Below are 68,469 nucleotides of genomic sequence, written 5' to 3'. Positions count from 1 at the left end.
AGCGACAGCAATGCGGATGGCACCGTTGCAAGGCTGACTTTCTGCAGAAGAGGCACAGCTCAAGTTTTTTGCCCTGGCTCTTCGACTCTGGGAGCAGAGGCCAACCGTTCGTGCTCTACTCCCTGGGATGCTGGGCAGCCCAGCACGGCTGCCAAAGAGGTTCCATTGTAATGGACTTTGAGTTGGGAAATCGAGGAGCGACAGCAATGCGGATGGCACCGTTGCAAAGCTGACTTTCTGCAGAAGAGGCACAGTTCAAGTTTTTTGCCCTGGCTCTTCGGCTGTGGGAGCAGAGGCCAACCGTTCGTGCTCTACTGCCTGGGATGCTGGGCAGCCCAGCACGGCTGCCAAAGAGGTTCCATTGTAATGGACTTTGAGTTGGGAAATCGAGGAGCGACAGCAATGCGGATGGCACCGTTGCAAAGCTGACTTTCTGCAGAAGAGGCACAGCTCAAGTTTTTTGCCCTGGCTCTTCAGCTGTGGGAGCAGAGGCCAACCGTTCGTGCTCTACTCCCTGGGATGCTGGGCAGACCAGCACGGCTGCCAAAGAGGTTCCATTGTAATGGACTTTGAGTTGGGAAATCGAGGAGCGACAGCAATGCGGATGGCACCGTTGCAAAGCTGACTTTCTGCAGAAGAGGCACAGCTCCAGTTTTTTGCCCTGGCTCTTCGGCTCTGGGAGCAGAGGCCAACCGTTCGTGCTCTACTCTCTGGGATGCTGGGCCGCCGAGCACGGCTGCCAAAGAGGTTCCATTGTAATGGACTTTGAGTTGGGAAATCGAGGAGCGACAGCAATGCGGATGGCACCGTTGCAAAGCTGACTTTCTGCAGAAGAGGCACAGCTCCAGTTTTTTGCCCTGGCTCTTCGGCTCTGGGAGCAGAGGCCAACCGTTCGTGCTCTACTCCCTGGGATGCTGGGCAGCCGAGCACTGGTTCCAAAGAGGTTCCATTGTAATGGACTTCGAGTTGGGAAATCGAGGAGCGACAGCAATGCGGATGGCACCGTTGCAAAGCTGACTTTCTGCAGAAGAGGCACAGCTCCAGTTTTTTGCCCTGGCTCTTCGGCTCTGGGAGCAGAGTCCAACCGTTAGTGCTCTACTCCCTGGGATGCTGGGCAGCCCAGCACGGCTGCCAAAGAAGTTCCATTGTAATGGACTTTGAGTTGGGAAATCGAGGAGCGACAGCAATGCGGATGGCACCGTTGCAAAGCTGACTTTCTGCAGAAGAGGCACAGCTCAAGTTTTTTGCCCTGGCTCTTCGGCTCTTGGAGCAGAGGCCAACCGTTCGTGCTCTACTCCCTGGGATGCTGGGCAGCCCAGCACTGCTGCCAAAGAGGTTCCATTGTAATGGACTTTGAGTTGGGAAATCGAGGAACGACAGCAATGCGGATGGCACCGTTGCAAAGCTGACTTTCTGCAGAAGAGGCACAGCTCAACTTTTTTGCCCTGGCTCTTCGGCTCTGGGAGCAGAGGCCAACCGTTCGTGCTCTACTCCCTGGGATGCTGGGCAGCCCAGCACGGCTGCCAAACAGGTTCCATTGTAATGGACTTTGAGTTGGGAAATCGAGGAGCGACAGCAATGCGGATGGCACCGTTGCAAAGCTGACTTTCTGTAGAAGAGGCACAGATCAATTTTTTTGCCCTGGCTCTTCGGCTGTGAGAGCAGAGGCCAACCGTTCGTGCTCTACTCCCTGGGATGCTGGCCAGCCCAGCACGGCTGCCAAAGAGGTTCCATTGTAATGGACTTTGAGTTGGGAAATCGAGGAGCGACAGCAATGCGGATGGCACCGTTGCAAAGCTGACTTTCTGCAGAAGAGGCACAGCTCAAGTTTTTTGCCCTGGCTCTTCGGCTCTGGGAGCAGAGGCCAACCGTTTGTGCTCTACTCCCTGGGATGCTGGGCAGCCCAGCACGGCTGCCAAAGAGGTTCCATTGTAATGGACTTTGAGTTGGGAAATCGAGGAGCGACAGCAATGCGGATGGCACCGTTGCAAAGCTGACTTTCTGCAGAAGAGGCACAGCTCCAGTTTTTTGCCTTGGCTCTTCGACTCTGGGAGCAGAGGCCAACCGTTAGTGCTCTACTCCCTGGGATGCTGGGCAGCCCAGCACTGCTGCCAAAGAGGTTCCATTGTAATGGACTTTGAGTTGGGAAATCGAGGAGCGACAGCAATGCGGATGGCACCGTTGCAAAGCTGACTTTCTGCAGAAGAGGCACAGCTCAAGTTTTTTGCCCTGGCTCTTCGGCTCTGGGAGCAGAGGCCAACCGTTCGTGCTCTACTCCCTGGGATGCTGGGCAGCCCAGCACGGCTGCCAAACAGGTTCCATTGTAATGGACTTTGAGTTGGGAAATCGAGGAGCGACAGCAATGCGGATGGCACCGTTGCAAAGCTGACTTTCTGCAGAAGAGGCACAGCTCAAGTTTTTTGCCCTGGCTCTTCGGCTCTGGGAGCAGAGGCCAACCGTTCGTGCTCTATTCCCTGGGATACTGGGCAGCCCAGCACGGGTGCCAAAGAGGTTCCATTGTAATGGACTTTGAGTTGGGAAATCGAGGAGCGACAGCAATGCGGATGGCACCGTTGCAAAGCTGACTTTCTGCAGAAGAGGCACAGCTCAAGTTTTTTGCCCTGGCTATTCAGCTGTGGGAGCAGAGGCCAACCGTTCGTGCTCTACTCCCTGGGATGCTGGGCAGACCAGCACGGCTGCCAAAGAGGTTCCATTGTAATGGACTTTGAGTTGGGAAATCAAGGAGCGACAGCAATGCGGATGGCACCGTTGCAAGGCTGACTTTCTGCAGAAGAGGCACAGCTCAAGTTTTTTGCCCTGGCTCTTCGACTCTGGGAGCAGAGGCCAACCGTTCGTGCTCTACTCCCTGGGATGCTGGGCAGCCCAGCACGGCTGCCAAAGAGGTTCCATTGTAATGGACTTTGAGTTGGGAAATCGAGGAGCGACAGCAATGCGGATGGCACCGTTGCAAAGCTGACTTTCTGCAGAAGAGGCACAGTTCAAGTTTTTTGCCCTGGCTCTTCGGCTGTGGGAGCAGAGGCCAACCGTTCGTGCTCTACTGCCTGGGATGCTGGGCAGCCCAGCACGGCTGCCAAAGAGGTTCCATTGTAATGGACTTTGAGTTGGGAAATCGAGGAGCGACAGCAATGCGGATGGCACCGTTGCAAAGCTGACTTTCTGCAGAAGAGGCACAGCTCAAGTTTTTTGCCCTGGCTCTTCAGCTGTGGGAGCAGAGGCCAACCGTTCGTGCTCTACTCCCTGGGATGCTGGGCAGACCAGCACGGCTGCCAAAGAGGTTCCATTGTAATGGACTTTGAGTTGGGAAATCGAGGAGCGACAGCAATGCGGATGGCACCGTTGCAAAGCTGACTTTCTGCAGAAGAGGCACAGCTCAAGTTTTTTGCCCTGGCTCTTCGGCTCTGGGAGCAGAGGCCAACCGTTCGTGCTCTACTCTCTGGGATGCTGGGCCGCCGAGCACGGCTGCCAAAGAGGTTCCATTGTAATGGACTTTGAGTTGGGAAATCGAGGAGCGACAGCAATGCGGATGGCACCGTTGCAAAGCTGACTTTCTGCAGAAGAGGCACAGCTCCAGTTTTTTGCCCTGGCTCTTCGGCTCTGGGAGCAGAGGCCAACCGTTCGTGCTCTACTCCCTGGGATGCTGGGCAGCCGAGCACTGGTTCCAAAGAGGTTCCATTGTAATGAACTTCGAGTTGGGAAATCGAGGAGCGACAGCAATGCGGATGGCACCGTTGCAAAGCTGACTTTCTGCAGAAGAGGCACAGCTCCAGTTTTTTGCCCTGGCTCTTCGGCTCTGGGAGCAGAGTCCAACCGTTAGTGCTCTACTCCCTGGGATGCTGGGCAGCCCAGCACGGCTGCCAAAGAAGTTCCATTGTAATGGACTTTGAGTTGGGAAATCGAGGAGCGACAGCAATGCGGATGGCACCGTTGCAAAGCTGACTTTCTGCAGAAGAGGCACAGCTCAAGTTTTTTGCCCTGGCTCTTCGGCTCTTGGAGCAGAGGCCAACCGTTCGTGCTCTACTCCCTGGGATGCTGGGCAGCCCAGCACTGCTGCCAAAGAGGTTCCATTGTAATGGACTTTGAGTTGGGAAATCGAGGAACGACAGCAATGCGGATGGCACCGTTGCAAAGCTGACTTTCTGCAGAAGAGGCACAGCTCAACTTTTTTGCCCTGGCTCTTCGGCTCTGGGAGCAGAGGCCAAACGTTCGTGCTCTACTCCCTGGGATGCTGGGCAGCCCAGCACGGCTGCCAAACAGGTTCCATTGTAATGGACTTTGAGTTGGGAAATCGAGGAGCGACAGCAATGCGGATGGCACCGTTGCAAAGCTGACTTTCTGTAGAAGAGGCACAGATCAATTTTTTTGCCCTGGCTCTTCGGCTGTGAGAGCAGAGGCCAACCGTTCGTGCTCTACTCCCTGGGATGCTGGCCAGCCCAGCACGGCTGCCAAAGAGGTTCCATTGTAATGGACTTTGAGTTGGGAAATCGAGGAGCGACAGCAATGCGGATGGCACCGTTGCAAAGCTGACTTTCTGCAGAAGAGGCACAGCTCAAGTTTTTTGCCCTGGCTCTTCGGCTCTGGGAGCAGAGGCCAACCGTTTGTGCTCTACTCCCTGGGATGCTGGGCAGCCCAGCACGGCTGCCAAAGAGGTTCCATTGTAATGGACTTTGAGTTGGGAAATCGAGGAGCGACAGCAATGCGGATGGCACCGTTGCAAAGCTGACTTTCTGCAGAAGAGGCACAGCTCCAGTTTTTTGCCTTGGCTCTTCGACTCTGGGAGCAGAGGCCAACCGTTAGTGCTCTACTCCCTGGGATGCTGGGCAGCCCAGCACTGCTGCCAAAGAGGTTCCATTGTAATGGACTTTGAGTTGGGAAATCGAGGAGCGACAGCAATGCGGATGGCACCGTTGCAAAGCTGACTTTCTGCAGAAGAGGCACAGCTCAAGTTTTTTGCCCTGGCTCTTCGGCTCTGGGAGCAGAGGCCAACCGTTCGTGCTCTACTCCCTGGGATGCTGGGCAGCCCAGCACGGCTGCCAAACAGGTTCCATTGTAATGGACTTTGAGTTGGGAAATCGAGGAGCGACAGCAATGCGGATGGCACCGTTGCAAAGCTGACTTTCTGCAGAAGAGGCACAGCTCAAGTTTTTTGCCCTGGCTCTTCAGCTGTGGGAGCAGAGGCCAACCGTTCGTGCTCTACTCCCTGGGATGCTGGGCAGACCAGCACGGCTGCCAAAGAGGTTCCATTGTAATGGACTTTGAGTTGGGAAATCGAGGAGCGACAGCAATGCGGATGGCACCGTTGCAAAGCTGACTTTCTGCAGAAGAGGCACAGCTCAAGTTTTTTGCCCTGGCTCTTCGGCTCTGGGAGCAGAGGCCAACCGTTCGTGCTCTACTCTCTGGGATGCTGGGCCGCCGAGCACGGCTGCCAAAGAGGTTCCATTGTAATGGACTTTGAGTTGGGAAATCGAGGAGCGACAGCAATGCGGATGGCACCGTTGCAAAGCTGACTTTCTGCAGAAGAGGCACAGCTCCAGTTTTTTGCCCTGGCTCTTCGGCTCTGGGAGCAGAGGCCAACCGTTCGTGCTCTACTCCCTGGGATGCTGGGCAGCCGAGCACTGGTTCCAAAGAGGTTCCATTGTAATGGACTTCGAGTTGGGAAATCGAGGAGCGACAGCAATGCGGATGGCACCGTTGCAAAGCTGACTTTCTGCAGAAGAGGCACAGCTCCAGTTTTTTGCCCTGGCTCTTCGGCTCTGGGAGCAGAGTCCAACCGTTAGTGCTCTACTCCCTGGGATGCTGGGCAGCCCAGCACGGCTGCCAAAGAAGTTCCATTGTAATGGACTTTGAGTTGGGAAATCGAGGAGCGACAGCAATGCGGATGGCACCGTTGCAAAGCTGACTTTCTGCAGAAGAGGCACAGCTCAAGTTTTTTGCCCTGGCTCTTCGGCTCTTGGAGCAGAGGCCAACCGTTCGTGCTCTACTCCCTGGGATGCTGGGCAGCCCAGCACTGCTGCCAAAGAGGTTCCATTGTAATGGACTTTGAGTTGGGAAATCGAGGAACGACAGCAATGCGGATGGCACCGTTGCAAAGCTGACTTTCTGCAGAAGAGGCACAGCTCAACTTTTTTGCCCTGGCTCTTCGGCTCTGGGAGCAGAGGCCAAACGTTCGTGCTCTACTCCCTGGGATGCTGGGCAGCCCAGCACGGCTGCCAAACAGGTTCCATTGTAATGGACTTTGAGTTGGGAAATCGAGGAGCGACAGCAATGCGGATGGCACCGTTGCAAAGCTGACTTTCTGTAGAAGAGGCACAGATCAATTTTTTTGCCCTGGCTCTTCGGCTGTGAGAGCAGAGGCCAACCGTTCGTGCTCTACTCCCTGGGATGCTGGCCAGCCCAGCACGGCTGCCAAAGAGGTTCCATTGTAATGGACTTTGAGTTGGGAAATCGAGGAGCGACAGCAATGCGGATGGCACCGTTGCAAAGCTGACTTTCTGCAGAAGAGGCACAGCTCAAGTTTTTTGCCCTGGCTCTTCGGCTCTGGGAGCAGAGGCCAACCGTTTGTGCTCTACTCCCTGGGATGCTGGGCAGCCCAGCACGGCTGCCAAAGAGGTTCCATTGTAATGGACTTTGAGTTGGGAAATCGAGGAGCGACAGCAATGCGGATGGCACCGTTGCAAAGCTGACTTTCTGCAGAAGAGGCACAGCTCCAGTTTTTTGCCTTGGCTCTTCGACTCTGGGAGCAGAGGCCAACCGTTAGTGCTCTACTCCCTGGGATGCTGGGCAGCCCAGCACTGCTGCCAAAGAGGTTCCATTGTAATGGACTTTGAGTTGGGAAATCGAGGAGCGACAGCAATGCGGATGGCACCGTTGCAAAGCTGACTTTCTGCAGAAGAGGCACAGCTCAAGTTTTTTGCCCTGGCTCTTCGGCTCTGGGAGCAGAGGCCAACCGTTCGTGCTCTACTCCCTGGGATGCTGGGCAGCCCAGCACGGCTGCCAAACAGGTTCCATTGTAATGGACTTTGAGTTGGGAAATCGAGGAGCGACAGCAATGCGGATGGCACCGTTGCAAAGCTGACTTTCTGCAGAAGAGGCACAGCTCAAGTTTTTTGCCCTGGCTCTTCGGCTCTGGGAGCAGAGGCCAACCGTTCGTGCTCTACTCCCTGGGATACTGGGCAGCCCAGCACGGGTGCCAAAGAGGTTCCATTGTAATGGACTTTGAGTTGGGAAATCGAGGAGCGACAGCAATGCGGATGGCACCGTTGCAAAGCTGACTTTCTGCAGAAGAGGCACAGCTCAAGTTTTTTGCCCTGGCTATTCAGCTGTGGGAGCAGAGGCCAACCGTTCGTGCTCTACTCCCTGGGATGCTGGGCAGACCAGCACGGCTGCCAAAGAGGTTCCATTGTAATGGACTTTGAGTTGGGAAATCGAGGAGCGACAGCAATGCGGATGGCACCGTTGCAAAGCTGACTTTCTGCAGAAGAGGCACAGTTCAAGTTTTTTGCCCTGGCTCTTCGGCTGTGGGAGCAGAGGCCAACCGTTCGTGCTCTACTGCCTGGGATGCTGGGCAGCCCAGCACGGCTGCCAAAGAGGTTCCATTGTAATGGACTTTGAGTTGGGAAATCGAGGAGCGACAGCAATGCGGATGGCACCGTTGCAAAGCTGACTTTCTGCAGAAGAGGCACAGCTCAAGTTTTTTGCCCTGGCTCTTCAGCTGTGGGAGCAGAGGCCAACCGTTCGTGCTCTACTCCCTGGGATGCTGGGCAGACCAGCACGGCTGCCAAAGAGGTTCCATTGTAATGGACTTTGAGTTGGGAAATCGAGGAGCGACAGCAATGCGGATGGCACCGTTGCAAAGCTGACTTTCTGCAGAAGAGGCACAGCTCAAGTTTTTTGCCCTGGCTCTTCGGCTCTGGGAGCAGAGGCCAACCGTTCGTGCTCTACTCTCTGGGATGCTGGGCCGCCGAGCACGGCTGCCAAAGAGGTTCCATTGTAATGGACTTTGAGTTGGGAAATCGAGGAGCGACAGCAATGCGGATGGCACCGTTGCAAAGCTGACTTTCTGCAGAAGAGGCACAGCTCCAGTTTTTTGCCCTGGCTCTTCGGCTCTGGGAGCAGAGGCCAACCGTTCGTGCTCTACTCCCTGGGATGCTGGGCAGCCGAGCACTGGTTCCAAAGAGGTTCCATTGTAATGGACTTCGAGTTGGGAAATCGAGGAGCGACAGCAATGCGGATGGCACCGTTGCAAAGCTGACTTTCTGCAGAAGAGGCACAGCTCCAGTTTTTTGCCCTGGCTCTTCGGCTCTGGGAGCAGAGTCCAACCGTTAGTGCTCTACTCCCTGGGATGCTGGGCAGCCCAGCACGGCTGCCAAAGAAGTTCCATTGTAATGGACTTTGAGTTGGGAAATCGAGGAGCGACAGCAATGCGGATGGCACCGTTGCAAAGCTGACTTTCTGCAGAAGAGGCACAGCTCAAGTTTTTTGCCCTGGCTCTTCGGCTCTGGGAGCAGAGGCCAACCGTTCGTGCTCTACTCCCTGGGATGCTGGGCAGCCCAGCACGGCTGCCAAACAGGTTCCATTGTAATGGACTTTGAGTTGGGAAATCGAGGAACGACAGCAATGCGGATGGCACCGTTGCAAAGCTGACTTTCTGCAGAAGAGGCACAGCTCAAGTTTTTTGCCCTGGCTCTTCGGCTCTGGGAGCAGAGGCCAAACGTTCGTGCTCTACTCCCTGGGATGCTGGGCAGCCCAGCACGGCTGCCAAACAGGTTCCATTGTAATGGACTTTGAGTTGGGAAATCGAGGAGCGACAGCAATGCGGATGGCACCGTTGCAAAGCTGACTTTCTGTAGAAGAGGCACAGATCAATTTTTTTGCCCTGGCTCTTCGGCTGTGAGAGCAGAGGCCAACCGTTCGTGCTCTACTCCCTGGGATGCTGGCCAGCCCAGCACGGCTGCCAAAGAGGTTCCATTGTAATGGACTTTGAGTTGGGAAATCGAGGAGCGACAGCAATGCGGATGGCACCGTTGCAAAGCTGACTTTCTGCAGAAGAGGCACAGCTCAAGTTTTTTGCCCTGGCTCTTCGGCTCTGGGAGCAGAGGCCAACCGTTTGTGCTCTACTCCCTGGGATGCTGGGCAGCCCAGCACGGCTGCCAAAGAGGTTCCATTGTAATGGACTTTGAGTTGGGAAATCGAGGAGCGACAGCAATGCGGATGGCACCGTTGCAAAGCTGACTTTCTGCAGAAGAGGCACAGCTCCAGTTTTTTGCCTTGGCTCTTCGACTCTGGGAGCAGAGGCCAACCGTTAGTGCTCTACTCCCTGGGATGCTGGGCAGCCCAGCACGGCTGCCAAAGAGGTTCCATTGTAATGGACTTTGAGTTGGGAAATCGAGGAGCGACAGCAATGCGGATGGCACCGTTGCAAAGCTGACTTTCTGCAGAAGAGGCACAGCTCAAGTTTTTTGCCCTGGCTCTTCGGCTCTGGGAGCAGAGGCCAACCGTTCGTGCTCTACTCCCTGGGATGCTGGGCAGCCCAGCACGGCTGCCAAACAGGTTCCATTGTAATGGACTTTGAGTTGGGAAATCGAGGAGTGACAGCAATGCGGATGGCACCGTTGCAAAGCTGACTTTCTGCAGAAGAGGCACAGCTCAAGTTTTTTGCCCTGGCTCTTCGGCTCTGGGAGCAGAGGCCAACCGTTCGTGCTCTATTCCCTGGGATACTGGGCAGCCCAGCACGGGTGCCAAAGAGGTTCCATTGTAATGGACTTTGAGTTGGGAAATCGAGGAGCGACAGCAATGCGGATGGCACCGTTGCAAAGCTGACTTTCTGCAGAAGAGGCACAGCTCAAGTTTTTTGCCCTGGCTATTCAGCTGTGGGAGCAGAGGCCAACCGTTCGTGCTCTACTCCCTGGGATGCTGGGCAGACCAGCACGGCTGCCAAAGAGGTTCCATTGTAATGGACTTTGAGTTGGGAAATCGAGGAGCGACAGCAATGCGGATGGCACCGTTGCAAAGCTGACTTTCTGCAGAAGAGGCACAGCTCAAGTTTTTTGCCCTGGCTCTTCAGCTGTGGGAGCAGAGGCCAACCGTTCGTGCTCTACTCCCTGGGATGCTGGGCAGCCCAGCACGGCTGCCAAAGAGGTTCCATTGTAATGGACTTTGAGTTGGGAAATCGAGGAGCGACAGCAATGCGGATGGCACCGTTGCAAAGCTGACTTTCTGCAGAAGAGGCACAGCTCAAGTTTTTTGCCCTGGCTCTTCGGCTCTGGGAGCAGAGGCCAACCGTTCGTGCTCTACTCCCTGGGATGCTGGGCAGCCCAGCACGGCTGCCAAAGACGTTCCATTGTAATGGACTTTGAGTTGGGAAATCGAGGAGCGACAGCAATGCGGATGGCACCGTTGCAAAGCTGACTTTCTGCAGAAGAGGCACAGCTCAAGTTGTTTGCCCTGGCTCTTCGGCTCTTGGAGCAGAGGCCAACCATTCGTGCTCTACTCCCTAGGATGCTGGGCAGCCCAGCACGGGTGCCAAAGAGGTTCCATTGTAATGGACTTTGAGTTGGGAAATCGAGGAGCGACAGCAATGCGGATGGCACCGTTGCAAAGCTGACTTTCTGCAGAAGAGGCACAGCTCAAGTTTTTTGCCCTGGCTCTTCGGCTCTGGGAGCAGAGGCCAACCGTTCGTGCTCTACTCCCTGGGATGCTGGCCAGCCCAGCACGGCTGCCAAAGAGGTTCCATTGTAATGGACTTTGAGTTGGGAAATCGAGGAGCGACAGCAATGCGGATGGCACCGTTGCAAAGCTGACTTTCTGCAGAAGAGGCACAGCTCCAGTTTTTTGCCCTGGCTCTTCGGCTCTGGGAGCAGAGGCCAACCGTTCGTGCTCTACTCCCTGGGATGCTGGGCAGCCCAGCACGGATGCCAAAGAGGTTCCATTGTAATGGACTTTGAGTTGGGAAATCGAGAAGCGACAGCAATGCGGATGGCACCGTTGCAAAGCTGACTTTCTGCAGAAGAGGCACAGCTCAAGTTTTTTGCCCTGGCTCTTCGGCTGTGAGAGCAGAGGCCAACCATTCTTGCTTGTCGTGGTTTAAGCCCCGGCTGTAAATTAGAACCACGCAGTCTACTTCCCCCTCCACCCCCCAGAGGGATGGGGAATGAGAATCGAAAAAATGTAACTCCTACGGGTTGAGATAAAAACAGTCCAGTAACTAAGGTATAACACAAATCACTACTGCTGCCACCAATAATAATAATTATAAGGAAAATAACAAGGGAAGAGAATACGATACCACCCGCCAGAAAAGAGATCCCGACAGAAAAGTGGACGTGCCCTTCCGGGTAGCTCCCAGTTACATCCCCCGGCATGACGTGCTGTTGTATGGAATACCTCTTTGGCTAGTTTGGGTCGTGTGTCCTGTCCCTGCTTCCTCCCGGCTTCTCCTCCTCCCTGGCAGAGCATGAGACTCACAAAGTCCTTGGTCAGTCTAAACATCGGTGTTATCAGCTTTGTTTCCAGGCCGAAAGTCAAAAACACAGTGCTGCAACAGCTACTAAGAAGGAGAAAACCTGACTGCTACTGCTGAACCCAGGACAATATCCACCCCTTATTCCATACCATTCACTTCATGCTCAGATCCCACATTTTCCATATACCCTCACTCTCATCTCAGTGCACTGTTATCTTAGTGCACGGACCAATTCCTATAAAGCTGCTGAGTCCATTCGGTCCATGATGTTGGGCTCCATCTCTTGTAACAGTCTTTCAGGGCAGGAGAGGCTGTGTGCAGTGTTGGATTGTTGCCTGCTGATGCTGATCATTCCTTTACTGTAGAACTCGTCCGGTTCTATCAAAGTTCATTCTCTGTTGGGATGATGTTCAGAGGGAAGTCAGGGCCAGTCACTGGTGCCCTGCAGTCTTCTAGTTGATGGGCTATAGCAGGCAACAGCGTACAATTGAGTTCATTGTCTGTTTTCCCCTAAAATCAAATCCCCTTGAGGTACGCATCGGACTTCCCCATCTTCCCGCATTACCCACCAAGTATATCCAGGTCCCTGAGCAAAAGCAATCCCACGAGTGGGTTTGCCTTTACCTGAAGCAGGAATAACCCTGACTATCTTCCCCAGAAAATTCTTCATGTGCACCACAGGATCTTTGTCCCCCTCTACAATATGTAAAAGTTCTGACTGGGCTGGGCCAGCCCTGTTGGCAGATCCTGTGGTGTTGACCAACCAGGTGGCCTTTGGTAAGTGTGTATCCCAATGCTTGAAAGTTCCCCCACCCATTGCTCTCAATGTAGTTTTTAACAGCCCATTGTACCGTTCAATTTTCCCGGAGGCTGGTGCATGGTAGGGGATGTGATATACCCACTCAATGCCATGCTGTTTGGCCCAAGTGTCTATGAGGTTATTCCGGAAATGAGTCCCATTGTCTGATTCAATTCTTTCTGGGGTGCCATGTCGCCACAAAATCTGGTTCTCAAGGCCCAGGATAGTGTTCCGGGCAGTGACATGGGGCACAGCGTATGTTTCCAGCCATCCGGTGGTTGCTTCCACCACGGTAAGCACATGGCGCTTGCCTTGGCGGGTTGGTGAGAATGTGATATAATCAATCTGCCAGGCCTCCCCATATTTATACTTCAGCCATCGTCCTCCATACCAAAGAGGCTTTAACCGTTTGGCTTGTTTAATTGCAGCACATGTTTCACACTCATGAATAACCTGGGTAATAGTGTCCATTGTTAAGTTCACCCCTCGATCACGGGCCCATCTCTATGTTGCATCTCTGCCCTGATGACCTGAAGTGTCATGGGCCTACCGGGCCAAAAATAATTCACCTTTATGTTGCCAATCTAAGTCCATCTGAGCCACTTCAATCTTAGCAGCTTTATCCTCTTGTTAGTTGTTCTGGTGTTCCTCAGTGGCCCGACTCTTGGGTACATGGGCGTCTACATGGCGTACCTTCACCACCAGGTTCTGCACCTGGGCAGCGATATCTTGCCACAGTGCAGCAGCCCAGATGGGTTTACCTCTGCGTTGCCAGTTGCTCTGCTTCCATTGCTGCAACCACCCCCACAGGGCATTTGCCACCATCCATGAGTCAGTATAAAGTACTGGCCACTTTTCTCGTTCAGCAATGTCCAGGGCCAGCTGGATGGCTTTCACCTCGGCAAACTGACTCGATTCACCCTCTCCTTCAGCAGTTTCTGCAACTTGTCATTGAGGACTCCATACGGCTGCCTTCCATCTCCGATGCTTTCCCACAATACGGCAGGACCCATCAGTAAACAAGGCATACTGCCTTTCACTTTCTGATAGTTTATTATATGGTGGGGCCTCTTCAGCACGCATCACCTCCTCCTCTGGTGACATTCCAAAATCTTTGCCCTCTGGCCAGTCCATGATGACTTCTGGAATGCCTGGACGACTGGGATTTCCTATTCGAGCTCATTGTGTAATTAGTGCAGCCCATTTACTCCATGTAGCATCGGTTGCATGATGTGTAGAGGAGACCCTGCCTTTGAACATCCAGCCCAGCATGGGCAACCAGGGTGCCAGGAGGAGCTGTGCTTCAGTGCCAATCACCTCCGAAGCAGCTCGAACCACTTCATAGGCTGCCAGTATCTCTTTCTCAGTTGGGGTATAGATGGCCTCAGATCCTTTGTATCCCCGACTCCAAAAGCCAAGGGGTCGACCTCGAGTCTCCCCTGGAGCTTTCTGCCAGAGGCTCCAGGTAGGACCATTCTCCCCGGCTGCAGTGTACAGTACATTTTTTACATCTGGCCCAGTCTGGACTGGTCCAAGGGCTACTGCATGAACTATCTCACGTTAATTTGCTCAAAGGCTTGTTGTTGCTCAGGGCCCGATTTAAAATCATTCTTCTTCCGGGTCACATGATAGAGAGGGCTTACAATCAAACTGTAATTTGGGATGTGCATTCTCCAGAACCCCACAGCACCCAAGAAAGCTTGTGTTTCTTTCTTATTAGTTGGTGGAGACATTGCTGTTATTTTGTTGATCACATCTATAGGGATCTGGCGACGCCCATCTTGCCATTTTATTCCCAAAAATTGAATCTCCTGTGCAGGTCCCTTGACCTTAGTCCGTTTTATGGCAAAAGCAGCTTTCAGCAGGATTTGGATTATTTCCCTCCCTTTCTCAAAGACTTCTTCGCTGTATCACCCCACACAATAATGTCATCAATGTATTGCAGGTGTTATGGAGCTTGCCCCTGTTCCAGTGCATTCTGGATCAGTCCATGGCAGATGGTAGGGCTGTGTTTCCACCCCTGGGGCAGTTGGTTCCAAGTGTACTGGATGCCCCTCCAAGTAAAAGCAAACTGTGGCCTGCACTCTGCTGCCAAAGGAATTGAAAAGAATGCATTGGCAATATCAATCGTGGCATACCACTTGGCTGCCTTTGACTCTAGTTCATACTGAAGTTCTAGCATGTCCGGTACGGCAGCACTCAATGGTGGTGTGACTTCATTCAGGCCACGATAGTCTACTGTTAGTCTCCACTCTCCGTTAGACTTTCACACTGGCCATATGGGGCTATTAAAGGGTAAGCGGGTCCTGCTGATCACTCCTTGACTCTCCAGACTACGGATCAGCTTATGGATGGGAATCAGGGAGTCTCAGCTGGTGCGATACTGCCACCAGTGCACTGCTGTGGTCGCGATTGGCACTTGTTGTTCTTCGACCTTCAGCAACCCCACAACAGAAGGATCCTCTGAGAGACCAGGCAAGGTGGACAGCTGCTCATTTTCCTCAGTCTCCAAAGCAGCAATACCAAAAGCCCATCGGTACCCTTTTGGGTCTTTGAAGTACCCTCTCCTGAGGTAATCTATGCCGAGGATGCATGGAGCCTCTGGACCAGTCACAATGGGGTGCTTTTGCCATTTCCTCCCAGTCAAGCTGATCTCAGCCTCCAGTACAGTCAACTCTTGGGATCCTCCTGTCACTCCAGAGATATAGATGGGTTCCACCCCTTGTCAGCTTGACGGCATCAGGGCACACTGTGCACCGGTATCTACTAGAGCTTTATACTTCTGTGGGACTGATGTGCCAGGCCATCTGACCCACACAGTCCAGTAAATACGATTGTCCCCTACCTCCACCTGGCTGGAGGCAGGGCCCCTCTAACAGTCATCACAACATTGGACACCTAAGTTCTGTCGAAAAGGATTATTCTTCGTTATCACAGGAGCTGGAGTAAAATCAGCTCTTCCGCTCCATCTGGGAACCTGCTCACCAGAGACTGAAGCCGCAGCTCTCATGGGATGATTAGTCTTGACCCTTGTTCCTATTTTCAATTCATGCACCCGTTCCTCCAAAGCTGAAGTAGGTTTTCCATCCCACTTCGTCATGTCTTCTCCATGATCCCGCAGTAAAACCATAGGGTGGTCCGTGGTGTTTGCCTTCTATATCTTCTGTCTCGAACAATAGGACGTCTTTTGTTAACAGCTGAGACATGTGTTGGTACACGTGAGGAACTGGATAAATCAGATAGATCGTCCCTCAATTGTTTGACATCCTGGGACAGTTTTTCCACAGCTGAGATGATGGAAGGGGTGAGATTGTCTTCGAACTCTCAGAGTTTATGAATCATTTCATCCACTGTTGGTGTTACTATGTCATTCCAGGTTACTGTTGCCAATGAATGGGCATATGATGACGGTGCATTCTGTGTAAGTTTTCGCCACATGGGTCGTGTACATTCGACTTCATCTGGGTCTATGGGTATATCTCCATTATTCGGTTTGATGTGATAGATCATCTCTACGATGGCTGGTTCCCTCAGAGACTGGATGCCTTTGTCTAAAGTAGTCCACTTGGCCGAATGACTCATAACATCGTCCTTGTATGGAAACATTTCTTTCACAGCTGCCAAGAGCCGCCTCCAAAGACTGAGAGACTTTTTCTCTCTTGCAATTGCTTTGTCAATTCCCCCTTCTCTAGCAAGTGATCCCAGCTGCTTGGCTTCCGTACCTCCTAGTTCGTGACCATCGGCCCCATTGTCCCAGCATCGGAGCAACCAGGTGATGATGTGCTCCCCTGGTTGACGGGTAAAATCTTTTTGCATATTCCGTAGCTCGGCTGAGGTCCGAGGTCAAGAAGTCACCTCTTCTTCTTCGTCATGTGATGACGACTCCTGATCAGATGGTGGCCCGGGTGGTGAATACATTGTTTCTTCATCTTGCTTCACCCTTCTTGCCTCTTTTTGCTTTTTCTCTTGCATAGAGGGGCAATCGATATTGGTACGAATTGGTCCTCTGGTTTAGCTGCAGTGATTGTCACTGTGGTTTGAGTAGCAACAGTACTTGTCGCTGAGGGTGGTGTAGCTGCTGTGCTTGGAGCTGGGGTAGCTTCACTGTCTGTTGCAGTCGAAGTTTGAGTAGTGGCTGCACTTGTCGCTGGGGGTGGTGTAGCTGCTGTGCTCAGAGCTGGAGTAGCTGCGCTGTCTGTTGCTTCGCCCTCAGATCCAGGGACATTTTTTTCCTTTTGAAGGTGCTGGATAGTGTTGAACAAGGCCCGGTAAGCATAGGCCAAGCCCCAGCACGTTGACATGATTTGTCCCTCTCTGGTATGACCAGGATGACAACACACCTCATTTAAGTGTTTTACTAATTCTTCTGGATTTTGCACTTGTTCGGTGGTGAAAATCCAAAGCACTGGAGGGGCCCACTGACCTAGATACTTGCTCATACTATCCCACACACCCTGCCACTCATGGCTGTCCAGCCTCAGGGAAAATCTCTCGGTCCCCCTATATTGTCGTCTAACCCCCAGACAAGACCCAAATCCGACTCTGCTTAACTCTTGAGATCAGACGTAATGGTTGTGGACAAAACACACTCTGTATGCGTGCCAACATGGTGACCCCCATCACAATCAGCAAACAGGTCTCAACAATATTAAAAGGCCATTCAAAAACTTCAAAACTCTCAAACGATGCTGTAAACGGTCTGGGAGGGGCACTGGGAGGGTAAAAGAATGTCTCCTTCATAGGTTGACCACCCAGGAAGGAGAAAAAAGATGTATAGTTGCTAAGCATTTGTATTATATACTTCCCAAAGTATAAAGGCGGTGACCACACTGGGAACATAAGCCAGATCAGTTTCATGATCAATTTTTCTATTGTATTACAAGTCATTACCATAAAATACAATGAGACAATAACCTTAGCCCAAGCCCCACACTTGAAAAACACTAACACAGCAAACACTGGCTCTAAGTAAGCTACGGCATATTGAGACTGTGAGATCAAAAACAACAACTTTGAGAGCCAATAAATCAGCATTGTGACGAGTGATTATTAATCCAAAACACTGAATGCTTATCACAAACACGATTAGACACACTCCGGTCAGATCTGTCATTATCTCAACCCTTCGTGCCCCACGTTGGGCGCCAAAAAGAACTATCGTGGTTTAAGCCCCGGCTGTAAATTAGAACCACGCAGTCTACTTCCCCCCCCACCCCCCAGAGGGATGGGGAGGAGAATCGAAAGAATGTAACTCCCATAGGTTGAGATAAAAACAGTCCAGTAACTAAGGTATAACACAAATCACTACTGCTGCCACCAATAACAATAATGATAAGGAAAATAACAAGGGAAGAGAATACGATACTGCCCGCCGGAAAAGAGAACCCGACAGAAAAGAGGACGTGCCCTTCCGGGTAGCTCCCAGTTACATCCCCCGGCATGACGTGCTGTGGTATGGAATACCTCTTTGGCTAGTTTGGGTCGTGTGTCCTGTCCCTGCTACCTCCCGGCTTCTCCTCCTCCCTGGCAGAGCATGAGACTCACAAAGTCCTTGGTCAGTCTAAACATCGGTGTTATCAGCTTTGTTCCCAGGCTGAAAGTCAAAAACACAGTGCTGCAACAGCTACTAAGAAGGAGAAAAACTGACTGCTACTGCTGAACCCAGGACACTCTGGTACAAGCTTGGAACCGATGCTCTGCCCCCTTCTGCAGGGCTGTCTCCAATGAAGCACTCAGCAGCGCAACTCTGCTTTGAATACTTTCCACTCAAGACAAAATAATCACATAGCAAAACCAGGAATTACAGAGCCCAGTGCAGGGGCTTGGGTTTGAGTATGCCTGCTCTGCACCAGGTATCAACTCCATTGTAGCAAAGGCTTCATGAACAGAAGCATGGAGCAACCTGCTCTAGTGGAAGGTGTCCCTCTCCGTGGCAGGGGTTTGAGACTGGATGAGCTTTGAAGGTCTCTTCCAACCCAAACTGTTCCATGACTCTAAATGGGATCCCTGAGTGTCAGCAGCTGTAAAGGAAGATGTGACCCCTGGGGTCTGCGTTTCATTTCCCTTCACAGTGGTGGTGATAGGGGTCGGGGTCCATGGGGTGCTGCGCATGGTGTCCCCAGGGAGGTTTGGAGCTGCTGCCTGTTTTGCTGGCTGCGCATGAACAGTGTTGAACGAACTGCACATGTGCTCTTGGGGTTTACAAAGATGACGCTTCCTGGTTGAGAGAAGCAAAGGAGGAAGCAGAAAAGGTTTCGAAGTTCCTACTCCTGCCCCTTTTGAGCAAAGCCCGCCTTGATGGGGTGTAGGGACCGTGGCTACGTGGTGCAGGCTGGTTCATGGGGTCCTTGGGGAGCCACTGCCTGTTGGAGTTTGGGTTTGGATGCAGAGAGCAGATTGGTGGCTGGGCTGACTACGGTGCTGCTCTTCTTCCTCCTCATCACACAAGGTACAGTGCTGGGTTCCCCGGGGTGAGGGAGCTGCACTGGGGGGAGATGGCTTTGGGGTTGGGTGGCGACCTTGGGGAGTGTTTATGGCTAAACCCTCCTTGTATCCCGCTCCACCTCAGCTCCTCCGATCCCAGTGCTGTGCCCATGGTGTGACCCACCGGCTCCCTTCCCATGGGATCCCCGGCATCGCTACCATGGGGCTGGGGGTGAGGAGCAGCTCTGGGTGACGCAGGAGTCAGGCAGGGGAGCGACAAAAATGAACTTGAACGGAAAAAACAACTTCACTGCAGTCATGTAGCGTGGGGAAGAGGAAATCCTGAAACCAACCGCCTCTGCAACGCGGCTGAGAGAGCACAGAGGCGTGGTGGGACACTGCACAGGGTGCCCAGAGAGTGGCTGCCCCATCCCTGGCGGTGTTCAAGGCCAGACTGGATGGGGCTTGGAGCAACCTGCTCTAGTGGAAGGTGTCCCTGCCTGTGGAAGGGGTTAGGACTGGATGAGCTTTGAAAGTCTCTTCCAACCAGAACCATTTCATGATGATTCTATGAATCAGTGAGCAAATGGGTTATTTGTAATTTAGAAGCATAGAAACATAGAATTTGGGCTGGAAAGGACAATAAGATCATCCAGTTCCAACGCCCCTGCCATGCACAAGGATGCCTCGCACTGGATCATGTCATCAAAGGCTCTGTCCAACCTGGCCTTGAACACTGCCAGGGGGCAGGGCATTTATCACTTCTTTGGGCATCCTGTGCCAGTGCCTCAGCACCCTCACAAGGAAGAACTTCTTCCTTATCTCCAATCTCAACTTCCCCTGTTGAAGTCTGAACCCATCACCCCTTGTCCAAGCTGGTCGAGCAGCTCTGGTCTCCACTTTCCCAGCATCCCAGGCACACCAGAAGCCATCGTCAGAGGTGGTTGGGGCTGTTCATGGGGTGGCATATCTCAGTCCGAGCCTGCAAAGCAAAATCCCCTACCATGAAGTCCACTGGCGCCGCAATAACACCTTGAAACTGGCCGGCCGGGACGGCAGCGGGGAGGTCTGGTACCGCAACAACAGCTACCGGGGACGCCTGGAGCTCTTCTCCAACAACACCCTAAAGATCAGTCACCTGCAGAAGAACGACAGCAGCGTGTACCAGCTCTACATGGAGGATGAGACGGGCAAGGGGCTCATTGAGAGCGTCCTCCTGACGGTGTACGGTGAGCTGGGAACATGGGAGGGCTGTCCCAGCATCCCATGATGGGACAAGGGGAAGGCTATGATGTCCTGGTGCCTCTTGCAGAGCTGGTCCCAAAGCCCACTGTGAATGCCAAAGTAATCAGGAGTGACCCGGAGCAGTGTGAAGCAACCCTGGAGTGCTCAGTGAGGCTCGAAGCGGTGACCTATGAGTGGATCTCCCACTCCAAGTTCCAGTGGAACCGTATCAGTGCTTCTGAGCTGCATGTGTTCCTCAACTCCTCACCAGATACTTACACCTGCAAGGTCAGCAACCCCGTGTCCTCCAACAACGCCTCGCTGATCTACAGGCACCCCTGCTCCTGGACAGGTACTGCAGACAGGGCAGAATCAGGTGGGTGGGCTGCAAGGTGGCCTTGGCTTTGGAGCATCCCCTGAGGACAGCGGGTCCCTGCCAGGCTGGAGGTGGCTCATGGCTCCGGTGGGCTGGTGGCTGGCAGGAGCTTGTATGAGGGGTTTGGGGGTCCCCTGCCAGGGCTCGGCAGCTCTCAGCTCTCCCTGTGCCCTCCAGGTGAGTCCTCCGGTGCTGCCTCCTGCACCACCACCAGCGCGCTGGTGGCCCTGGCACTGCATCTCCTCCTCCTCACTGTGGCTTAAGGCTGCTCTGCGGCTGACATCTCACCTCGTCTCATCACTCCTGCTCCTGGATGAAGCCACCGGCCGGGCTGGATGCAGAAGGATGCAGTTGCTCAAGGGAACCATCACAACCAGTGTCTGCTACAGCAGCACCCATCCAGTCCCTCCACATCTGCCCACTTCCTGCAGCCCAACCTCGCAGTGCTCCGTGCTTCAGTTTCCCTCCTCACCTTTTCTCCTCTGCTTTACTTAGAGGTCACGTCCTGCAGGCCTGAGCCTGCTGCAGGGCTGGTTAGGCACCCTGGCAATCTCAATTGCTGAATTCACGGTTACCTGCTCGGGAACCCCCTTGTTGGCCCTGAGACCTGCAGGGAAACCCAACCTGAGCCTTTCCTGAGGCTCCCCATGGACTTGGGAGCTCCCTGACCATCGCCTGCTGTCGATGATGCCCTTTACACGGCCGATGAGCAGCGTGGCAGTGCAGGACGTGTTTGACCTGCAGCCGGGGGCAGCAGCGGGGTGCAGGGCAGCAGCACCAGAGCAGGGCCGAGGTGGCCCCTTTGGGTGTCTCTGCGAGGGAGGGGTTGGCAGCACAGGTACGGTCTCTGCTTCCAGCAGTGTCTGTCCATGAACACATTGAATTGGGACCTTAAAACACCAGGTTTCCAGGTGTCTGTTTTGGCCTGGGGCAGCTGCAGTGGGTGCTGGGCAATGGGAGGTGATGGGGAAGCTGCGTTACTGCGCTCTCAGCCACACTGCCGAGAGCTGGTTTCAGGTTCTCCTCCTCCCCATACTCAGGATGCGACCCCAGGGAAGTTGGCTTTTCCCTTTGCTTAAATTTTGCCCTCCCGCGACTCCCGGCTCACGTGGAGCAGCTCCTCCTGCCCGTGGCTTTAGAGGAGCTTTAAGCTCCTTCTCTTTCAAACCAGGCTGCCGGTCTGTAACCGGTCCAAAGGAACCGCCCTCAGCGGGGCGAGAGGCGGAGGGGCCGGGGCGGGCTCCCCTGAGGCAGCTTCCGGGTGCCCCGAGGGCGGGGCCGGGCGGCGCCGCCGTGGCTGCTGGGAGTTGAAGTCCTTGTGAGCATCCCCCCCGCGCCGCTGTCCCGCTGCCGGACTACAGCTCCCAGCGGGCAGCGGGGCGCAGCCGGGCCAAGCCGAGCGGAGCCGAGCGAAGCCGGGATGAACGCGGTGCTGGCCGTCAAGCAGTACGTGTCCAAGATGATCGAGGACAGCGGGCCGGGCATGAAGGTGCTGCTCATGGACCGGGAGACGGTGAGCGGCGGGGCCGGGTGGGGAGCGGCGCGGCGGGGCCCAGGCCCGCGGCCCGCGGTGACGGGCGCCGCTCCTCCCGCCCGCAGACCGGCGTGGTGAGCATGGTGTACACGCAGTCCGAGATCCTGCAGAAGGAGGTGTACCTCTTCGAGCGGCTCGACTCCGCCAACAGGGAGCCCATGAAGCACCTCAAGGCCATCTGCTTCCTGCGGCCCACCAAGGTAGGGCCCTGCCGCCGGGGGTGGTGCGGGTCAGCCCCGGCCCCTCGCACACCGCGGTTCCTAAATGCCCTCTCCCTGCTGCTGTTTTCGTGCAGGAGAACGTGGAGTTCCTCATTCAGGAGCTGCGGAGGCCCAAGTACAGCATCTACTTCATCTGTGAGTGTGTGCCCTGCCCTGCAGGGAGGCAGCAGCGCTGCTCAGAGGCGCTGACTGCAGTAGGGGATGCTGCGAGGGCTGGAGCAGCTTCCATAGGAGCCAGGCTGAGAGAGCTGGGCTGGGGCAGCCTGGAGAAGAGAAGGCTCCTGAAGGGGAGACCTGAGAGCAGCTCCAGTGCCTAAAGGGGCTGCAGGAAACCTGGAGAAGGGCTTGGGACAAGGGATGCAGGGACAGGCCAAGGGGAATGGCTTTAACCTGCCAGAGAGCAACGTGAAGCATTAAAATTCCAGAAATGTTTAGGGCTGCGTTGTATGAGAGGAATGCAGATTTATGGTGTTGCTTTGTAAAGATCTCTTATGAGTTGCTTCAGTTTAATTATTTTATCTCATAGCCATGTACCCTTCGCTAATAGAATTTGGTGACTTAAACAGCATGAAAACTAGAATCCACACGTTCTTAGCATTTTAGTAAAGGCCTGTCCATAGGAGCAGCCCCATTCCCCCACATCTATATCGCAGAACTGTAGAATGGGTTGGGGTGGATGGGACCTTAAAGCTCATCCAGCTCCAACCCCTGCCACAGGCAGGGACCCCTTCCACTGGAGCAGGATGCTCCAAGCCCCTGTGTGCAACCTGGCCTTGAACGCTGCCAGGGATGGGGCAGCCACAGCTTCTCTGGGCACCCTGGGCCAGCGCCTCAGCACCCTCACAGGGAAGAGCTTCTGCATAAGAGCTCATCTCAGTCTCCCCTCGGGCAGGTTAAAGCCATTCCCATTGGCCTGGCTCTGCTTGCTCTGATAGGAAGAGCCCAAATGAAAGCAGGCACAAGTTATGAAGCAAATAAACACGAAGCAGAACAGCTTCAGCAGGTTTTGTGCTGCAGGGAAGTCCTCCAGCCCCGGTGCCAGCAGATGATGTTCTGGGAGATGTGCTGAAGTGGCCTCTAGATGTCATTGCCGCTCTGCGGTGCTGCCAGAGGGGCCGTGGTGCTGCTGCTTCGGGCTCAGTTTTGCCAGAGGAAAGCCTGGCGAGAGCATTCCATGGTGTTCTTGTGTGTTCCATGGCCCGCACGGAGCCCGACTGTTCTCTCCCTCTTGTTCTCTTGCAGACTTCAGCAACGTGATCAGTAAGAGTGATGTCAAGTCTTTAGCTGAGGCTGACGAACAGGAGGTTGTGGCTGAAGTTCAGGTGAGTTGGGACTGTTTTGGCTCTTTTCGGTAGATTTTCTATCCCAAAAGCAGCAGCAAAGTGACCACACAAAGTAAAAGCTCAGGTGTGGCAACGTGGCTCTGGAACAGCTTGAACAGCGTGCAGCAGGCTCCCATGGGAGAAGAGGTGAACGCAGGTGGGGATTAAAAGGGAGAAGGAGAACTCCCCTGTTCCTCCCTGCCCTGCAGCCTTCAGAGCCGCTCCTGGTTCTGCTGCTGCCTGTGTTTCATGGGGCTGCTGCACGTCTGTGGTGCTGACAAAGAGCTCCACGCACTAAACATGTACATGGCAAATGGGCCCCGAGCTGGCAGCAGCAGTGCAGGGGCTCGTGTGGCTCAGCTGGAGAAAGGAGAAATGATCCAAGTCCATGTCTGTGCATTGCTGGGGACTGGGGTGTTAGCGTGGCTGGGGCTGGGGCCTGCACCCCTGAGGCTGAAGGCAGCGTGGCAGGACCTGTGACTGTAGCTGCTTTCCCTGTTGGCAGGAGTTCTACGGTGATTACATTGCAGTGAATCCACACGTTTTTTCTCTCAACCTCTTGGGCTGCTGCCAGGTAGGATAAAAGTTCCTGTTCCCCCAGGGCCTGTTGTGTGGGTAAGAGGGAGAGCAGCAGCCACAGCCAGCTGGGGTGGTGGTGGGTCTGTGTGAGGAGAGGACACTGGGGAATGCAGAGTGTGGCCTCTGCTGTACCTGCTCCTTCAAACTACAGTTCCCTTTCAGGCTTAGGAATCAGATTTTAGATGAGGAAGAGTTTGGGGATGGTGGATCCATGACAGAGCTTTTCCTTGCAGGGTCGCAACTGGGATCCAGCTCAGCTGTCCAGGACAACTCAAGGGCTGACGGCTCTGCTTTTGTCCCTGAAGAAATGTCCCATGATTCGGTACCAGCTCTCTTCGGAGCCAGCAAAGAGGCTTGCTGAATGTGTGAAGGTCCGGTGAGAACCTGCAGAGATGTTCAGTACTTTCTGGCAGGGACTGAAATGTTATTTCCTTTTTCTGCCTCTTGATCTATTTGAGAGAAATCCCCTTTTTCAGCCAGTTCACATCAGTTCTGTCATGTGCTGCATGGCTTTGGGCAGGTCACATCCTTCATCTCTGCCTGCTCCCAGCCAAACAGCAGGTGAAGCACCTCATTTCCCCTCAGCATCACCATCAGTTGCAGTAGGTTCCCTGGTGCTTTTGAGAGCAGGGGTTACTCCATCATCAGTGCAGCCTGAGAGAGCAGCACCGCTTTCTTCTCATCAGACATCACTTTTTGTTCTCCTGTATCCCAGCAGAGAGGAGACTTTGCAGGTGTACATGAGCTCAAGTGGCTTTTTGTACCTTTTCTCCACAGCAAGTCATCACCAAAGAGTACGAGCTCTTTGACTTTCGGCGCACTGAGGTCCCTCCTTTGCTTCTCATTCTGGACCGCTCTGATGATGCCATCACCCCGCTCCTGAACCAGGTGAATGGCTCACTCTTGGCAAGGGTGACACATTAATAGCCAATGGGCTCCTGGGATTGAGGTACTGGATCCTCCACTGCTCTTGCTTGGATTGGTTGTGGCTGCCCCATCCCTGGCAGTGTTCAAGGCCAGGTTGGATGGGACTTGGAGCAGCCTGCTCTAGTGGAAGGTGTCTCTGCTATTTGCCTTTCTCTTTCATTGCTAGTGGACGTACCAGGCCATGGTTCATGAGCTGCTTGGGATTAACAACAACCGCATCGACCTCTCCCGGGTGCCGGGGATAAGCAAAGACCTCCGGGAGGTGGTGCTGTCTGCTGAGAACGATGAGTTCTACGCCAATGTAGGTTCCTAGTGGGATCAGAGGGGAGATTGAGATGAGCTCTTGGGCAAAAGCTCTTCCCTGTGAGGGTGCTGAGGCGCTGGCCCAGGGTGCTCAGAGAAGCTGTGGCTGCCCCATCCCTGGCAGTGCTCAAGTGCCACCTTGTTTGCTTGCATCAGGACTCGTGTTGGAATAGCTCTCTCAGCTCCTTGTCTTGTTCCGCACAGAACATGTACCTGAACTTCGCAGAGATTGGCAGTAACATCAAGAACCTCATGGAGGATTTCCAGAGGAGGAAACCTAAGGAGCAGCAGAAGCTGGAATCTATAGCAGATATGAAGGTACAGACAATCTCCACATAACTGACTGGACATGCATTGCAGAATCGTGCAGGTCGCCACCTTCTGTGCACTGACAGCCCTCACCATCAGTGCCAAGAGCTCAGCTCTCTGTGGTTTGCTAGTGTTGGGGAGTGGGAACCTCCTTTTTGCACTGTGTTCATTACAATGGTTCTTTGCTGAAGGCCACACACTTCCATACGTCACTGCTCCTCCTGCCTCCTTCCTAAGCTGCTCCTTAGAGCTTACTGGAACCCCAGAGCCCTACAGCTTGTCTTGCTTGGATTGATTGTGGCTGCCCCGTCCCTGGCAGTGTTCAAGGCCAGGTTGGATGGGGCTTGGAGCAAGCTGCTCCAGTGGAAGGTGTCCCTGCCCGTGGCAGGGGGGTGGAACTGGATAAGCGTTAAGGTCCCTTCAGCTCTAACCAGTGTGGGATTCTGTGATGCCGAGCAGCTTGTTGCTGGGTCTCTTTCCTCCTGAAGGGCAGTTGTTTTGCCTTCCCTGTGGCAGGCCTTTGTGGAGAACTACCCTCAGTTCAAGAAGATGTCGGGCACGGTGTCCAAGCACGTCACTGTGGTGGGGGAGCTTTCACGCTTGGTTGCTGAGCGGAACCTGCTGGAGGTGTCGGAGGTGGAGCAGGAGCTGGCGTGCCAGAATGACCATTCCAGTGCTCTCCAGGTACCTCGGGCTCCTTGTCTTGATCCTTTGTCTGAACCGAGCTGGTTTGATCCTGGAACTCCCCTGTTGATGGAGGTTTGCTACTGCAAGTCAGTGGGAGTTCTGCTTGCAGCTATCCTGCAGGGTTGGCCCATTAGATGGGAGAATGACTCTTCTCCTCCCTGTTCGGTTCAGCTAGGGATGAATCATAGTTAATAACTCGCTTGAGAAGCATCTTTGCAAGTTCTGCCTTCCCATTTCACAATGCATCATGCCTTCATTGTATGCAGTCAGCTGGCTTCTGGCAAGCACCAGGGGAACAACGCTGTGCAGAGGCTTGGATTTGGGGAGGAGAAATGGAATCTAAACCAGGCTATCAATTGAGGAGCTGCCTTTTACCTTTTCCTTTTATTTTGTTACCTAATTTTTTTACCTCTTTCTTTGAAAATGTATTTTAAAGCCTCTTAGAGAAAAGATTTCTGTGCCAAAGGGGGCTGAAAAAGCCTAACAGAGGCTTCTGTTGTAGCTGAGGATAGACTGAAGTCTTGACCCTGTGCTGGCTGGTTGGATTCCATGACCTGACCTAGTATCTGACAGCAGTGATGGATTGTGGTTGCTGCCTACTCAGAGCTAAGAGCAGTGTTGGTGTGACTGTGGTACAGCAGACTTCAACCAGTAACTGGGTATTAAAACCTAGTTCCTTCATGTTTGGTAGCTAAGGCAGAAGTTCCACCATATAATGGACTCCTTCACACAGTTAGCCTAGAAAATACATATTAGTGTCTCCAACAGCTTTGAAATCCATGTCAGCTTTGTTATTCTGTGCTCCAAGTGGGTGGCTAGAGAAGATAATATTAGACTCTTCAAGTGCTGTAATCTGTTACCAGCTCCGGAGCTGATGTGAATCAGTCCAGGCCTGGTGAAGTCATTGCAGCTACAGACACTTGTGAGCATAGGGATGCTGTTCCATAGCTTATATTTGGTAGGATTTAGATGACTAAGTACTGGAGTGGGACTCAAACCATCAAATGCATTTGCTGAACACAACCTCTGAGCTTCTCCTGCTCTATCACTGTTTCTAGATCAAGCTTTTGCAGTTTCGAAGTCAGATGTTTTGAGTGCTAACCCATCAGCCCATGGTGTCTGTGCTGTGACCTGGTATTGGCAGAGCACAGAGCATTAGTGTTGGAATGTAGGGGCTTGGCTTTGGAGAGCAGTTTGGAAATGTTGGTCTCCTCCTGTCTGTTCTTGAGTTATCCCTGATTCATTGGCGAAAGGGGGGATGTGAGCCTGTGGGGTGATGCTGGTGCATTACCAGCACTGTGGAGAGGAGAGCTGGGACGTGGCCAGAGCCCCAGGCAGGTCAGCCTGCACCCAGGGCCACCCTGGCATGGCAGGGGGCTTCCTGGAGCTCACCTTGGGGCTAATTGAGGTCTTGATCTGCACTAGCTTGGTATCTGTGCCGTTTTAAAGCAGAGAAGCTGCCTGCAGTTTACTCACAGCCACTTGCCTGAAGGGCTCCATTGTATTTCTAACTGAGACGGACTGGAAACATGTAGCAGCTATAGGAAATAAATGCAAAACTCTGAAATGGGGGCTCTTTCTCCATAAGAATCAGCATCTCTGTAGCTGCAGTGCCCCAGGCTGCTCCCTCTTGCAGTCTCCTAATGGCAGTGGAAGGGGCAAGGCCACAGGCACAATGGAGAATAAGCCAGTGCATGAAATAAAGGCAGAATTGTTCCCCCCACTGCTGTAACTTCAGCAACTGTCATTCCTGTGGTGGCCCCAGCACATTTTGGTTCTTCTGCCCCTGGTCTCTTATTAATCCTGACATAGTACGTGAGCCCTTGGAGCTGAATGGGAGGGTTTGAGGCCCATCTCCTCAGAGGGACAATAGCTTTTCTGTTTCACACTCTTCCTGCTTCCATAGGCATTGGCACTGCACTGCCAGCAGCCAGAGTCTCTGTGGGACTCCCTCCCTCCCCTTGCAGGTGGATTCCTGTCCTTACCAAGGTAAAATTCCTGTGGATCCTTCTGAAGGCCAGGATTTTAGCCTAGAGTTTTGGAACTACTCAAACAAATGACAGCATCTAGAGCTGAATCCGTGAATCTAAACCCTTTCACAAGGCTCCACGAAACGAGCCCAAAGCAACTTGTGCTCCGTTGTACTTCCCTTAAACCTTGTGTTGCTTCTGACCTCCTGCACCCCCCGGGGAGCAGCTCTGTTGCCAGGCGTGCTGTTAGCCTCACCCCATGTACTTTGGAGGCGTCTGTACTAACGCTGCTCCTCGTCCTGGTGCAGAACGTGCGGCGCCTGCTGCAGAACCCCAAGGTGACAGAGCTGGATGCTGCCCGCCTGGTGATGCTCTATGCCCTGCACTACGAGCGCCACAGCAGCAACAGCCTGCCCGGGCTGGTGACAGAGCTCAGGAACAGGGGGGTGGCCGACAAGTACCGCAAGGTGAGGGCTGCATTTCTGCTCCAGCTGCATGGACCAGGGCCAAGGGAGGGCTCTGGATGGGAAATCAGAGAATGGGTTGGGTTGGAAAGGGCCTTGAGATCACCCAGTTCCAACCCCTGCCACGGGCAGGGGCACCTTCCACTGGAGCAGCTTGCTCCATGTCCAACCTGGCCTTGAGCACTGCCAGGGATGGGGCAGCCACAGCTTCTCTGGGCACCCTGTGCCAGCGCCTCAGCACCCTCACAGGGAAGAGCTTCCTTATATCTAACCTTAAATCCCCCTGTTCCAGTCTGAACCCATCACCCCTTGTCCTATCGCTCCAGACACTGATGAAGGTCCCTCTCCAGCATCCTTGCAGCCCCTTCAGACCCTGGGAGCTGCTCTGAGCTCTCCACGCAGCTTCTCTTCTCCAGGCTGAGCAGCCCCAATGTTCCCAGCCTGGCTCCTATGGGAGCTGCTCCGGCCCCTGCTCATCCTCGTGGCCTCCTCTGCCCTTGCTCCAACAGCTCCATGTCCTTATGCTGAGGACCCCAGAGCTGCACCCAGTGCTGCAGGGGGGTCTCGCAGAGCACAGCAGAGCAGAGGGGCAGGATCCCCTCCCTGCCCTGCTGCTCCCCTCCTGTTGATGCAGCCCAGCACACGGGGGGGTTCTGATTAATTGCAGTGGAGTTGGTTGGTTGAGCACAGCTCTTGTGGAATAGCACCGCACCCCGGAGCTTGGCTGGGGCCTGCAGGAGTTTCAGCCTTTAAAAGGCTGAATTTCCAGTTCCGAAGTGAGAGGTGTTATGGACAAGTGATGGGACAAGAGGAAACGGCCTCAAGCTGCACCAGGGCAGGTTTAGATGGAGCTGAGGAACAATTCCTTCCCCAAAGGGTGCTCAGGCATTGGAACAGGCTGCCCAGGGCAGGGCTGCAGTCACCATCCCTGCAAGGGTTCACACACCATGGAGATGAGGCCTCAGTGCCATGGGTTAGGGGTGGCTTTGGCAGGGCTGGGTAAGGGTTGGACTGGATGAGCTTCAAGGGCTTTTCCAACTTGGTTGATTCCATGATTCCATGAAGGATTAAGGCAGAGGTGGCAGCATGCAGGGCTCTGTGGCAGGTAAACAGGGCCTGGGACATGTTGCCTTCCTCCTTCCCTTCCACCTCCCCTTTTTTCTCCTGCTGAATAGGGACTTCTGGAGACTGCAAAAGGAGCTGGGCTGGGAGGGAGAGGGTGGCTTGGCAAGTGTAGGGAGCAGCTGGAGAGGAGGAGGAGAAGCAGGATGATGTCACGTTGTCTGGAAGATCTGCTCTCACTGCAGCAGACTATGGAAATGAAGCCCCTTGCCTCCTGCAGGCAGTGTCACGCAGACTGGCTGCTCAGTGGTATGGGGATTGCTTCTGCTCTCTCTCTTTGCCTCTATGCTGCATTATCCACTTGGGAGCAATCTCCCTGACTCCTTGGTTGTCATTCCAGTACTTGCATTGAGCCTCACTGGACAAAAACTGCCTGGAAGCTGCTTCCCAATATAACAGGGGTCTGGTTTTGCCTCTCTCTGTGCAGTTGGTGTCTGCTGTTGTGGAGTATGGAGGGAAACGGGTCCGGGGCAGTGACCTGTTCAGTCCCAAGGATGCTGTAGCCATCACCAAGCAGTTCCTCAAAGGACTGAAGGTATGGATGTGACCTGGATGAAGTGATGGCTGTTTTACAGCGCAGGGATGTCAGAGGTGCGCCAGGAAGTGCACTGGGCTTCGAGGGCATAATTCTCACTGAAGCCCATGGGATTTAGTTGCTGGAGCTTGGTGGTGAGCACATGATGTAGCCATCAGATGCTGCCTTTGCCCACCTTCTCTCTTCTCTTGCTGTCTTTGCTGGATGAATTCCTAACAAGAGCTTCTCTCCCACTGCAGGGGGTTGAGAATGTGTACACCCAGCACCAGCCTCTCCTGCAGGAGACACTAGATCAGCTCATCAAAGGAAAGCTCAAGGACAGCCAGTATCCCTACCTGGGTCCCAACACTCTCCGTGACAGGTATGTGAGGCCTGTTAGGGCACAGCTTGGAACTAACAGCAGCTCCTTCCAGTGTGGCCACTTGCTTTGTTGTAGCTGACCAAGGTTTAGGCTTGGCAGAGAAATGGCTTCATTGTGTAGGTCTTTCTTGTATTCCCAGGGAGAGGACTATCAAGGTTGTCGTCTTCTTGCTGGCCAAGGTGTGACGTTGCCATTGTAAGGGCTCAGGTAAAGGATGAAGCCGTTGCTGCCAGGATGTTCACATGCTGGATTCCAACGTGCCCCCTAACTTCAGTCCATGCCATCTGGTGTTTATTTGGAGAGTCCCAAAAATAGTCCAACTGCAAAGCTCTCCCTTCTGAGCCAGTTGCTATTCCTGAGGAGAACAGGATCTTGCTGAATATGGCTAATAACAGGGATTGAAAAGAGCCCTGGCTGCTTCTAGCTGACTTTGCAGGAGCTCAGATCATCTGCTGTCAGTGGAGTCATGAGAGGTAAATACAGGCTTCAGAGTGAGGGCACTGAATCCATAGGGAGAGCACAAGTCCTCCTCGAACAGCATTTGGGACAAATCCCTCCTTCAGCACTGCAGTTTCCTCTCTGGGAATGAACCTCCCAGTGGTAGTTTCCTTGGAGGAGGAGATCCTGCCATTGCTTTGCTTCCTTCAGGTGATCCGTGGGGGGAATCAGCCCAGAGATTCCCTGGATCTTTGCCAATGTCATTTTAGTCCTGAATGAGAAGGAATTGCAGTCAGATGAGAGACAATTCCTTTGGTATGGCTTTGATAGACCCAAAAGAAACCCCATCTGCCTTGCTCCACGTTTTCCCTTTAACAACAAATGTGGGGTTTGGGTACCGTGGCTGGGGGAGTTGATTGCTGTGAACAGCAACAGAACCCCTGTCCTTGAGGCCAGCCCTTGACTGAAATGGGTTTCAGACCAGCCAGAGGAGGTTGATGATGCAGTTGGTGGCAGATCGGAACTGAGACCTGCAGAGCAGCAGGAACTGCAGCCAGGCACCCCCAGCCTGAGCTAACTAGAAACAGCGATGCTCTTCTGCCTTTAGCTTCTCCTTGCAGTTCCTCCTTCCCTTTTCCTGAGCTATTTCACTTCTTGAAATGTTTCTGGCAAAGGGGCCCAGGAACCTGCCCCTGAGAATCCTGCTCCAAATAACCTGCAAAGAAGGGTTAATTCCTACCTCAAACTGAAGGAAACCAGAAGCTGGATGAAGGGAGGTGGAGCATTCACCTCCCTCCCTTCCCCACAGTGCTGTCTCTTAGCTAAAAGATGGGAATGCCCTACTTTTGTTAAAGTAAATCCCAAAATACAAAGGCAGAAACTCTTCTTTCCTTTAAATTCGTCAGGGTGTTCCTATGGTCTGGGATTGGTCTTAGAACAGTGGCCGGGTCCACTGGTGCTGCTGCTCAGATGTCTGCAAAATGATCCAAAGCCTAAGGGCATGTGGTTGTGAGGGTGGTTTCTGTGATAGGAGGGTTGTTTCCTGTTGGGAATGGGAGATCTGGTTGGGTTTAAGACATGGGTGCTGATGGAATGAGGGTTTGTAACTCTCAACTGACCAAAAATAGGCACCTAAATACTTTTGGGTCTGGTCTTCACCTGCTGCATAAAGTGGGGCCACAGCCCCGTGTTATCTCTGACTGTTCAATACCGTGAAGATGGGGGCTCATCTAAACCAGGTTTCCGCAAGCAGGTTTGGAAGCACAAGCCCGTTTGCTGGTTTTGCCTTAGTGCCAGACCACTTTGAGTGAGGAATTAGGATTCCATCATTCCACAAAGCCGGTGTGATAAAGGAGAGCCCAAGGCAAGCGGGGCTGCGCTGCCTTCAGAGGCTGGTGCTGCAGTGAGGGGCAGGAGTTCAGCCTGGTCAGGCTCAAAGCTTTGTGGTTTGTGATCAAAGGGAAGCAGTTCCCTGAGCAGCAAAGAATTGGAAAGGATTCTTTTGAACTTCGTTCTTGCTGTATTAAACGCGTTGTTGTTGAAAGGGAGGAAGAGCTCCTGGTCCGGATTCAGCGGGAAGGAAAGGGCCTCTTTGCAAAGCACTGAGCAGGGTTCCTAGGAGAGAGCAGTGAGGAATTCTGCTTCCTTTTGCTTCTCCTCTGGTTCCCACTGTTAAACATCGTCCTGGTCCTATATCCCTCAAGCCTGCAGTCCCTTTCACCTTGCTAGGTCTGTGAGCAGCAGGTTTGTACCCAGCCCACCAGTGTCACTGCTCCACTTAAAACCAACCCTGGGGCCTCCAGAGCCAGAACCAGGCAGCAGCCTGGGAAGCAGCAGGAAAAGGTCCCTGGGGATCCAGGCTCAGCTCATCCTGTGTCTCTCCCAGATTACCACAGTCACTTACTTGCACATTGACACGTCTTAGGAAGCTCCCTTGTCTAAAGGCCCATCCCAGCTCAGGTTAGAGCTAGTTTCTCATCTAATTTAGAGCATTCTATGGCTGGACACAGTCTTTCTGCCTGTGATCTTGTGAAGGTGAGTGTTCCTGCTGACTGCCTGAGGAGAGGAAGGGTTTGGAACCCTTTGGACATGTCTTTGGCTGGCACCCAGCTGAAGGGATGGGTGAGGTGTTCCCTCAGGCACCGAGGATCAGCTCTCCTTTTTTGGAAGCAGCAGCTTGCAGCATGGAATGTGGAGCCATTTGGCTGGATGCTTTCTCAGCTGAGCTCACACACAGTGCCCTGGAGGACAGGGAGAGCGGTCCTGTTCTGAATCATATCCACCAGCTCCTCTTTAGCACGGGTTGCTTTCCCTGGATGTTTTCTAAGGCAAAACTCTGGCTCCTGGTTATTCAAGGAAGTTGCTTTTTCCTCCTGTGTGAAGTGTTGGAACATTCAGCTGTTAAAATGGGAGCTCACCTGAGGAGCCCTGGAGCCACATTCCCTGGTGTTCATCCCTGGGATGCCCAGGCTGGCTTCTCAGCAGGGAGGAAGCAGAGCTTAGGTGCATTCCAGGTCATCCCAGTCTCATGCTGCATGTGCTTTGTCGCTGATGCAAAGCTTACACAGAGCAGATGGAGCTGCTGCTTCCACCACTGCAGTGGTTGTGTTCTAGAGGTACCTGCTTGGAAAGCAGAGGGGAGTTTTGAGGCTGCAACAGGTTTGTTGGGAAGAGACTTGACTGCTGTGACTCAAGCACATGAGCCACAGGATTGGATCCACACGAGATCCTGCAGGAATGGTTCTCTTGGATGGGATCCACACGAGATCCTGCAGGAATGGTTCTCTTGGATGGGATCCACACGAGATCCTGCAGGAATGGTTCTCTCAGCTTGTAGATGGCAGCAGAGCTGGTTTAGGGGCTGCAAGCACATCCCTGAGAGTGGAAAACTTCAGAGGCTGGGGAGGGTGCTGCGGGGAAGCTGCAGCTTTCCTTTGAAGACAGAATATGCACAGCATATGGCAGGGTTTGTGCTGTGCTGGGCGAAGGCACTTCTCTCCTTCCCTCCTCTCCCCTCATGCTGCTTCCCTCTACCATCCAGTGGTCGTTGGCTGGCCAGGGAGGGTGACAGCCCCCTGCAGCTGAGCTGGGCCCTTCACACAGAGCCCCGGAGGGCTGGAGCATCGCTGCCGTCCTTGGTTGACTCCTGACTTGCTCTTGATTCCCCGGCATCTGGCTCATGCATTAAACATTGGGGATGTGGCACGGAGGGGGCCGAAGCGGGTGGGTGCTGCTGAGGAGCCTTGTGAGGACCGCGTGCGTCGTGTGTAAATGTTCAGGAGAGGCAGTGCTGGAGCAGGGATTTAATGGGCTGCGTGGTGCCGTCACTCCTGGGCTGGGAAGTGCTCAGGATCGCTGCCACAGCAGTGCCTGGGGGGGGCAGGATTGATCCCTGTGTGTTGTCTGATCCCATCCCCATGTCTGCATCTTGATGCAGGCCCCAGGATATCATCGTGTTCATCATTGGAGGGGCGACCTACGAGGAGGCGCTGACTGTCTACAACCTGAACCGCACCAACCCGGGCGTCCGCGTGGTGCTTGGTGGGACCACGATCCACAACACCAAGAGGTAACCCGGGGTTGTTTCCTCCGGATTCTGCTGACAGGAACAGGAATTTGCGGCTCCTGAGGGATCTTCATCCCACTTGGGATGTATGTAAATGGTCGGGGGCCAGCTCTGCTCACTGTGCCTGAGGGACACATCACCAAGCTGAAGGTTTAATGTCACCAAGCTGAAGGTTTAATGTGTGTTCTCTGGAGTTCAAGGGCAGGGAAGCAGATGTGTGGGGGTTTTCCTGCTTATAATTCACCACATCCTCTGCTCTGAATGAGAAGCTGGCGCAGCACACGGGGATTCAAACCTGCGCAGACCTGACTGTGCTCTCCTTGCTCCTGCTGGAGTCTGGAGAAGTGCATTTGCTAGCAGTGAAGGTACCTATGATTAGCTCAAGTGCTGTGATTCCACTGCAGGCTCTCTGCCACCCACCAGCCTGCAGAGCATTGGCTGTGTCTTCTGCATTGCTCCCTGGAGAACAGAGCTTTCCTTCTTGGAATGCTGGGTGCTTCCAGTTGCCTTTCCTGGGAGGCCAGACATTTGTAAGGGCTTCATCCCTCCAGGACCTGAGCATAGATCACGCTGAGCTTCACTCATCTTCTCAGTCCCTGTGTCTGGGATGTTCCAGCTCCTGTCAGTATGGAATGCCTTCCCAAGGGGGAATGGCTTTAACCTGCCAGAGGGGAGACTGAGCTGAGCTCTTAGGCAGAAGCTCTTCCCTGTGAGGGTGCTGAGGCGCTGGCACAGGGTGCCCAGAGAAGCTGTGGCTGCCCCATCCCTGGCAGTGTTCAAGGCCAGGTTGGACACAGGGGCTTGGAGCATCCTGCTCCAGTGGAAGGGGTCCCTGCCATGGCTTTAGATGAGCCTTAGGGTCTTTTCCCACCCAAACCACTCTGTGGTTCCATGATTCCCTATGGAATTTCTGGTGTTTCTAAGTCCAAACAACATCCCCTGAACCAAACTGAGTGAGCACAGGGGAGGTTGCTTTCTGTCAGCACAGCTTGTTGCTGGCCAGGCCCAGGAGGATGAACTCTTGCTTCTTCCCACCACATCCCTAAGGATGTGGCCGTGGCCAATGGGGTATCAGAGGGAGGGTGACAGCAGGAATGTGGCATCTCCCCCATATGCTGCAGCCCAGAGCTGGTGACATCCAGGTGCTGGGAGAGAAGCTGTTGTGCAGCAGCTGCCCTGGGCTGGCGTGACAGGAGCAGCACAGGCCTGCACTGGGAAGCTGAAGCCCCTCACAAGGAAATCCAGTGGCTTCTATCATCCTAAAATGCCCAAAGCCTCCAGGTTCACAGTGTCTGCTCTGAAATCAGCCCTTTTAGCTTCATGTCAGATGGTTGGAGCTAATGCTAACCCAGAAGTAAATTGCTTTTCTGAACTGGGTTACAAAGGCAAGTCTGTATTAGCCCACATATTGACTGATTCCTGCCCAAATTACCCAGCTTGCTCGACCTTCTGCTTCACAAAGTAGCCTTTGAACCAAATCCTGTTGTAGCCAGGCCTAGAAATAGTAAGGAGAAGAGATGAGCAGATATAGCGGCTGCTCTCTGATCAGAAGAGACAAGTGAAGTCTCTTGTCATCTTGCAGGGACACAGACCAGCCCGGTTCCGATCCACTTGGTCACTTCATGCTCTCCCAGTGTATTTGGAAGCTGCTTTTGACATCAGCCTGCATCAAACTTGAACGTGCTGAGTGCAGGTCTGGGGTCCTCCATGAGGGAAGGACACGGAGCTGTTGGAGCAAGTCCAGAGGAGGCCACAAGGATGAGCAGGGGCTGGAGCAGCTCTGCTCTGGAGCCAGGCTGAGAGAGCTGGGCTGGGGCAGCCTGGACAAGAGAAAGCTCCTGAAGGGGAGACCTTAGAGCAGCTCCAGTGCCTGAAGGGGCTGCAGGAAACCTGGAGAGGGGCTTTGGACATGGGATGCAGGGACAGGCCAAGGGGAATGGCTTTAACCTGCCAGAGGGGAGACTGAGATGAGCTCTTAGGCAGAAGCTCTTCCCTGTGAGGGTGCTGAGGCGCTGGCCCAGGGTGCCCAGAGAAGCTGTGGCTGCCCCATCCCTGGCAGTGTTCAAGGCCAGGTTGGACACAGGGGCTTGGAAGCATCCTGCTCCAGTTGAAGGGATCCCTGCCTGTGGCTTTAGATGAGCTTTAAGGTCCCTTCAACCCAAACCAGGCTGGGATTCTGTGATTTGCAGTTCTGTTGTTGGGCTCCATTCGTTAGGTTTGTGCTGAAACAAGCATCAGTCAGTTGAGGGCTTCTCCCTTGACCACGTTTTGGTGCAGCCTCTGAATTAGTTACAGAAAGAACAAGGAGACTGCATCAAAATCTGCATTTCAAAGTGGGCAACAAAGAAAGGCTGGTGCTGGTTTAGGGCTGACAACTACAAGGTCCTGCCTGGGAATGCCAGGATGGCTCCCACTCCAAACTGGAATCGCCCTTTCCCAAGGGATTTGCTTTTCTCTGGAGGTTTGAATGAGATGCTGAGAGGCCACAGGAATGATAACGGAATATCTGAGTCAGTGACCTCAAGCCCTTCCCAAGGGAAGTGTGGCTTGGGGCACCTGGGACACAAAGAGGGTCCCTGGCCAGGAGGTGAAAACCACAGTGCAGCAAAGGGAGGGCGGACCCAGGTGTCTGATGGGAGGATCCTGGGTTTTCATGGAATCACAGAGTGATTCGGGTCCAACCTGCTCCCGCCGTGGCCCCTTCCTTACAAACCCATCATGGTTCATCTCCCATCCCTACCCAGAGCAGGGGGCAAACACCCGGGGTATTTCTCAGCCCCACTTTAACTCAGTGACACAGAGGCCGGTGCAGACGGTCCTTAAACAGATCAGCTGCCCCAGCTCTACCCTGTCACCAGCTCCAGAGGCCTGCCGGGGGCTCCTGCTCTGTGAAGCAGCAGAATGGATACCCCTTAAAGCATCCCGCACCCTCCCAGCACAGATGTTGAGCACAACTGAAGTTGGATGGGTAAGAACAATGAAAGCAGGGGATTAGTGTGCTTACATGGGCTGCTCAGAGCATTAATAGGACAATCGCCTTGTTTATGGTGACATATCAACCCTAATCCTGCAGGAATAAGCAACAGTTCATTAGAGGGAGGCCAGGGGATTACTGCAGGAGTCAGGACACAAGGGCCAGGCTGGAGCATCCTGCTCTAGTGGAAGGTGTCCCTGGCTGTGGCTTTAGATGAGCTTTAAGGTCCCTTCCCACCCAGAGCATTCCAGAATTCCCTGATTCTAACTGCTCCCTTCTCCAGGCTGGCAGCTGGAGCAAGTGGCTCCGGCTTCCCTCTGCTTCCCAAAGAAAATGGGATTCAAGGAGCCTCTGCCAGGTTTGGAGGAGGAAGGGTTAAGCCATGGTCAATAATCCACCACGAATGGAAGCCCGGGAGGAGGAGGAGGAGGAGGATCAACATCTGGTGCATGGGGCTGACTCAGCCAGAGCACAGGTTAAGCACAGAGCTGCTGTGGCTAATCCAAGGGGATACCCAGCCTGACCCACTTACCCAGTTAGGGTGCAGCCCTCACTGGGTTCCTGGCCTCTGGGGGGGAGGCTGGACCAGCCCCAGGTCCCCTACACAGAGAGGGAGGGGTTGGAGATGGAGCCATCAGGTCAGGTCCTGCAGGTGGTTTGATCTCACCCTGTCAGGGGCATTCCCAGCTGGAGCTGGGATGCAATGGGGGTGCTCACGTGTTCCTGCAGCATCCTGGGGTTCTGGGGAAGAGCAGCAAGAGATTCCCTGTGAGGAACTTGAGATGCCTGAGCAATGCCCGCAAATGGAGCTGGAGGAGGGATGGCTCCATGGCTGTGATCACAGTGACCAGCACAGGCAGCGCTCCTGTACCCCCCCCAATGTGTGATTCTAATGGTGGTGACATCCTGGAATGCTTTGGGGTGGAAGAGACCTTAAAGCTCATCCAAAGCCACAGGCAGGGATCCCTTCCACTGGAGCAGGATGCTCCAAGCCCCTGTGTCCAACAGGGACACTGCCGGGGATGGGGCAGCCACAGCTTCTCTGGGCACCCTGTGCCAGCGCCTCAGCACCCTCACAGGGAAGAGCTTCTGCCTAAGAGCTCGTCTCAGTCTCCCCTCTGGCAGGTTAAAGCCATTCCCCTTGGCCTGTCCCTGCATCCCTTGTCCCAAGCCCCTCTCCAGGTTTCCTGCAGCCCCTTTAGGAGCTGCTCTGAGCTCTCCCCTTCATGCAGCAGAGGGGAGCATCCCCTCTCTGACCTGTAGCTCACGCTCTGGGAGTTCTGATCCCATCCCCAGGGCAAGACACGGGGTTGAACTCTGTGTGTGCAGCCTGAGGACCAGTGATGAGTGGCCCCCCATGGAGCTGTGTCCCATGGCATTCCCTCACTGCAGTCACCAGCACCCCGGGCTGCAGCTCGGGAGGCAGCTGAAGGCTCTGCAGAGCCGCAGCAACGCTCCCCCATAGGATCTGATCTTACCAGGAGGCTGGTTTCTCTGGCAATGCGACCAGTCTCTAGGTTGACTCATTCCTTCACTCTGCTGATGGAGATACTGAGCAGGGATGCTTTAAACCACATGGAACGAAACCTCGGGGTACACCACAGCAAGGGCCTTCCCCACGCAGGGTTCTGCAGCTGGCTGGTGCAGCCTGGAGCAGAGAAGGCTGCAGGGAGACCTTGGAGCAGCTCCCAGTGCCTAAAGGGGTTAAGGTCCCTCCAACCCAAACCACTCCAGGGTTCTGTGGTTGTATTCCAGCAGCTCAGAGCTGGACCAGCAGCAGGAGGGGATGCTTGGTTTGTGCTCCAGACAAGGCCAGCCCCACGCAGCTGAGATGCTTTGCTGCCAAAGAGGCTGTCTCTCAGGGCTGGTGACTTCAGCCGTGTCCATAGAAGGCTTTTGAGCTGCACCACAGCATTCCAGAACGGGACTTCCCAGACCATCAGTGCTTCACCTGGCTCTGCTCCTAGGGATTGGAACAGGAGTGGAAGCAGGTTTGGGTTCAGACTGAACCATTGTGGATTCTCATTTGTTGAGCCATTCACTTGGCTTTAGAGGCCAGACTTGTGCCTAGGTCTCAAACTGCCCCATTCAGTGGGGCCTGGCCCCCAGAATCCCTGAAGTTCCCTTGGGAAGTCCTACAGGGACTGGGATGAAGCTGAGCGTGTGCTCTGGCATCGTGCTGCCTGGAAGCTTCCTTGGGATGCAGCTGAGTGAACGGGCAGTGCCAGTGGTTTCCATGTGGCTCAGTTAGAGCTGGAGCTGGTCTGAAGAGGCTGGGGATGGGAGGAAGGTGAGGCTGAGGAGCTGGGCACTGCCCCAGGGTACCCAAGGGGCTGCTCTGTCCTGGCTGTGCCATGGCACGGATGCCTCAGCAGGAGGGTTCCACCCTGCCTCTTCCTGCCTCATCATCCCCGCAGGAAGGCTGAGGGGGAGCAGCAAACCCAGCCTGGAGCTGCTCTTCCTGCCTTTGTTCACCAGCACGGGCCTGATGCTGAGGGAGCGCTCCTGGGGCGCTGCCTTTTCCAGTGGGGAAGATGAGTCCTGAGCCGAGGTCCCTTTGCCTCCTGCTGCTCTGGGGACCCTCAGTCCATGGCGCTGAGGCTGCCAGAGCTCTGTGGTTGTGGAGCTCTCCTTGGTGTCAGTGCAGGGCTCGAGGCCGTTCCATTGTGTGCAGGCTGAGGAGCTGCCCCGCTCCCTGCTCACCTTCCCTTTGCTTTGGCAGCTTCCTGGAGGAGGTCACAGCCTCGGGGTTCCGCGGCCGCAGCACCGAGAGCTCCCAAGCACCACCCAGGTCCAGCAGCAGACGGTGAAGGGGGGGGCCTCATCCTGAGCTTCCACAGCCCCAGCACATGGACTTGGAGCAGGACCGGCTGTTCCTGTGCTGCTGCTGCTGCTGCGGCGTCCCCCAGCCATGGCAGGAGCCTCCATGGACCACGAGCAGCAGCAGGGCAGCGACTGCTGGAGCTGGGGCCAGACCCGATGGAGCAGGACATGGCCCAGGGTGCAGCACAAGCATGGCTCTGCCTGGGTGGTGGCCACTGAACCTCTGCAGCTCTTCCCTGACCTGGCAGGCGCTTGGTGTGAGTCCCCTCGTGCACATCTCCTGCTCCTGGCCCAGCCCCTGTGTGCAGCCCTGGACGTGGAGCTGGTGGCACCAGGAGCCCTTTGCTCACTTGTGTGTACGTTTGGAGTCCTATTAAATAACCCGTTTGATCGAAGCTCTTGTCTCTTCAGTGAGTCCTCATAGTGGGAGGATTGCATCCTTAATCCTCTTTGCCTTAAGAGCCCAACACAATTCCATGCCTAGGTCCTACACCTGGGTCGGAGCAATCCCAGGCACAGGTTGGGCAGAGAAGAGATTCAGAGCAGCCCTGCAGAGAAGGACTTGGGGGTGTTGGTCGATGAGAAAATGAACATGAGGCGGCTGCAGTGTGCGCTCGCAGCCCAGAAAGCAACCGTATCCTGGGCTGCATCAAGAGGAGTGTGACCAGCAGGTTGAAGGAGGTGATCCTGCCCCTCTGCTCTGCTCTCGTGAGACCTCACTTGGAGCATTGTGTGCAGTTCTGGTGTCCTCAACATAAAAAGGACACGGAACTGTTGGAACAAGTTCAGAGGAGGCCACGAGGATGAGCAGGGGCTGGAGCAGCTCCCATAGGAGCCAGGCTGAGAAAGTTGGGGCTGTTCAGCCTGGAGAAGAGAAGCTGCGTGGAGACCTCAGAGCAGCTTCCAGTATCTGTAGGGGGCTACAAGGATGCTGGGGATGGACTCTTCATCAGGGACTGCAGTGACAGGACAAGGGGTAACGGGTTCAAACTGAAACAGGGGAAGTTTAGATTGGATCTAAGGCAGAAATTCTTTACTGTGAGGGTGCTGAGGCACTGGAATGGGTTGCCCAGGGAGGTTGTGAATGCTCCATCCTTGGCGGTGTTCAAGGCCAGGTTGGACAGAGCCTTGGGTGCCATGGTTTAGTGTGAGGTGTCCCTGCCCATGGCAGAGAGTTGGAACTGGATGATCTCAAGGTCCTTTCCAACCCTGACTATTCTATGATTCTATGGCCCAGGTTTCACTCCCATGTTCCGAGTGGGAAAAGTGTTGGGATTTCTTTTTAACAAGTGTTCCAGCAGCAATGAAACCTGTTGGATGTGAGAAGAATCAGAATCAAAATCAGACTCATTTGGTTGGAAGGGAGCTTAAAGCTTATCTAAAGCCATAGCAGGGACCCCTTGCACTGGAGCAGGATGCTCCAAGCCCCTGTGTCCAACCTGGCCTTGAACACTGCCAGGGATGGGGCAGCCACAGCTTCTCTGGGCACCCTGGGCCAGCGCCTCAGCACCCTCACAGGGAAGAGCTTCTGCCTAAGAGCTCATCTCAGTCTCCCCTCGGGCAGGTTAAAGCCATTCCCCTTGGCCTGGCCCTGCATCCCTTGTCCCAAGCCCCTCTCCAGGTTTCCTGCAGCCCCTTCAGGCACTGGAGCTGCTCTGAGCTCTCCCCTTCAGGAGCCTTCTCTTGTCCAGGCTGACCCAGCCCAGCTCTCTCAGCCTGGCTCCAGAGCAGAGCTGCTCCAGCCCTCGCAGCAGCTCCGTGGCCTCCTCTGGCCTCGCTCCAGCAGCTCCAGGTCCCTCTGGTGCTGGTGCCCAGCACAGGACTCAGCACCGCAGGGTTCTTGCTCCCTTTGCACACTGCAGCCACAATCGGGCTTTCTTCTATTCCCAGCCACTGGACTTTGCTCTTCCAGAGCTCCCTGCCCTGCCAGAGGGTGCAGGGGTCGTGCTCCAGGTAACTTTAACCCATGGAGATGCTGGGTGTTCATTTGCCTTCCAGGGGCTGTTTAAGTGATGGGATGGGATGGGCCGTGCCGAGGCTCCAGGGGCCTCCTCTGGTGTCTTCCCTTTTCCTGCCTGGAAGGAAAGGCGAGTGATGACTCTGCTTTAGAGCATCATGGACAAAAGTCCTCCCCCACTGAAGAGTCCTTTTCCCAGGGCATGTTCTCATGGAAAGAGCACTGAGCTGGAAAGGAACCAGCAGAGCCCATGGTGGGAGGTGGGAAGATGCTTGGGGAGGCCGGTTCCTTTATCACGCTTGTATTGTTCCTGTGCTCAGAGCAGAAGGGGGGAGCCTCAGTCATTCATCTCCTTCCCTTGGCACAGTGACTAATGCAGATGGAGATTTATTGGGAATTGCAGAACGGGAAAAGCTTTGTGATTTCTTCCCTTCGGGCTGCTCCAGGAGCAGGGATCACGGATGGGAGGACGGCTCTTGCTGCCCTGGTGCTGGAGTGCAGCGTGCAGGTTGTGTGGGGATGTGATGAGTTTGCAGAGCAAGGGGGGGGCGATGCCTCTGCATGGGGCTGAAGGTGGACGGGGCTGGAGCTCAGGGGAGGTGTTGGAGCCAAGGCCAAGCGTGGCAGCGCTGACCCCGCTGCAGCCCCGTTCTGCCTGGGGGGGAAGTGGTTTTCACCTCAAAACTCAGGCGAAAAACACCCAGAGGTGGGGAAGAAAAATCCCTTTTTGTTCCCAGCTTTTCCCTGTGGCTGACGGAGTTTCGACAGCTCAGAAGGGATTTGCTCTTGTTCTGTGAGCCGTGGGCTGGGCACTGAATGAGCCTGGTTGAAACAAGTGGTGCTGGTCCCAGTGAAGGGGAATGAAGTCATCCCGGCGGGAGCCTTGTGTGGGGCAGCAGAGAGCTTGGGAGCACGGCGGGACCTGAGCACCCATCCTGGAGCTGAGCCCTGGCCTTGTGCAGCGTGGGGAAGGGAAGGGGAGGAGGGGAGAGGGGAGAGGAGAGGGGAGAGGAGAGGGGAGAGGGGAGAGGGGAGAGGGGAGAGGGGAGAGGGGAGAGGGGAGAGGGGAGAGGGGAGAGGGGAGAGGAGAGGAGAGGAGAGGAGAGGAGAGGAGAGGAGAGGAGAGGAGAGGAGAGGAGAGGAGAGGAGAGGAGAGGAGAGGAGAGGAGAGGCGGGTGATGGCCCCTTAGGGGACCTTCAGCATTCCCTGTGCCTGGTCCATCCCAGGGGGAACTTCTCCCCCCACGCAGCCCCTTTGCCCAGACAAAAGCTCTGCCGTTGTCTCCAGGGCCCGGAAAACCCCCGTGGCCCGATTCAACCCAATTCATCCCCAAGCAGCCGTTCCCCACTCACTCTCCGGAGGCACCGTGCCCTGGGGGGTGTTAAGCACAGCAGTAAATGGGTGCTCCTTGCCCTGCTCCTGCAGCCAGGGGGTACTGGGGTAACTCCTTATTGTGGATCAGCACCGGGAGCGCAAAGGGGATGTGGGAGCACGGCGGTGCAGGAGGACACAGGGAGCATGGCTCAGCTCCGGGCCCTGTCCCAAGGTCCTTTCCCTCCCTCCGGCTCCCTCCCATCCCAAGCACAATGATGTTGCTGTGCTCTCTGTAACCAAATTCCAGACCCTGATATCGCCATTCCTGCAACTCCGCTGTTCCTCGCGCCTGGAGTGGGAGGAGGAGCTCAGCCCCAGGCTCAGGCCCCATTCAAAGGATGGGATCTGCAGCTCCTGCACCCACAGCATGGTCCAGGTTGCTCCCACAAGTGGCTTTTCCTGCGGGATTAGTTATTAGGTACATTTGGTGTGTCCTGTATCCACAATAAACCCACACTGCCTCTGGGAACCCTGACTGGGAAAAGAGAGGGTCCTGGAACACAGTTCCGCAAAGGATGCTCAGCTCTGGGCGAGCTGTTGGGCAGGTCCTAAAGGACTAAATCCTTCCATGAGCTATTCCGGTGCGTGAGGTCCAGCGGCGGCACCGTGGGCGCAAGGCCACATCCCCTGGGAATCAAATCAGGGCTTGAGACAGCTGGGATGGGGATGGGGATGACGATGGGGATGGGGATGGGGAGGGGATGGGATGGGGATGGGGATGGTGAAGGGGATGGGGATGGGAAGGAGATGGGATGGGGATGAGGATGGGATGGGGATGGGGAAGGAGATGGGGATGGGGAAGGGGATTAGGATGGGGATGGGGATGGGGATGGGGATGGGGATGGGGAGGGGATGGGATGGGGATGGGGATGGGAAGGAGATGGGATGGGGATGGGTATCGGGATGGGGATGGGGAAGGGGATGGGATGGGGATGGGGATGGGGAAGGGGATGGGGATGGGGAGGGGATGGAATGGGAATGGGATGGGGATGGGAATGGGATGGGGATGGGGATGTGGATGGGAATGGGGAGGAGATGGGGATGGGATGGGGATGGGGATGGGGATGGGATGGGGATGGGAATGGGGATGGGATGGGGATGGGAATGGGATGGGGAGGGGATGGGAATGGGATGGGGAGGGGATGGGGATGGGGATGGGGAGGGGATGGGGATGGGATGGGATGGGGATGGGATGGGAATGGGAATGGGATGGGGATGGGGATGTGGATGGGAATGGGGATGGGATGGGATGGGGATGGGATGGGGAGGGGATGGGATGGGGATGGGGATGGGATGGGGATGGGATGGGGAGGGGATGGGAATGGGGAGGGGATGGGAATGGGGAGGGGATGGGATGGGGATGGAGAGGGGATGGGATGGGGATGGGGATGAAGATGGGGAAGGGATGGGGATGGGGATGGGGAGGGGATGGGGATGGGGATGGGGAGGGGATGGGATGGGGATGGGAATGGGATGGGGATGGGAATGGGGATGGGGATGGGATGGAGATGGGGATGGGGATGGGGATGGGGATGGGATGGGGATGGGGATGGGCATAGGATGGGAATGGGGAGGGGATGGGATGGGGGTGGGGATGGGATGGGGATGGGAATGGGGACAGGGATGAGAGGCAGGAAACTCCACTGATGCAAACATGTCTAAAGGGGGCCACAGCCCCTCCGTCTCTCCCAGCCCCGTCAGCGCAGCGTGAGCAATGTCCAGGGGCAGTCCCGGTGCTGGGAATGTCTCTGCCTGTTTCCAGTATGGAAACCGGAGCTGGGCTCCCTCCTATCTCCCTTCCTTCCATGTAAACTGTTGATGTTTCCAGAGCTGAATCACTGCCACATCCCTGACAAACGTGACTCACTGGTGTGTTACTGCCTGAGGCTTCAACCACAACAGCGCCAGGATTCCCACTGGAGCTCAATTCCTCCTCCTTGGAATGGGGCTGCAGGTGCTGGTGTGGATGCACAGCAGCTTCCCTGATGGGGGAATGGGAAGGGAGCAGGAGCACAAAGCAGCACCCAGGACAAGGGGATGCTCCCCTTGTGAAGGCACCGTCGGTGATAAACGGTGGTGGCAAACACTGGGATGCTGTGTCCTGGTTTAGCGGCTCCTATGTGACAATGGGGAATCTGATCCAAGGAACGGGGTGGGAAGTGTAGAGCTGAGGCTTGATGGAGGCTCTGCAGTCCCAGTGGGAGGGAAGGATCCTCTCCATCCACTTCCCAAATCCCAAGAAGCACCTCACGGTTCTTGGCCTTTCAGCCCCTAAATCCCTGGATAAAGCCCCCAGCACAACCCTGGACTCGGAGTTCAACTGGGAAGCGCCAGTGGTGTCAGGCCCTGGTCACTGCAGGCAGCACGGGAAGGTCAGGGCTGTTCTTCCAATGTTATCCCATGAGCTGGCGCGTCCCATTGTGCAGTGAGGGCCTGCAAAGGGCCCCGGGAGCAGCGAGTGCTGCTGTAACTGTGCCCCTCCTCTGCCGCTCTGCGGAGGGGACTCCTGCACGGAGGCAGCGCGGGAGCATCCGGACACTGCTGAACTCCCACTGGAATTGTAACTGATCCCAAAGCCGCCGTCATCACCATAGCGGGAAAGGGGAACCCGAGGCACAGGGCGTCTGTGCGGGGCCACCCTCGGGAGCTGCCTCCTCCTCCCCCTCTTTCCACAGGGAACCCCCCCCCCCCTTTGCAAAGTGCTTTTGTTTGTCCCACTGAGCTCTTGGGCACAAAACCCTCCCAGAGCCGCCTGGATGCGATTCCTGCTGCTGGGAAGTCTGGTGGTGACCTGGGACATGAGCAGGGACACGGAGCAGAGACATGCACTGGGGACATGGAGCAGGGACACAGAGCAGGGCACACATGGGACATCGATCAGGACACACATGGGACATGGAGCAGGGGCACACATGGGACATGGAGCAGGGACATGGACCAGGACACACACGGGACACAGAGCAGGGCACACACAGGACACGGAGCAGGGCACACACGGGACACGGAGCAGGGCACACACAGGACACGGAGCAGGGCAGACACGGGACACGGAGCAGGGCACACACGGGACACGGAGCAGGGCACATACAGGACACAGAGCAGGGCACACACGGGACACGGAGCAGGGCACACACGGGACACGGAGCAGGGCACATACAGGACACAGAGCAGGGCACACACAGGACACGGAGCAGGGCACATACAGGACACAGAGCAGGGCACACACAGGACACGGAGCAGGGCACATACAGGACACGGAGCAGGGCACACAGGACACGGAGCAGAGCACACACAGGACCCGGAGCAGGGCACATACAGGACACGGAGCAGGGCACACAGGACACGGAGCAGAGCACACACAGAACACGGAGCAGGGCACATACAGGACACGGAGCAGGGCACACACAGGACACAGAGCAGGGCACACACAGGACACGGAGCAGGGCACACAGGACACGGAGCAGGGCACACACAGGACACGGAGCAGAGCACACACAGGACACGGAGCAGGGCACACACAGAACACGGAGCAGGGCACATACAGGACACGGAGCAGGGCACATACAGGACACGGAGCAGGGCACACAGGACACGGAGCAGAGCACACACAGGACACGGAGCAGAGCACACACGGGACACGGAGCAGGGCACACACAGGACACAGAGCAGGGCACACAGGACACAGAGCAGGGCACACAGGACACGGAGCAGGGCACACACAGGACACGGAGCAGGGCACACACAGGACACGGAGCAGGGCACACAGGACACGGAGCAGGGCACATACAGGACACAGAGCAGGGCACACACAGGACACAGAGCAGGGCACACACAGGACATGGAGCAGGGCACATACAGGACACGGAGCAGGGCACACAGGACACGGAGCAGAGCACACACAGGACACAGAGCAGGGCACACACAGGACACGGAGCAGGGCACACACAGGACACAGAGCAGGGCACACACAGAACACGGAGCAGGGCACACACAGGACACAGAGCAGGGCACACACAGGACACAGAGCAGGGCACACACAGGACACAGAGCAGGGCACACACAGGACACGGAGCAGGGCACACACAGGACATGGAGCAGGGCACACATGGGACACAGAGCAAGGCACACACGGGACACAGAGCAGGGCACACACAGAACACGGAGCAGGGCACACACAGGACACAGAGCAGGGCACACACAGAACACAGAGCAGGGCACACACAGGACACAGAGCAGGGCACACACAGGACACAGCAGGGCACACATGGGACACAGAGCAGGGCACACACAGGACACGGAGCAGGGCACACACAGGACACAGAGCAGGGCACACACAGGACACGGAGCAGGGCACACACAGGACACAGAGCAGGGCACACAGGACACGGAGCAGGGCACACACAGGACACGGAGCAGGGCACACACAGAACACGGAGCAGGGCACACACAGGACACGGAGCAGGGCACACAGGACACGGAGCAGGGCACACACAGGACATGGAGCAGGGCACACACAGGACACAGAGCAGGGCACACACAGGACACAGAGCAGGGCACACACAGAACACGGAGCAGGGCACACACAGGACACAGAGCAGGGCACACAGGACACGGAGCAGAGCACACACAGGACCCGGAGCAGGGCACACACAGGACCCGGAGCAGGGCACACCCGGGTCATGGCTCAGGGACACGCTCCGGGCACACGGAGCAGGGCACCCATGGGGCACACCCGGATGCCGGCGCTGGGCACCCCCGTGCAGGCGCGCTCCGCGCTGCCCCCCTGACCTCGCCGCAGACAAAGAGGAAGCGGAGCCCGGGCGCGCTGCGCTTGGCCCCGCGCGGTGGAGCCCAGACGTCACCCGCGCACGGCTATAGATGGAGCTCGGGAGCCCAGGCCAGCCCAGTGCGAGCCCGGCGGAGCTGCGCGATGGTGGCGCTGGGGATGCCGCGGGGGGGATGCTCGGGCTCCATGGCTGAGGACGTGGTCGGGAGCCGGGCGCCTCTGCCTGTAACCAGAGAGCTGCTGTAATCCACTGCGGCCACCGAGGCCTTGCCCTCCGCATTGCCCAGCCGAGGGGAGGCCCCTGTTCGCTGCACACCCCCCCCCCCGCCCCGCTCCATCGCCCTCCAGTGCGGAGCACCGAGGAATGATGAAGAAAACCAACCCTGCCAAAAGGGTGAGTCCATGGGGATGCGCTGGGGGGGCTGAGGGAGGCTCGGGGGGGCTGTAGTTCGCTTTGCCTCCGCTCCCTTTGCCTTGCGACCCCCCCAAACCCCAACCAGATGGAAACAAACCCAAAGGCAGCACCCGGCCGCCCGTCCCCAGGGCCTCTCCTCCCTCTCGGATGCACCGGGAGATGCTGTTTGCTGTGCGGTGCGGAGCAGTTTCCTTTCGGATCACATCTCCGGACGCCTGCTCCGCGCCGTGGGTCCGTGTGTGCTGTGCCCACAGACCTCAGCCCCGTTCATGGAGAGCCCCCAGGCACAAACCCCAGAGATCCCACCTCCAGGATGAATCGTGCCTATAAAAGGCTCAAAGCTGCATTTTCCCCTGCAGTAACCCCCAAAGAGCCCGTTGGAATTCTCCTCCTCTTCCTCTTTCCACGGGCAAACGCACCGTGGATGAGCTGGATCCAACACAACGGCCTTATATAAGGCACCGAGGGAAACCCTGCCTTGTCCTCCCCGTATCCCTGTTGTCGCTCCGTCTGCGGCAGGAAAAGCCCACGGCGAGAGGATGCGGCCGAGGCCCCGGCTCCCACTTTGGGTGCAGAGAAGGGGCCGGAGGGAGCCGAGGCCGAAGTTGGGCTTTGGGCGGGGGGGGGCAGAGGGTGAAGGCAGGAATGTGACCGCTCTCCCCCCGTTCCCTCCCGTGTGTCTCCGTGGCAGGGGCAGCAGGATGGGACCCAGCCGCCCGCGCCGCCGGAGAAGGTCGGGTGGGTGCGGAAGTACTGCGGGAAAGGCATCTTTCGGGAGCTCTGGAAGCCCCGGTACGCGGTGCTGAAGGGGGACCAGCTCCACATCTCGGACAAGGAGGTAGGCTCGGCCCCGCTCTTCCCAGACCCCCCCACCGCCGGCCTTCTGCATAGGAAAAGCGGCCCCAGCGCCAGGCGGGATGCGGGAGGTGGCCGGGGGGGGCTCCTCGGGTGGCCCTGGCAGCCCTGGCCCGGGGACGCGCTCCCGCATGGAAGGATTCCCTTAGGAAGAGTTCGAGCCTCATCCTTCCTCCTTGGAAGCGGCAGCTCCCGTCTGTGCCTGTCCTCCGGCATTAAGTTCCGTTAGGAAATAGCTGCCGTCTCCCGGCTGGAATGGAGCCATTCAGGGGTCCCTTATCTTGTGTTTCCTCGTCCCCTTGGCCTCTCGGGGGACATTTAACGGTGGATTCAACACCTCGTTGAAGAACATTCCCCCTTCTCCTCCCCATCGGCGCCCCGGCCAGGATTGGGATTTAACGCGGTGTTCCCATTAGCCCTAATTGGATGTGAGCGTCGCGCTGAGCTGCCGGCTGGGATCCATCCGGCTGGCCCTGCCTTGAGGAACCCATCAGGAAGGAATCCCCCGGCAGCAGCGTTCCTCCCTCCCATCCGTCTCCCCGTGGAACTCATCGCTAGCACCAGGAGGGGAGGCACAGGGGCAGTTCGGAGTCAGGACAGGGAACACCACAGAGTGGGGGGTTCCTCCTGGAAGCGCGGGTGGTTCCCGGTTGTCCGGATGCGCGGCTGCCGGCCCCAGTGTTACCGGTTAAGGATGTGGAGGGATAACAGGATCCAGAGCGTGCTTTGATTTAGAGGCTGAATGAATCCCGGGACGTGGCAAAGTGCAGCTGGGTCAGGGGCTGGTAGAGCACAGCCCAAAGCAGATCGAGAGTCCCTGTGCTTAGCTGGGTGCTGGCTTTCCACTGCTCATTCCCGTCCCCCTCTTGTGTGCTCCAGAACCGGAGACGCACACAGGTGTAGGGAATAAACACTGTCTGCAGGCTGGGAATGCTCTTGGAGGCTGTGGAGGCTTAGGGACAGAAACATGGGTTTGGAGCTGGTGCTGTTGGAGCCAGAAGCTGGAAAAGAAGCACCCACGAGCAAGTCCAGGTGATGGGGGTGGAATGAGATGATCTGAAGGTCCTTTCCAACCCAAATCATTCCATGATGCTGTGATAGGGACTGCCTGCTCGAAGCAGCCTGTATGGAACTGCTGGGAATCAGCTGGAGCAGGTAATGGTGAAGTCAGTGCAGGCTGGGCAGACACTCAGCAGGATGCTTTAGGGATGCTTCAGGGATGCTTCAGGAAGGTGCAGCATTGGGATGGGGCTGGATGGTGCTGAGTGGAGCTGAGATCCACCTCTGGGCTGGCAGGAGGTTGTCTGGGGAGGACTCAGCCCCACACACAGGAACCCCTCAGGGTCCCTGTCCCCCAGCACCGCTGGGCAGGGGCAGGATCCATGTGGGTGGGTGGAGGGAGAAGCAAAGGCAGAGCAAGGCACTGGGGCTGTCAGCACCGGGGATCCTCCTGGGCCCTCCATCTGCATCCCAGACTTGTGTCATTGTGTGGCACAAAGCTCTCCTCCCGGCAGTCTCCCTTTGATGGGAAGTTCCCTGGGTCTTGCCTGGGAAAAGAAGAGCACTTCCCAAGCTCCTGCCCACCCGCAGCCACCAGCTGGAACAGCGCCGGTTCCATCGGGATGTCCCGGCACTGCTGGCTGGGCGCTGGTGGCTCCCTCTGGTACCCCAAGTGTTTGAGCCCTGGAGAATCAACTGACAGCAAGAGCTTGGCTAAGGAGCAGGAGAGGCCGCGTAAGAGAATGAGTTCCCAGAGGAACCAGCACCAGGGAAGATGCTCAAGCCCTGAAGGGGCTCCAGGAAACCTGGAGAGGGGCTTTGGACAAGGGCCTGTAGGGACAGGCCAAGGGGAATGGCTTGAACCTGCCCGAGGGGAGACTGAGCTGAGCTCTTAGGCAGAAGCTCTTCCCTGTGAGGGTGCTGAGGCGCTGGCACAGGGTGCCCAGAGAAGCTGTGGCTGCCCCATCCCTGGCAGTGTTCAAGGCCAGGTTGGACACAGGGGCTCTGAGCATCCTGCTCCAGTGGAAGGGGTCCCTGCTGTGGCTTTGGATGAGCTTTAAGGTCCCCTCATCCCATCCCAGGCTGGGATCCCACGGTTCCATGAGGGAGGTCTCTGTGTCCGTCCCTGCCCCTCTCACAGCTGAGCCCTGAGCCCGTGCTTGGGTTCACTCCATGGGGCCTGTGGCTGTTGATGGGGGGGAACCCCCCCAAGTTCTCTGCAGCGGCCCCGGGGCCGGACGTGTGCGAGCACCACGAGCCCGCTCCTGCCTTGCTCTGGCAGCGCCCTGGTGCCGGAGCCACGGTGGTGGCAGAGGGGAGCTCTGTGGGTGGCTCCGGTGCTGGGGCACGCGTGGCTGGGAACACCGGATGCCTGCTCCAGGGCAGAGGGGGCTTTAGCACCCATTGCTGGCGGAGAGTGCTCATCTCCCTAAGGAACGAGGCCAAGGACGGGGAATTGCCTGTCACACACTGTGGAATCCCCCGGGAATGGGGCAGGCAGTGATGTTGCACAAGAAGTGCTCGGAGCTGAGCACCACTCTGGAATGGGGATGGGATTCCAAAAGGCAGCTCCCAGAGCGCCAATATCCCACCAATATCCACATGGATTCCTGCTGGTTATCAGCCAAAGCGAAGCATCCAGGGCAGAAAGGCCCAGACAAGCGGTGCTGGCGCACAGGGAAACCTCCTCAGGATCCTGTTGCATCCCTGGTCTCCTCCAGGCCCAGTCCCTCCCTCCTGCAAGTTTCTGGTCATTGTTCCCTGGTTTCTCTTTGTTCCTGCTTTGCACTTGGGAACCGCAGGCACAGACACAGCCGGGTCCTCGCTTCCCTTTAGGAAGCCCAGGGCTGGGCAGCAGCAGGATCGGGCCCTGGGATGAGGAGGTGGGAAGGAGGAAACGCTCCCTGAGGCATCTTCTTGTTCGCTGCCAGCAGCAGCGGCTCAATTGGCACAAGAGCACTGAAGAGCTCCCGCTCCTCGTGTGTGCAGCACCAGCAGCCACTGCTGTGCTCTGCATGAGGGGCTCCGTGTGTGTCCGGAGCTCACATCCATGGACCCTGCGTGTGCCGGGGCTGCTCTGTGTGTGCATGGACGTGGTACTGAGGTGATGCTGCTCTGGGTGCAGCCCCAGGCAGGGGATGCTGCGAGGGCTGGAGCAGCTCTCATAGGAGCCAGGCTGAGAGAGCTGGGCTGGGGCAGCCTGGACAAGAGAAGGCTCCTGAAGGGGAGAGCTCAGAGCAGCTCCAGTGCCTAAAGGGGCTGCAGGAAACCTGGAGAGGGGCTTGGGACAAGGGATGCAGGGACAGGCCAAGGGGAATGGCTTGAACCTGCCCGAGGGGAGACTGAGATGAGCTCTTAGGCAGAAGCTCTCCCTGTGCAGTGATGCAGGTCAGGGCTCTGCTCCTCAGTCACCAGCCTGAGCTCCGTGCTCTCCTTGGAGCTGTTCGGAGGGGATTGGCCTGAGCAGCTCCCGCTGCGATGGGAAACACTGGAAGTGGATGGGGAAGGGGCAGGAATCACAAGACACCGAGCGTGACGCATCCCTGGGGCGCTCCGGAGGTCACAGCGTGGCGCGGGGGGAAGCAGGAACCTGCAGGCTCAGTACAGTGAATGTGGGGACAGCATCTGCAGCGTGGTCCCCTCAGTGCGGAGGAAGTTTGGCTTCCTTGAGCTGAGCGCTTCCACCATAGCAAGGGACGGAGCTGTGCTGAAATCCCGCTGGAATGAGGCAGGGATCCACGTGTGCGTGCGGCACCGGCTCCGGAGGGGCAGGAAGCAGAGCCCAGTTTAATGTCCTGGGATCACAGAGGGGATTGGGATGGAGGAAACAGAGCTTGGGCAGCACAGGGAGGTGCAAGGCTGGGCAGCAACGGGACAGCTCAGGGAGGGGAGGTCCCTGCGGACCATGGTTCATGATCCGATGGGAGAGCATCACCGCATCCCAGGGCACAGGGAGCGCTGCGTGCCTGGTGTCCTGCTGGGATGGGAGGAATGCAGCTCCTCTCCTCACCCAGCAGAGCAGTGACAGCCCCGGGGCTCACCTGCCTGGAACCTGGCTCAGGTGATGGGGACACTTTGGGATCCTTCTCCGTGCCTCAGTTTCCCTTGGAGGACGCAGAGATGGACATCACCTGTGAGGGCCACTTCCATACATGAACAGCAAGCGGCCCCCGGGCCTTCAGGAATAGCTGGGTGCCGCGGCTGCTTCCCGGTTCTTGGAAGCAGAAGGTGGGGGATAGAAGGCAAAAGGATGGAGGGGACCTGCAGTGCCTGCTCAGTTTCCCTGGGCCTCAAAAGCTGGTCACAGCCCCTTAGCCAGCATCTTTGTTTAAATCCTATTGGAAAACTCATGGGGAATTCCTACAGGCGGCCTCTGTGGCCCTGTGGTATCCATCCCTACAGTGTTCCTGTCACACCATGGGTAATATGGAATGTGTTTGGGAATGGACCTGGGGAGCTGCCAACAGCCCCTCAGCGTCCCTCTGAAGGACACCCAAGAAGAGCTTCAGTTAGGGAAGGCCAAGCCCTTGAAACCTTCCATGAATGCAGGTCTGGGGGGCCCAAAGCACTGCCGTGATGTGGGCAATCCCTGGGGAATGCTGCCCGGAGCCCCTTGGCAAGGGGAGCGCAGCAGAGGGCAGGGATGCGCTGGCTGTGCTTCACCCCCTGCGTCAGCTGTGAGCACAGGCACCACGTTAAAGAGAGCAACGCTGAGCTCTGCCCTCAAGGTTCCTGTGGAGCTGGCTCCAGAGGAGCTGCAAGCACTGAGGGGATGCTCCTTCAGGCAGCAGATCCAAGCCCCCCTCTTCCCAGCATCCTGGTACCCAGGGTCCTCGCTTGCTGCTGGGGGGGATCCTGGTCATTCTGAGGGCCCACAAGCATCAGTGCTGGGTTTGATCCCTCCTCCTTGCCCCGGTAACTTAGGGGGTGGGAAAGGCACTGAAACCCCAAAGGAACTGCCAAGTGCAGGGTCCTACACCTGGGTCGGAGCAATCCCAGGCACAGCTACAGGTTGGGCAGAGAAGAGATTCAGAGCAGCCCTGCAGAGAAGGACTTGGGGGTGTTGGTCAATGAGAAAATGAACATGAGCCGGCTGCAGTGTGCGCTCGCAGCCCAGAAAGCAACCGTATCCTGGGCTACATCAAGAGCAGCGTGACCAGCAGGTCATGGAGGTGATCCTGCCCCTCTACTCTGCTCTCGTGAGACCTCACTTGGAGCATTGTGTGCAGTTCTGGTGTCCTCAACATCAAAAGGACATGGAACTGTTGGAACAAGTCCAGAGGAGGCCACGAGGATGAGCAGGGGCTGGAGCACCTCCTGTATGGAGACAGGGTGAGAGAGTTGGGGCTGTTCAGCCTGGAGAAGAGAAGCTGCGTGGAGACCTCAGAGCAGGTTCCAGTGTCTGAAGGGGGCTACAAGGATGCTGGGGATGGACTCTTCATCAGGGACTGTAGTGACAGGACAAGGGGTAACGGGTTCAAACTGAAACAGGGGAAGTTTAGATTGGATCTAAGGAAGAAATTCTGTACTGTGAGGGTGGTGAGGCACTGGAATGGGTTGCCCAGGGAGGTTGTGAATGCTCCATCCTTGGCGGTGTTCAAGGCCAGGTTGGATGAGGCCTTGGGTGCCATGGTTTAGTGTGAGGTGTCCCTGTCTATGGCAGGGGGCTGGAACTGGATGATCTTAAGGTCCTTTCCAACCCAAACCATTCCATGATTCTATGACCTGCAGCAAACGTGGGAGACCGGGATTTTCCAGTGAAGTTCAGAGCTGCCATGGTGCCAATCTCCTCTGCTCCCCCCAAAGCCACGTGCGGCACCCCCCAAGAACGGTGCCATTGCTGCATCAGTGTCCTCAGCACCAGGTTTGGGTGCCCGGGTAACACATGGGAGGCGCCAGCACCCACCCTGCACCCGTTCCCAGCAGCTCCCTGTGCCAGCTGCAGGGCTCTCATGGTGGCTTTGCTGTTTTGCAGGTGAAGGACGAAAAGACCATGCAGGAAGTGTTCGACCTGAGCGATTACGAGAAATGTGAAGAGCTCAGGAAGTCCAAAAGCAGAAGCAAGAAGAACCACAGCAAGTTCACCCTCGCCCACTGCAGGCAGCCCGGCAACACGGTGCGTGCTGCTCCCGGCCCCACCACGATGCTCTTGGTGCGGGCCAAGCTGCTTGCAGGTTACCTGCCCCACACCTGAGCCCACAGCACCAGGGAGAAGGGGATGGAGCAGCAGGGTTTGTGCTGGGTATTCAGCTCTGGAGCCCCTTCCCTGGGAGCATTCCAGCTTTGGGAAAGGAAAGGTGCCAGGAGCAAGGGCAAAGCCATTTCCCTGCTGAAGCAGGCAGCTGTGGTTTAGCTGAGTGCGCTCCTCTGTTCTTCCATCAGGGATGCTGATGGGCCTGGGCCTTGCTGCCCGGCATTGGCATGGGAATTGATCCCAGGAGTGTGCTCTTCCCAGAGGAAAGCTCCGGGACACTGCTGCCTCGAAACAGGGCTCCCCATGGGCTGCTGCAAGCGAGAGCCAGCGCTGACTGCGAGCTGTCTCTGGAGCTGGTCAAGCCCTAAGCATCCTGGATGTGGTTCTGAGCAAGCTGCTCTCGTGGAAGCGGTCCCTGCTCATCGCAGGGGCTGGAGCTGGAGGAGCTTTAAGGCCCCTTCCACCCCGTTCTGTGATCGTGTGACTTTAACTCCGGGTGCATCAGAGGACGGGAATCCAACCTTGGGCTCCTCCAGCAGCCCCTGGCCAAGGTTGAGGTGCCCCCAGCTCAGGCTCACGGGAGCAGCAGATGCCCAGGGAAGCTGCTTCATCGTCTGATGGGGCCAGAGCCCAGGCTCTGTGTGGGCAGCCAAGGAGGGGGAAGGAGGAGCTGCAGCCATGGGGAAGGGACCTGTGGGGCTGAGCTGGGTGCTGGGAGGAGCCGTGCCCTGCTCTGCCCCGGAGCCCGCATGCAGGGGTCACTTCTGCCCTGCGCTTCCCAGCCGGGCCGGCTCCGGGTGCGTTTCCTGGGGGCAGGGAGAGCGTGAAAGCATCTCTGCAGCCTGAGCAGCGGCGCTGAGCTCAGCTCCCTCGCTTGCAGGCCCCAAATCTGATCTTCCTGGCTGTGAGTCCGGAAGAGAAGGAATCCTGGATCAACGCCCTCAACTCTGCCATCACCCGGGCGAAGAACCGCATCCTGGACGAGGTGAGCAGGGCCCCGGGGCCCAGGACCCTGGACTTGTCTCCACTTTGATCTGCAGTGAGGGCTTTGGGCCGCTGGAGCATCCTCCCCTCTCCAGCTCCTATTGCAAAGGGGTGCAGAGCCATTGGGGTTTGTGCCCTCCAGCGCAGCGCCCAGGGGATGGGGTCGGGGATAGCTGGATCCTCCCTGCACTGACTGCAGCTGCCCAGGCTCCGCCGGCCCCACGGCGATGCCTTCACTTTGGGATGGTGGGAATGTGCCTGGAAAGGTTTCACAGGGCTTTGGAGAGCCTCTTTCCCTCCCATCCTCTGCTCGTGTTTGCCAAGAAGCTTAAAGCAGTGGCACTGAATGAAGGAATTGAGGGAAAACCAGCATATCCCACAGAGCAGCCTGCGGGCAGCCCGGCTACCCAAGGCACAGGCTGGTGCCACCACGGGGGTGAAGAACAGGACCATGTGCCTGCAGATCCTTCCCTACTGGTCAAGGATCAAACCAGGAACGCTGGATCCTGCTTCCCCATCCCTGTGTGGAGCATGCACATCCAAAAGAGGGGATGAGCGGAGAGGAGGCATCAGGGCCCTGTGGGACAGCACCAGGAGGAGCCTGGAGTGCTTGAGGGTTCTGCTCCCTGCAGTCCCGGAGGGCACTGCCGGGATGCTCTTTGTCCTCCTGGATGCCAACACAAAGGCCTGCAGTGAAGGAAAAGGCAGGGCAGAGCAGAGGAAAGGCTTCAGAGCAGGAGGCAGCACAGAAACAGGGGGTAAAGTGCTTCCAGGAGAGACTGCACCAAAATCCTTGCGCGTCCAACAGGGAACGGTCAGGAATGGCTTCGGGAGATCTGATCCCATCAAACGCAGTGGGGAGGGAGCAGGGAAACATTCCTGAGTCTCTTCTGAGCTTCCCATACCCCATTCCCTGCAAATACTGGCATCCTTGTGAGCACATGGACCAGGGAGGCCAGGGCCAGCGGTGTGGAGGGTCCTGGCCCAGAGAGATGCGGGACAGGTTCAGCCCCAGCACACGGCCTGGTCACAGGGAAAGGGAATCCTGCGGGAATGAAGGAAGCGAGGAATGGGATTTGGCTCCACAAAACTCTGAGAGGTGAACTCGGGGCCTATTGGAGAGCTCAGAGCAGCTCCAGTGCCTAAAGGGGCTGCAGGAACCCTGGAGAGGGGCTTGGGACACGGGGGTTGGAGCTGGATGGGCTTTCAGGTCCCTTCACCCAGCGCAGCGCGGGGCGCGGATGCTCCCGTCTTTGTCCCCGCAGGTCACTGTGGAAGAGGACAGCTTCCTCGCCCACCCCACGCGGGACAGAGCCAAAATCCAGCACTCCCGGCGCCCCCCGACCCGGGGACACCTCATGGCTGTGGTAGGTGCCCCAGAGCCCAGGCACCTCCTGGGCTGGAATTCCCATTGCGGTTGTAGGGAAGCTCGGCAGGAGCTGGGGCGGGAGATCTGTCCTGAGCCCAGCAGTGCCCTAAAGGTCCTCGGGTGCTGTCCTCTGCTCCTGTGGGCCATTGCACTGTGCGAGGCCTTTTGTGTCACTGGCGTGGTCCTGATTTCCAATGAGCTCCTTCAAGCTCCCAGTGCAGAGGAGCCGGGCGGCTCCGGTATAGCTGGGATGGCTCATCCAAGGCTGTTCAGCTGATCGCACCCCAGCTAGAGCCACGAACCAGCACACGCGGGGCTCTGTCACTGGCTCACACCAGTATTCCCAAGCCCACTTGCGCATCTTCCGCGTGAGACCCACCCCGTGCGTATCCCTGCGCCAGCCCAGCTCTTCCTTGCTCCTCCAGGCATCTACCTCAACCTCCGACGGGATGCTGACCCTCGACCTGATCCAGGAGGAGGACGCCTCTCCCGAGGACCACAGCTCCTGCGAAGGGAGCTTCCGCGTGGACCTGGACAAGTCGATGGCGCATCTGAGTGCCGGCCGGCGCCGCTCCGGCTCCGAGGACACCAAGGCATGGGAGAAGGGCCGGACGGGGAGCCTGCCGCGGCGCGATGGGAGCGCGGGGGACAGAGCGGGGCAGCGCAGCGAGGCCATCGCCAAGGGCACCGTGTACACCCCGCAGGTCCCCAAAAAGCTCTCGCACTCCGAGAAGAGCAAATGTGCCTCCATGGAAGAGATCCTGTCCCGGAGGGACTCTGCCTCCCAGCGGGCCCCCAGGAAGGGGCTGGAGGCTCCCTTTGGCTCCGCAGAACCCGAGCAGTTGTCCCGGCTGCAGGCGTTGGTTGCACTGAAACTGGAAAAAACTCAGGAACTGCTGACGGAGGTGAAGGGCTACGGGGAAGGCAAGAGAAAGCCCAAGGATTCCAGCACCAGCACCACCACCACCTCCTCTTCCTCCTCATCCTGCTCCAAGCCGGACTCTGACAGGATCCTGCAGGAATCGGAGAGGTTGCTGGGGGAGGCTTCGTCCACGTGGAGCCAGGCCAAGAGGGTGCTGCAGGAGATCAGGGAGCTGAGGGACCTGTACAAAGAGCTGGAGCTGCAGCAGTCGGACTCGCGGGGCAGACAGAGCTCACAGTACAGGAGGAGCATGATGTGAATGAAGGCAAGCGCCGGGGGGAGGGAGGGGCAGGGGAGGCCGTTTGGTCTTCTGGTTTTTTAATTATTATTATTATTATTATTATTATTATTATTGACAGTGTTCAAAGGGTGAAAAGGTGCCTGTTCCCCCCCCAAATCCCGCTTCTCAAAGCTCGACCCCTTCCTTCCCCCCGCCGCACGCCCCGGCTGCAGCCGGCCCCGTGTTCCAATAAATTCACTGCCGGTTTCGTAGCTCCTTTCTCAACGAGCACCCTTTGCACTGCAGGGCCCCGGCTTCTGCCGTGCCTGGAGGGCAGAAGCAAATCCCTAGGGAATGGCCCTGCGCGCCCAGAGCAGCGCTGGGAGCACGGCGGCACGGATGCTCTTGTGCTGGTGGAGCCCTGGCTTTGCTGCTCTGCCTCCTGAGCCTTGCAGCTCCTTGTTCCCTCCCTGCGCTGCTGGAAGGAAGGGACAGAACCAAAGGTGCCCATCCCAGGAAACCCCCATCAGCCGGGAACTGTCTTGAAGGTGCCTGGAAGCTCCAGCCTGGCCCAGGTCCCTTCTGTCACCTCCTGGGCTTGGCAGCTCTTGCTCTTGTGCATCCAACCTGTGTTCACTTCAAGCCTGGCTCTCCCTCGATGCTTCCCAGAGCCCCTTGCAATGGGAGTTAGCAGCTCAATGTCTTCCTTTCCATGCAAACAGAGGATGAAAGCCTGGAATCTAGGAGCTGGCCCATCCGGGTTCTTTGGGGGGTGTTTTCCGGCTTTTCCATGTTCGTTTCTTCTTTTGCCTTTGCTTTGAGGGGAAATGGAAACACCAGGGTTGTGCACAGGAGCCCAGAGTAGTTCTGGTCGCTTGGGTTCTGTCCTCATGCACGCACGAGCTCGGTTTCTGCAACAGATAGTCCCTAAGAGCAGAATCAGGCCCAGGGAGGTGAAAGCTGAGCCCGTAAAGGGAGCTCAGGTGCCTCCTCTGGCAATGCCAAGCACTTGGCGGCTCAGTTTTCAGGCCTGGAAGCAGAAAGACAAAGAAAGTAGGAGGTGAAGCCTCTCCCAGGTCTCCAAGCCCAACCTTTGCTCCTTGTTTTCTAATGGAAGGATCCCAATTCCCTTCCCTGCACTGCAAACAACCCAGGACAACACTGACCCCCCGGGTGCTGCTGGTGATGCTGCTCCTGGGTGACCTCCCTTGGGCAGGACCTCGGTTGCTCGCTTGGGGCTGGTCCTCGCTCCTCAGGCTCACGGTGCTGGTGTGCAAGCGCTGCTGAGGGGGCCCGTTACTGCTGCTCCTCCCGCTTTCCAGTTGGGATCACTTCCGGAATCATCTGGTGCTTCCTGAAGATCTCACAAGTTACAAAGCTCAGATCCGGCCCTTGCCGCAGCCCATCACTTGTCCCCCTGCTCTGAAGAGGCATCACTCTCGTCACAGCGCTGCGCGCCGCAGGTTGGACCTGTCCCTTATCCAGCAGTTTGCTTCCTTCCCGTTTGTTTTCCTTACTTTTTCTAGCACTTGAAGGATCCGTTTGGATGCATCAGAGGAAAACCCTTAATCCTTCAAAGAGGGTAAAAAAGAGCCTCTCTGATAAAGCCCTTCAGCTCTTTGATGGGGAGAGCAAGAGAAACATGCAGATGTTTTCCAGATGTGGCACATCCAAGCCTGGAGGCTTAGAGAGCACTGGGCTGGGAGGGGGGTGGGTTGTGACATGCATGAAGCATGGAAATCCCCCTGCTCCTCGTCCCAAATGACCTTAAGCCTCTCTTAAGCAACCCAGTGATAACAAAGGAACCATAGAACCACACAGTGGGTTGGGTTGAAAGCACCTTGGAGCTCATTCAGATCCAACCCCATCAGGCAAGCACAAGAGGGGGGTTAGGACTGGTTTCCAAACAGGATCCCAGATCTGATCCATCTCCCTCCCTGCTCCCCATCTCAGCTGAGTAGGATCTTGTGAGGATTTCCCGTTTCCCAAAGCGATTGGAAGCGTTCCCTCTTGGAAAGCATCATCTGTGACAGAGCCCAGGGCAAAGGAATCGTTTAGGAAGGAAAAACCAGGAGTTCTCAGAGTAGAAAACGTCTATTTTTCACTTGGGAATATTTTTGTATTCTATAAAATGCGCATTTTTCCTTAAAACTCTCCTGAGAAAACCTTTCCTCTTCCCAGCTGCCCCCTTCCAGAAGCCTGATGCTGGTTTTTCCCCACAGGCACTTTTTACACTGTTCTCATTCCATCCCAAATTCACCTGGAATGGTGGAATTCCCCAGGCAGATGCCCGGATCTGGCTGGGTCTGAGGAGCAAACTGGGAACACTTCAATCCAGGAGCCCCAGGGATTCACCAGAGCCAGCCTAGAGGCTTCTGCACATGATGCGATGCTCCCATCATTCCTACAGTAGGAGCCTCTGACCTGAGATGCTGCACAGATGGAAAGGATGGGAACCTCTCCCCTCTTCTCCCACCTGGAATTCTGCCCTCCTTGGATTCTCTTTTATTTGCCATTTGGCACAGTTTTCCCCTCTGTCAATCCCACTGTTGGGATTAGAGACAAAAAGCCAGCGCCGAGCCAGAGTGGCATGTGGATGCAAACATGCCAGTCACATCGTGCTGCTGCTTCTTCCCTCCTTGAGCATGGGAATGGCGAGGAAGCGTGGCTGGGAATGCTGGAGGGGACCATTCCAGAGGGAGGGAGAGGTGGGTTGAGCCCGTTTCCTCCCACCCATTCCTTGACAGATCCCACTTAGAGACACTATTTAGCCATATAAGCAGGGGAGGAGGCACTGAACTTCGTTCCCACCCTTCTTTTCTCAACTGAGCCACATTGGGAAGGACTGAGTAGAACCTTTGCTCTTTTTTGCCTTTTTTCCCCTTAAATCCCTACAAACTGCAATAATAAATGGATTCAGCCACACTTGCACTGATTCTCTGGAGTCTCTTAGCGGGGAGGGCGGCTGCATGGGGACCGCCTGCATCCCAGTGCGCTACAGCCCCAGGGAATGGGGAGGAATTGGTGGTGCTGGGAGTGGGAATGGCTTTGTGGTTTCCTCAGAACACCCCCACGTCATCGATATCCTTGGAATCCTTTCCAAAGGTTCCAGGGTTTCAAAGGCTCAGACACTCCTGGAAAAGCGGGATCCTTTTCAAAGGCATCTTCTGGTGGGAATTGCTCTCAGCACCAGGCAGGATTTTCCAGGAAGTGAATAAACCAGCACTGAGAATGAAGAGTTGTCTCAATCCCGGGTCTCTCCACACCAGGATGAAGGGCAGAGGCCACATGGAAGCTGAGAGCTTTTGGAATTTGCTTTCCTATCTCCTTGGTGCTTAAACCTTTCGCTCCCATCCCCTTCCCTCCTGCCACACATGCCTGGGATGCTTCCCAGCCCAGCCAGGCCAAATGTGCCAGGGGAACAAGCAGCACCAGGTCACTTGTACAGAAGCATCTCCAGCATTCAAGGAGCAGGACCCCTTTGTGCTCCGTGCGCCGCGCAGGGAAGCTCCAAGCCTGTTTTCCAAGGCTCAGCATGGCCCCAGCACCGCAGCACCCAAGAGCATCTGCGACAGGGAGCACCCACGGCTGGGATCATGGAAGAGGAGAAGAGAAGGCTCCTGAAGGGGAGAGCTCAGAGCAGCTCCAGTGCCTAAAGGGGCTGCAGGAAACCTGGAGAGGGGCTTGGGACAAGGAATGCAAGGACAGGCCAAGGGGAATGGCTTTAACCTGCCCGAGGGGAGACTGAGATGAGCTCTTAGGCAGAAGCTCTTCCCTGGCCACGTCCTCCCCTCAGGATAGATCAGGAATGGGTTCTGGATGAAGGGAACTGTTTGTATCTGAGCTGCAAGAACCTGCAGTGAACAGAAGGCCCTGGGAAGGAGCCAGCAGTCATTCCTGTCCATAAGCAAAGCATCACAGCACGGCTCGAGCTCATTTCAGCTCTTTGAAGGTGCTATTTCTGTGCTCCAGGTCAGATTTACAACCATGATGCAAGTTCTTGGTGTTCAATTCTGATCAATTCTTTTCCTTTTTGACTTGTATTCCAGGTTCTCTTGTCCTCTTCAAAAAGGGGGATTGGGAGGGAATGGAATGGGTTGTTCCTTTGGGAAAAACTATCTGCACTGGTTTCCATGTCAGTGAAACATTCCCTATGGACAGAGCCTGGGCCACGGCTCAGTCTGCTCTTTGCTTTGATTGATTTTAAGGCTGTGATGAAAAGAACTTCCTAAAATGAAGGCAAACGATGAAAACCCAACAAAGCAGAAGCTTCTCTTCCTGGTTGCTGTACAACTGGAACCGAGCGATGCTCCCAGGCCTTTTCCCTGCTGATGAACTGGGTCGCTCCACAAACTCTTTTGCCATGGAAGGGCTCTGCTCCCCGTCCATGAGATGAACCCAGGCTGGGCAGATCCCGTGTTTCCTGCACCAAGCTCATCTAGAAAGACCTGAAGCAGCAGCTCCCTCCTTTCCCAAGGCTGGGTTGAGCCTCATGAGGAGCTTGGAGAAGCAGCAGCAGTGACTGAGAACCCAACCGCCGGCCCCCTGTGTGAAGCAATAGGAACCACAAAGCCTCTGAGAAGAGCTTTCAAGAGTCAATGGGGAGTTCTTTGTGCCTGCTGCAGTCTCCAGCTTTTGGGAATCTCCCCTCTTCTTGCCCTATAAATCATGCAGCTTCCCAAAGGATCCGTTTCTGGCCATTTATTCGGGTCTTTTCTCCCCAGATAATCTCAGCATCCCAGTACCAGCCTCAGGTCCCCTCCTGTCCTTGCTCCTGCCTCTGATCACATCTCCACGCCCCTTGCCGGTCTTTTCCATCTCTGTCTCTGTGCCACCTCCCTGCCAGCCCCTTAGACAGCCCCCTGCCTTTGATGGCAATTCCAAAGACACCGGCACGGTGCGGTGAATCCTAACGGAGCTCCAAAGCTTTGTGCATCCCACACGGGGTTTGTGGGTCTGTCCATGCAGGAATAACACGGCACAAAGAGGGCACTTGGCCAGCAGAGGAGCAGCAAGGCTGCCATTCCCAGGAAGCGATGCCTGGATCACACGGTTGGCTCTGGGGATATCAAAGTTGGATCATGATAAGGATGCAGAGCTCCCTGCGGAGCAGCACAGCACAGAACTGTTCGGAACCTGCTGATGGGCAAGGAATGCTGCTGAGAGTTGAGTCTTTCCAATGGGAAGCAGGGTGCTTCCATCCTGCAGTCCTGGAGTCCTGGAATCCTGTTCCAAGTCCTGGGAGAGAGAAATGAAACTAGAGCTTGGTTTGGGCTACGTGCAGCAGAATAAAGCTCAGCAGGAGCAGGGCCACTTCCCTAAAAACAGAAGGAAAAAGGGAAAACCTCTGTCTCGTCCTATGGCAGATGCACACGTGGGCAGTGAGCAGGAGCACACACGAGTGAGTGCTTGTGCTTGTGCATCTTTAGGAAGGAGCCACGGTTTGTGCTGTGCTGGATGGAAGGATGGATGGATGGATGGATGGATGCATGAATGGATGCATGGATGGGTGGGTGGATGGATGGATACAGGGATGGATGGATGGATGGATGGATGGATGGATGGATGGATGGATGGATGCATGCATGCATGCATGGATGGATGCATGGATGGATGGATGTATGGATGGATACAGGGATGGATGGATGGATGGATGGATGGATGGATGGATGGATGGATGGATGGATGGACAGACAGGCAGGTGGATGGATGGATGGATGGATGGATGGATGGATGGATGGATGGATGGACGGACAGACAGGCAGGTGGATGGATGGATGGATGGATGGATGGATGGATGGATGGATGGATAGATGGATGGATGGATGGATGGATGGATGGATGGATGGATGGATGGACGGACAGACAGGCAGGTGGATGGATGGATGGATGGATGGATGAATGGATGGATGGATGGATAGATGGATGGATGGATGGATGGATGGATGGATGGATGGATGGATGGATGGACGGGTGGATGGATAGATGGATGGATGGATGGGTGGATGGATGGATGGATGGATGGATGGGTGGATGGATGGATGGGTGGATGGGTGGGTGGGTGGGTAGGTGGAAGGATGGGTGGTGGCACACATACAGCCAAGCAGGATCCTACGACAGCAGCTTCTCTGGACCTGTGAGCTCTGCTGAGGCCTCAGCTGGGACAAGGCCTGGTTCAGCACTTCCCTCTGGGACATTAACTTGTTGTTGTCTGCTCCTGATGAACCGGCGCCTAATTCCTGGGCCTGAACTCCCCTGAGGAGTACCTATAGGAAAAACCTGCCTTTTCCTGCATCCTTGTGAGCAGGGTGCAAGTCTTCTCTATTGACACTCCTGGGCTGTTACTAGGATTTCCTTCCTCTCAGTACTATTTGCAATGCACCTGATTTTGCCCTTAGACCTAACAGCCAGGAATTTCTGTCTTCAGTTACCTTCTTCCCTCCTGTATTCCGTGGAACTACATCACATTAAGTGCTCTTGGCCCCTCCAGCTCTTCATTTCTATCTGTTGCTTTTAGGCTCTAATTGCCATCTCTGCGCTGAGCCTGTGCCAGATGGACTCTCTTGAAGGAGGAATTACGGCTCTTTGGCAACTTCCTGCAGACTTTTTAGACTCATCCCTGTTAATTTGTGTCTTTCCTTGTGGAATCTTTCCCTAGGGGGTTGCATTCCCAGCTTCCCTCCTCTCTGGGCAATCAGCGCTGCAGCAGCACATCCCACGATGCTGCTACCCCTGTTTGCCTGGACTGAACTCTTCTAATGTCACCTTTGGGTGCCAAAGCTCAGGGAGTCCTCGTCCTCTCCATGTTTTGGTGGAAGCTGAAGGCATCTGCAGGCAGCTCCTGGGCTTTGGATTTGACGTCTTGGCTGCTTGGTCTCCATCCAGATCGTGTGGCACGGACTCCTTTGCTTCCCCCCTCTTTCCTCGCACAGTTCCCTGCTCTTCCTTTGCTCCCTGGAGGAGATCCGGGAGAATCCTGGGTTTCTGCACCTCCTTTCCAGAGCTGCTCTGGAGCACAAGCCGAAGCTGCCAGGAAATGGCAGCTGGGATCAAAAAGTGAGAGGAATGCCAGCAAAGTGATGGGAAAGCAGATGCATACACCTTGATGTGTGTGTTGCAAGTATGCTTTTACCATAGAATCCTGGAATGGTTTGGGGTGGAAGGGACCTCAAAGCTCATCTAAAGCCACGGACAGGGACCCCTTTGACTGGCGCAGGATGCTCCAAGCCCCATTGAGCACTGCCAGGGATGGGGCAGCCGCTGTCCCCATCAGGAGGAGCAGACGCTACCAGGGACAGTGGAAGCTGCACTAAGCGGTGCGTTGAGAGCCCGGCTCCTGCGCCCAGTGCCTGCTGTCAGGAACCCGAGCACAGGGGGTGAATTGTGCAGCGCGGAGCAGTCGGCATCCCAAAAATGCTTCCGGTGCCCTGGGATGGATCCAAGCGCCAGGAACGCTGCTCCGGGCCGGCAGCTCCCCTTAGTGATTCCTTGGCAACTGTGCCCAAGGAACTCGATCTCTGTGCCCCAGCTTCCCCTTGGCTCTGTGAAATAATGACCTCTCGTCCACCTGCACGAGGCTGCAGCAGGGTTTGGTTGGTTTAACCAAGCCTTTTGCTCTGCTTTGCAGCAGCTCCTCCTGCCCAGGGGGATAAGGGGGCTTTGAGTCAACCCTTCCCACTCCTCTGCATGCCTGGGATAGGGCAGGCAAGGCGGAGGTCAAAGTGCTGGAGTCCAGACCCTGCCGACATCAGTGCCCTGGGAGCTGTGCAGATGAATGAGCTCTGCTTCCTCCAGGGCTTCCCTTGACAGAAAGGAGCCATTCCATAGCCCTGGGCTGAGAAGAAAGGGTCCACACACGCCTGGCAGCAGACAGAGGGTATCATTGAGAGCAGGGAGAATCAGAGCCTCACAGTCTGACACTGAACACTATGCAAAGGGCTGGCATTAACTGCGCCTCCCCAGCAGAGACGCGGACATCATCGTTGAAAGGACTAACTCGCACCAGATGGACTTAGTCATGGCAAGTGCATAGAGAAGCTGTGTGAAGAGGGAAAGATTCCCTAGAAGGCAATGATTATCCTGAAGGATGCAGGCAGCCTGGTAGGTGGCAGAACGATTCTTTCCTTCCATGGATAGCCTGCAGCCCTCAGCTTCATCCATCACACTTGTGCTCCAGGCCCCGCACCAGCTCCATTGCCCTTCTCTGGACCAGCTCCAGCACCTCCATGTCTCTCTTGTAGAGAGAACTGAACACAGGGTTTGAGGGGCACAATCCTTGCTGCCGCACTGGTGCTGGTCCAGGCCAGGATGCTGGTGGCTTAGCAGGCTGCTGAGTTAGCTTGGTCCTCAGGGAGGGACCTTTGTATACGAGGAGAAGACAGAGCAGAGAGCAAGGAACCAAAAGGGGTACCCCAGCTCTGACCCTCCCGGGCTCTCACCATCACTCCCCTGGGGCCTGTTGCTGCAGTGCCCACACGGGGCTCTGCAGGGAGGAAACACCAAGCAACCCGAGTGCTGTGTGAGGTGGAGGAGCAGCAACTGCGAGGCAAGCCTGGCTCCATCCCTGTTTATGCTCTAGCATAAGCAAGTCACTTGATTCCTTCAGAACAGCCTCCCCCTTCCTATGAGCCAAGCGTTCTTCCCTGCAGCCCACTTGCTGCTATATATAACCACGGCACTGTCTACCTTGTAGTGCAGTCCAATCTGGGAGGCCTGCTTCCCAGAAAGCTGTGGAATGGCATTCCAAATCCCACAGCTTCCTAGAAAATCAGGGTTCGGATGCCTGCTGCCGGGTACCGCTTGGCCCAGGGTCACTTTGGGTTTGCTGTTGACAGGGAAGGAAAAGGGTAAAGTTCGATGGAGAAGCATGGCTCATGACAACGACATCTGAGCTCTGCATGGCGAGGAGAGCATCAGGAGAATCAGTTTCCCTCTCCTTGCTCAAGTAAGGGAAGGAAA

The 68,469-nt window shown here is 56.0% G+C and overlaps 3 protein-coding genes across 8 annotated transcripts; all 3 read left to right on the top strand.

Moving 5' to 3' along the window:
* The first annotated feature begins 18,414 nt into the window (after nt 1-18,414).
* On the top strand, nt 18,415-21,141 carry LOC308230380 (CD48 antigen-like). Its single transcript, XM_080635052.1, has 4 exons — nt 18,415-18,726; nt 19,610-19,930; nt 20,014-20,277; nt 20,479-21,141. Exons 1-4 carry the CDS (start codon nt 18,576-18,578, stop codon nt 20,562-20,564), a joined length of 822 nt encoding a protein of 273 aa, XP_080491178.1. The 5' UTR covers nt 18,415-18,575; the 3' UTR covers nt 20,565-21,141.
* A 523-nt stretch (nt 21,142-21,664) lies between these two features.
* VPS45 (vacuolar protein sorting 45 homolog) lies at nt 21,665-40,811 on the top strand. 5 transcript variants are annotated; one of them, XM_080634793.1, is made up of 15 exons: nt 21,665-21,814; nt 21,931-22,035; nt 22,131-22,191; nt 23,299-23,378; nt 23,884-23,952; nt 24,191-24,328; nt 24,735-24,845; nt 25,051-25,185; nt 25,392-25,505; nt 26,013-26,180; nt 28,462-28,620; nt 30,167-30,274; nt 30,514-30,635; nt 34,510-34,641; nt 40,335-40,811. In XM_080634793.1, the coding sequence occupies exons 1-15, from the start codon at nt 21,722-21,724 to the stop codon at nt 40,420-40,422; spliced, it is 1,683 nt and encodes a 560-aa protein (XP_080490919.1). In that variant the 5' UTR covers nt 21,665-21,721; the 3' UTR covers nt 40,423-40,811. The 5 variants fall into 5 exon arrangements, with proteins under 5 accessions (XP_080490919.1, XP_080490918.1, XP_080490922.1 ...); XM_080634792.1 differs by having other exon boundaries at nt 21,901-22,035; XM_080634796.1 differs by lacking the exon at nt 40,335-40,811 and adding an exon at nt 30,775-30,842 and having other exon boundaries at nt 21,901-22,035.
* An 8,008-nt stretch (nt 40,812-48,819) lies between these two features.
* Nucleotides 48,820-59,550, top strand: PLEKHO1 (pleckstrin homology domain containing O1; the record flags this gene model as incomplete). Of its 2 annotated transcripts, none has more annotated exons than XM_080634907.1 (6): nt 48,820-48,947; nt 49,660-49,806; nt 55,798-55,938; nt 56,897-57,001; nt 58,266-58,367; nt 58,795-59,550. In XM_080634907.1, 6 exons carry the CDS (start codon nt 48,918-48,920, stop codon nt 59,548-59,550), a joined length of 1,281 nt encoding a protein of 426 aa, XP_080491033.1. The 2 variants fall into 2 exon arrangements, with proteins under 2 accessions (XP_080491033.1, XP_080491034.1); XM_080634908.1 differs by having other exon boundaries at nt 48,921-48,947; nt 49,669-49,806.
* Nucleotides 59,551-68,469: the final 8,919 nt, after the last annotated feature.

Source organism: Psittacula echo, assembly GCF_963264785.1.
Source record: "Psittacula echo genome assembly, chromosome: 26".
Taxonomy (NCBI): domain Eukaryota; kingdom Metazoa; phylum Chordata; class Aves; order Psittaciformes; family Psittacidae; genus Psittacula; species Psittacula echo.
This window is presented reverse-complemented; position numbering and strand designations above follow the sequence as displayed.

Bases quoted from the DNA above. Each gene is read 5' to 3' on its own strand.
- LOC308230380 (XM_080635052.1), top strand. From the start codon at position 18,576: ATGGGGTGTAGGGACCGTGGCTACGTGGTGCAGGCTGGTTCATGGGGT. The intron at 18,727-19,609 runs GTACAGTGCTGG...CCACTTTCCCAG, and splicing joins CTTCCTCCTCATCACACAAG to CATCCCAGGCACACCAGAAG. The intron at 20,278-20,478 runs GTACTGCAGACA...TGTGCCCTCCAG, and splicing joins GCACCCCTGCTCCTGGACAG to GTGAGTCCTCCGGTGCTGCC.
- VPS45 (XM_080634792.1), top strand. From the start codon at position 21,722: ATGAACGCGGTGCTGGCCGTCAAGCAGTACGTGTCCAAGATGATCGAG. The intron at 23,379-23,883 runs GTGAGTTGGGAC...CCCTGTTGGCAG, and splicing joins AGGTTGTGGCTGAAGTTCAG to GAGTTCTACGGTGATTACAT. The intron at 24,846-25,050 runs GTGAATGGCTCA...TTTCATTGCTAG, and splicing joins TCACCCCGCTCCTGAACCAG to TGGACGTACCAGGCCATGGT.